This window comes from Python bivittatus, unplaced genomic scaffold (assembly GCF_059951505.1).
Source record: "Python bivittatus isolate LINGU-HERP-01145 unplaced genomic scaffold, Pbiv_v1 ctg000070_np1212, whole genome shotgun sequence".
Taxonomy (NCBI): Eukaryota; Metazoa; Chordata; class Lepidosauria; order Squamata; family Pythonidae; genus Python; species Python bivittatus.
The window spans coordinates 54,806,382-54,867,329 of NW_028277034.1; the positions used below are offsets into that span (position 1 = coordinate 54,806,382).

Genomic DNA, 60,948 nt, shown 5'->3' on the forward strand with positions numbered 1-60,948 from the left:
CTGGATGTGTCAGGTTTACAACTCACGGAGCCAGCTGGCAATGCCCTAAGTTGCGTTTCCTCCTATCTGCAGGGGGCTGGGTTAGGGAACGTGGTGGCGAAGCTCTGGGCCGGTTATCATGGTCAGCAGATTGAACCGCACATGAGTCCTTCCCTCGTGATCCAGTAAAGCCCAGTGTGCAATCTTCCCAGCTGGGGCATTTACAGCAGATGCAGAGTATTGGGAATGAAAGAGGCATGGCTGACAATCAGATGCTCCAGGTCCAGATTGCACCAATGTCTGGCTTCTTCTCAGCCTAAACCACTCTGGCATTTCCTTCCTCCCTCCCCCCCTTCTCCTCCCCTCTTCTCCCTCCCTCCTTCTTTTCTCCTTCCTTCCTTTCATTCTTCTTTTTTCTCTTTCCTTCCTTCCCTCTGAGCCCAAAGCAAAGACCCACGAGGCGGCTTCTATCAGTCTGAGAAAAACAGCAAGAGCTGGAGGATGCTGCTGATCGTGTTTATTGTAAGGGTTGATGAGAATGCTAATGCTGAAAAAAATAGAGGAATCTGGGATTGAAGGAGTTTGGGCAAATGAAGGAACTAGGTTAATAGAATCTGACTAAATGAAATGTTTCTTCATTGTCCACACTGGCTTCAAGGAACCCGTATGGAGACTCTACCTGGAATCCAGTTGATTTCATAAGAGGCAACAGAAGTGAAGACTTGCAATCCGCTCTTCCTCTTTCCTTATGTGCCTTTTTACATTTACAGATCTTCACTTTGCAGAAGCAGGTTTCTTCTGCTATCTTCTGTTTTCCTCACTGGTGGTGGTGTCAATTGTGCTATTAATATCTCCTTTTATAAGAACACGCTCATCATGACCTCTTTTTCCCTATTCTCTTCTCCTGCAATAGTGTCCTAGAAGTTATTACAGTTTGCTTTTCTGAAGCTGACACAGTGCAAGGTGTCAAGAAGGAGACTACTTTATTCAAGCAGAAGGTTGATAGATGTATGTCATGGAAGCCGTAATTTGGATTCCGACCCTGAGCGATGGGGTTGGACTTGATGGTTAATTCAGCTTTTGGATTCACTGCCATGAGATGTGGTGCTGGCTACCAGCTTGGCTGGTGTAATGGGCTGTGAGAACCACCTTGGGAAATAGGAGGAGGAGGAGCCCCTTCTGAGATGCTTTCCCTGCCCCCATTCCTTCTGTGGGCTGAGGTATCTTTTTTCTGACCATTGTCTAGGCTGCGGCTCCTCCTCCTCGTCTCCCAAGGTTATTCTCACAGCCCATCACATCTGGCTTCAAAAAAGGGTTGGACCAATTCATGGAAGTCATGGCAATCAATGGCTCTTAGCCTTGATGGCAGTGGGATGCCTCTGAAGGCCATCTGCTGGGGGAGTGGGGAGCTTCCTCGTGCAGAGGATTGGCCACTGGGAGAGCAGACTGCTGGACTAGATGGGCCAGGGGTCCAATCCAGCAGGACACTGCTTATGTTCTCCTTATGTTCTCATGGACCCCATCCCACTCTGTGGCAGCAAGCACACTGTACAGCTTGCTAAATTTGGTGCCTGGATTAACCTACTTCCTGGGTTTATGCAATCCCCTGAATTATAAAGTAGCCAGACTGGCTACGTTTGTACAACATGCTAAGCCACACACTCACACAAATACCCCTAAGCTACAGCTACCAAGGGGAGAAAGAGGAACCTAAAAATACACAGAGGCCATTTCTTAATTCTCCTCTTGTGGGTCCCAAATAGTTCTCCCACACAGATGGGGTGGGGTAGAAAAGAGAAGGTGCTGGATTCTCTATGGATCTAGCGCTTTTTCCTTCCCTTGCCAGACCCACTTTTAGAAGTGGCCCTCAGAGGTCTGAGCCAGAAATTTTCCCAGCAAGCTTCAGCCACCGACTGCATGGACTCCCTTGGAGCACTCATACGTTCCAGAGGTCAGAAGCTGATGTTGAGATACACCAAAAGGGCTCTGCCTGTTCTGAGCAACCCTCTGAAGCTCTTAAGAAATCCACCCACAAAGCCTGCTGCTTCCCTGGGCTAATGCAGGTGGTGCCAGCTCACCTGTTGGGGCATTGCAACGGAATTTGTGCATTTGGCATTCACGGTTGCTTCATGATGCAACCCTGTGCAAGATTTTTAGCTGCGTCAGAGGGACAAGTTTTGGCAAGGCCCGCTGAAGGCCCAGGTGCTGATTTCTTCACACGCCTTTCAAAGAAGTCTCTCAGACCTCTGCAGGAGCGAGTTTTCCTAATGGGGAATTCACATGAGTTGAAGTTCTAGGGAAGGAATGGGTGTGCATAGAATTGCACCAGGAAACAAAAACTCTCCTCTCTTGAATTCATTGCACCCAACCCAGCTTCTCCAGAGAATCAACCGTTTTGCAGAAGTTGCTCGGAAATGCTAAAGTTTTTTCTGTTGCAAGAAAAATATTTACTGCCACTTCCACTTCAGGAGCACCACACACCACCTTCCCCAAACAGGCCCCTCCAAAGGTATGTTGGAGTACAACTCCCATCACATTCAGGCAAACAAGCTGGAGGAGGATGGAAGTTGTAGTTCTACCTGGTTGGAGAAGGCAAAACTTCAAGTTGCCAATTAAATGCATAGATGTAGATCTATCTACATTTAGGAAATCCTTTAGTGATGTCGGCACCGTCATCGCAAACTCGTGAATCGCGTAATATTCCAAGCAAGGAAAGAAATCAGAAATGTGTTGTATCGACTGCATTTCTGGTTTCCCCTTCGAAATTTTTTCCAGAGGTGCTTAAGGTCAAACACTCACATGATATTCTTCATCAACTGCAGTTCCTTACTTCTGTGGGAAAGAGGGGAGGGTGAATTTAATTTTAATCACTTTCATTAAAGTAATTAATTAGTGCTTTAATTATCCATCTTTAAGCTTTGTTTCTCTGAAGCCTTCTGTGCCATGAATTCACAGGCAAATCTTAAGCTAATTACTCTACGAAGGCTTAGTATCCCCCTCTTGTAAAATTGGATGCTATTTTGCACATCGGAATGATCTGCTTGGACTGTTAGTGCATGTTTGAATTGAGTTGCGCCAATCCCCACCATGGTCCACCATGTGAAGTCTGGCTCGGAAAAATTCATAATTCATTTTCACCATGGTTTGTAGACTAAGCCACAACGGCCTGTTCACCTCCTGCCATTCTTCCAAGAGTTCTGAGCAGCTTACATGGAGACAACTGTTCATTTTATTTCCACAACAGCAACCCCGTGAGGTAGGCTGGGCAAAGAGAAAATGAATCACCCAGTAGTCTTCCGTGGGAACGTAATGGTCTGTGGGAAGGACCTTGGGAGACAGGGGGAAGAGCCACAGACTAGGCACCAGTCAGATAAGCATCAGCTGAGCCCGCAGCAGGAATGGGGATGAGGCAAACATCTCAGAAGGGACCCTCCCTAGTTTCTTGGACTGTAAAGGCGAGGGGGGAGAGATGCACTTTCAGACTTGCAAGATTCTGTCAATGTAACCTCACAATAAAGTTAGAGTTAGTACTCATGGTTGTGCATTTTGTCTGGACTACCTCGCAAGGCTGACAGGCTCAGAACCTGGCCTCCCTAGTCATAGTCCAACACTTTCAAACCCACCACATGGCGCAATAAAATTGTGTTTTACAGACTACCGTGACTAGATTCACATATTAGTGTAAGTCCAAATGCAGAAAACCAGATTGTAGCTGAATGCAGAATCTGGTCCGTCAACAACCGAAGGATCAGTAGTTGCCAAAGAAGCTTTTTTTTTTCATGAGTCATTATACTAGGTTGATCTCTCTCTCTCAACCGATTTGTTTGTTTTCTTCATTTGCAAATCCTGCTGTCAGTGAATAAACAGTACTTAACCTGCTTCACGTGCTGGTCGTTCCCATTTCCACGAAGTGAGGAGGGAAAAAGAAAGTTTGCTTAATAGCCCCGGTTGGCTTCTGTGTGTTAACTATATGCAAAAATGTTTTAGTACTGAACTTCTTTTAATGGTTACCGTGGCTGTTTGAACTGTTCATGCGGTACTGTGGACGTTTTAGTTGTACTGCTTCGTCTTACAAATCACCAGGGTATATGAATGTACCAAATCAATATTCCACAATCCACATAAAAATAATATTTTATTAGGTCAGTAATAATCTTGTTGCTAAGACCCAGCTTATTTAACCATGGTGTCAGGTCTACGATGTTCAAGCCCCAATAAAGACAAATAATGATAATAATGGCTGGTGTGGGTCTTCCGGGCTGTATGGCCGTGGTCTTGAAGTCTTGTTTCCTAACGTTTCGCCAGCACCTGTGACCGGCATCTTCAGAGTGCAGGAGCACAGACAGGAGCAGTTCTCTCCTGTCTGCTCCTGTCTGTGCTCCTGCACTCTGAAGATGCCGGTCACAGGTGCTGGCGAAACGTTAGGAAACAAGACTTCAAGACCACGGCCATACAGCCCGGAAGACCCACACCAGCCATCGTATGCGGGCCGTGAAAGTCTTCGACAATACAATGATAATAATAATGGGACTGAAAAGGATTCAGAGAAACATACTCATAGAGCATTCTGACACTCCTCACCAACTTCTCCTGGAAGGGAAGGTTGAAAACCAGCCAACAAATATGGCTGGATTCCAGGAGAACCTCTAAAGGAGGGGACGCACCATAGCCTCATTCAAGGACGTAGGTCCCTTCCACCATGACCCATTGGCCACCTCCCAGATCTAGCCAACCAGACTCCTCCCCAGTCCCTGAAGGAGCCAGAAGGGGTAAGTGCTTTATATGACTTGAATTTGAGTATGGTGAACGAAGAGAGTGAGGAGAAGAGAGGTCAAACTTGCATAGCAAATTTGGGGGGGGAGGGGGCAATATTTCCTTGTTATCTTGAAACCTCATCCTCCTTCCATTAAAGATGCTCAGGACCATCATTCAGGCTTGGCATCGCCATGAGTGCAGCAGAATAGGGGAACACCCTTCTCTGCCTGAGACTTTGGAGAATTTCAGGGCTAGATAGCCAGATGGCCCAACCCAACCCAAGGATCATAGCAACTGCAGCACAGCAAATATCAGCTGATTTAGCACCACCGTTGAATGGAATGCTGGGAAAGACGTACTGGGGGACCCAAGAAAAAAGAGATAGATACGACTTCCCAACTCTCTAGGGATTCTGGGAGATGAAATCCAAGAAGACCAAATGGAGAAGGCTAGCGTGAAATGTTGGGTGCTTTCACCCATTGCTCTAAATTAACTTGGCTTGTCCAGTTTGGGCTGAAATTGTGCGAACTACTGTGGTTAGCAAATCATGGCTTATGGCAAAGCGTACAACTTTCCCATTTTAACTTACCATTGGGGCCTCACTGCATTCTGACCACCTGTTAAACGGTGGGTCCATCCTTTATAACGCAGGATTTACGCCTGGCTAGAAAGCCCCGACGTGGCCCAACATACTTTCCTAAGATGTAATTTCATTACACTGAGCTTTTGCTCCCTGCGTCACATCCCTGTCAGAGATGGGGAAAAAAAAATCACAGCCCAATGACATTGAAAGACCTACCATGTTAACAGAAGGCTATGAGGAAGAATATCTGCAGCTCCAGAACGGCTAGCTGGATTTAGGGTTCATTGCAGGTGAAGGCTGAAGTCCAAAAGTGCATCTGAAACGAAGATGCAAGAGAAATGTGCATTCAAGGAACGAATCACCAAGCTCTGAATGTGACTGGAGCTGAAAGTCGTCCCCACCGCCCCCTGCTTCTCCAAAACACAAAACTGGGAACGTGCTCTGTTACAGCCAGCACGGCTTGTTCCTGAGAAAACCGACAGGAAGCGAGAGGCAGGTCTCCTCGGGGAACCTGCAGATCACCAGCTTCCTTTTGCCCAGTTCTTCCAGTTCCTCTTGCAAATGCAGTCTGGATTGATCTGAGCTCGAAAAATGGTTGAAGCGGTACAGCGTGCAAATAAGTAACAGCCGGTGGCTGAGCAAAGGGAACTGTCAGTCAATCATTGCACTGATCCCTTCGTCCGCCCGTTCGGTTTTGTGTCTAAACACCTTTCCCAATAGCAGTAGTAATAATACTGCAGTTTAGTGGACCGGGAGGCTCTGACAATGATTAGTGTCTTCATCACTCATGGTTAGACTACTGCTAGGCCCTCACCCTGGGGCTGCCTTTGAAGATGACTTGCAAGCTCCAGCTGGTCCAAAGCGCAGCAACCCCTCTGCTAAGCGGAAGTAGCCGATTTAGCAACGCAGCCCTGCCGTTCAAGCCCGGCATTGGTTACGGATTCGCTTCCATGTCCAGGGCAAAGCCCTGGGTATCATCCAGGGGTGTTGCATGGAAGGTCAACATCTGCAAGATGGCAGACGTGACCTCATGGTCAAGGTTTGCGCTTTGATCAGGAAGACCACCTCGTTTGCACGTGTGCATCCCTAGCCTTTCAGCATTTATGACCTCCTTATCCCCAAGGCTGCACGAGTGCTAATGGTGATAGGCTGTTTGTAATTCTGGCTCCGTGAGTTTTATGGCATTTCTGTGGCTTCACTTTCCTTTGCTGCCGCATTGCAAACTTCCTTGAGTCCTGCGTACACATTTCTGCACAGAGAAGTACATGCATGAAAAGGTTGCCTGACTCTAATATAAATCTATGCAGGCTTCCCCAACCTGGCGCCCTCCAGGTCCGTTGGAGGGCACCAGGTTGAGGAAAGCTGGCTTGCGGCGCATTACTCCCTCAATAAACGTGCTAACTGAATGCATTAAAACCCCGACTTTGGGTCGACGTCGGTGGGTGCGTAAAAAAAAAAAGAGTAGAACTTCTACGAACCTAGCACAGCCGAGGGTTGCCCTCGCACCTGCGCAGTGCAGAGGATGAAGCCGTCGCCTTGCCCGTCTCCGGCCGGAGTCAAGGGCGGGCCAGGGAAAGGCACGACAGGGGGCGGAGCGGTCTACATCCGGGATCCTTCCCGCTGTGTTGCCTGTCGGTCTGAGTTGGCGTCCTCTCGCTGAGTGCTGTAAATCGGCAGGGAACGTTCGCGGCGCCCCAGTGCTCTTCCGCCGGCGCAGGAGCTGGAGCATCTTCTGCAGGTAAGGAGTTCCTCCGGCGCCCCCTCCCCAGCCTTCCTCCGGAGCGCCGGGGGGCAGGGAGAGGCTCTGCGTCCAGCGCCGCTGCTTCGTTGCGGGGGGGACGCTTCTGTGCACGCGTGCACCACTGGAAAGGCAGACTCGATTGCATTGATTCATTGCTCAGACCTTCGACTTGCAGGAAAGCGGGGCGAGGTGTAGTTGGGCGACGGGGGGGCGAGCAATGGAATTGCAGCGGCTGATCAGCCCCCCTCGCTTCTCCCCTCCCGTTACAGCAACGGGCGCCTCCTGCTTAGGGTGGACGGCGATGCCCATCATCCACAGCCGACGTTCTTTCCTCCCCCCCCCTTTTTTCCTTCCTCTGGACTGAACGGCGACTGCATTTCTTGCCATCCCCCTGGAGAAGAGGGTCAAATTGGCCTGCTGGGGGAGATGAGACTTGTAGTCCGGCCCAGGGTTACGGGGGTGTCCAGCCTGCAGATCGTTTTAGGGGAGTGGGAGGAAGGATAAGAGAAGGGAGGGATTTGCTTCTCCTTTGGGGGCAGAGGGTTAGGGAGAGGAGAGCTGGGGCTTTCTGAGCAATTTGGGGGGGTCTCCATAGGGCATCTTGGCAACCGCCGGGAGGGGGTCCGTCCGGCTTCCCCTCCAGCCTGGGAGAGGGTGGCAGATCTGGGAGAAGATGCCGCTGTCACGGGCAGCTCTCTTGGGCCACGAAGACCCCCCCCCCCGCTGTCAAGATGGGGTTGGTGGTGGGATTCGGATTCTTCCCCATGGCCCCTAGAGGGAGGGGCCCTCTTCTGTTGGGCTGTAGGAGAGCAGGAGACCGTGGAATTCGGGGGGGGGGGGAGCAGCAGAGGATCTGTATCCTCGTCTGCCCCCGAAACGGTCTTGGCTTGCTTCTCGGGGAGCTTTCCAAGTACACCTAGCTGAGGAGGTTCCTGGGTCTTCTGTGGGACCGGGGCCCCTGGCTGACCCCACCGCTGCGGGACGTGGGCTCTGTTCAGTTGCGCTCTCTTCTCCAGGGAGGTGACACGGTCTGATCTTTGCATCGCATTGGGACCCGCTCGGTGGAGCCCTGGACCTGCCGCCCCCGGGGTCTTGCTAGGAAAACGGGATGCCTCCTTCCCGAGCAATGGGGCGCACTGTTCCTACGGGGTCTCTGGGGGGGGGTGTCCCTGGAGCTGCCCAGGTGTGGGTGTGCTCATTGAAGATGAGGTGGCTCCCTTGTTTTGCAATGCAATGGCTCTCAACCGCCCTTGCCGTCTGGGGTATTTTGCAGGGATCGGCTCTCCTCTCCCTTCCTTGCCTGTGGGGGAGGGAGGGGGGAGGGAGGGGGAGGGCAGCTCCCCAAGGTCCTGTCCTAATTTCTAATTCAGTCCTTGCTATTTTATTTGGCCGGCGTCTGAGCGTGGTGCCTGTTCTGCTCCAGTGTATATTGATCTTGCCTGCGGAGTGGGAAGGCAGCTAAAAGAGAATCTTTTCCGCTTTCATTCCGAGAGCGCGGCAGATCCAGTTCTCCTTCTCTCCATCTGGGCTAAAAAGTCGACGCTCCCTAACAGGACTGCAGACCACCCAGCGTTGCACCTTTCAAAACCTGCGGGCTGTGGGAAGGAAGCCTTTGCCACGCAATTTCCTGGCTCTGTGCAAAGGGAGTCGGACCCGAACGTCTAGACGCCGAGGCCAGGAGTTTGCATGGCAAAAGCCGTCCGCTTTTCTTGCAGAAAATAAACCGGATGGGGTGAGAGAGGGAACTTTAAAATTGCAGAGGGAGAAAACCTTTGCGGAAGAACGGCTGCTCGGGTCCACGTCTGTTAATGCCTCCAGCTGGTGTGGTTCGCTCACTCCTTGAGTTTACTCCATGCGCTTCCTTGCGCAAATGTCCAGGGTCCTGTCACTCTTTACGGAGGTCTTGTGGTGTGTTGATGTGCGGAAAGAACCTTTGGCAAGACTTTGCAACGGCACATTGCCCCTCCCGGCTTCCCCTTTTCATCTGTAGCTCCTGACCGTGCGCAGAACGTGCTTAGCAACCCACAAGAACTAAACGCAGAGCTTTGGGATCCAGATTCTTTATTCTGGGAGTTCTGGATCTGTATGCTCCCCGAAAAGTCTCCTTTCTGGTCCTGTGCATCCTTGTCTTTTGTTGGCTTTTCTGTTGCTTTCTCATTTGTAAGGCTTTTCTCCAAACAAAAGGTTTCAACACCTCGGCCTGGGTAAATTTACCTTTTCCCATAGGACCCCTTTTTTGCATGCCATTATTTATTTACAGACTTATTTATGTATGCCAGAGCAAATGTATTTATCATGTCCAAGATGACCTGTTTTTGCCTGTCATTTATTTATTTATTGCTGGCAGGATTATGCCAGAATATTCTGTCTCCGAAGGAATCAAAGGATTTCTTTCTTTGTTTTTGTTTTGTGTGTGTGTGTGTGTGTGTGTGTGTGTGTGTGTGTGTGTGAAGGTTGTCATTCCTTTGGGCAGTGTTTGTCAACCTTGGCAACTTTAAGGTGGGTGGATGTGCTGGCTGGGGAATTCTGGGAGCTGAAGTCCACCCATCTTAAAGCTGCCAAGGTTGACAAACACGGCTTTGGGGAGTTTACCCCCCGCCCCTCTATCCTGCCTCATTTACAGGCTGTTTTCTGTACTCATTGAAGTGTTTGGGGGAATTAAACATTAATAAGCAGTAGATGGAGTAGATGTGTAGCTCTTTTAACAGGGACCGGTGAGTTAATTTTCAAACTTCTTCCACCTCTGGACTGCTCCGTGAATGTTTTCTGTTACTTTTCTTCAAAATAAAAGTTCATTTTCATGGGGTGTCAATAAAGTGGACTTCTGCAGAAGGGGGGGGGGTTTCCAGAGAAGAGGAGTTGTATAGGGGTGATAGGAAATCATACATACAGCAATAGGATTTCCTAAGCAATAGGAAGTTCTCACAATGAATCTTGCCTCTGCCATGAATTCACTAAGATGCTTTAAACAAGCTGCTTATTCCCAGCTATGTGTAACTAAAGCAGTGTTTCTCAAGCTTGGCAGCTTGAAGAGGTGTGGACTTCAACTCCCAGAATTCCCCAGCCAGCATGGCTGGCTGGGGAATTCTGGGAGTTGAAGTCCACACCTCTTCAAGCTGCCAAGCTTGAGAAACACTGAACTAGAGAATCATTTTAGCTTATAGCAGGGATGGGCAATATTTTTATGGCGCGAGACGTACTTCATTTTGCAGCAGAGGAGAACTGTATTGATAGCACGACGCTGCCAGAATATTCTGGCTCAGCAGGGATCAATTCTCGGGGATGTTTTTGTTTTTAAAAAAGAAAGAAGCTTATCCTAGTGCTTACACCACAGTTTTATTATGTTTTCCACTTTAAAGCTGGGAAACACCCCTGCTGATTTTTGCCTGCAAAACAGTAGTTCGGGGGCCCTGCGGCGGTTCCTCCCTGCCTTCTAGCATTCTTCACCTGGGAAGGTCCAGATATTTTAGGTTACTAATCTCAGAACTCCCCCTTTGCTCAATCTGGTTGTGCAATATTGGAATTGTAGTACGGCACCTCCGGAGGGCCCGGATTTGGAGAGCCGTGGTCACGGACTGGAGTTTGTGGAAGGAAAAAACCAAAGGGGCCAGTCTCTGTGGGATGGGGACATTTGACTTGGAGGAGATCGTTCTTAAGAAAATCGATTGCCGAGCTCTGTAGCTCGATTCTAGCGTGACTTAATATTTTATCATCTTCTTTCCAGCCTGTGCAACTGAATGTTGGGCGAGCATGTAATTCTTCAGAGGGTGTTCGTGTGCCCACTTCTGTCCTCTGGCAGCAGTAAAGCAAGCTAAACTGGGGAGTTTAGGCAGACAACCTGTTCAGGTACCGAATGAACCCCTGCTCTGGGTTTGCACAATGGGTAAATTAACCCAAAGGGGCAGATTCAACCCATGCCCTCAGCTGGAAAAAGAAGTGTCCCAGGCCACTTGACTGGATCTATTAAGTGGGTTGTCCACCCTCAACTTTGAGCCAGCCACTCTCTCAGCCCAACCTACCTCACAAGATTGTTGCGTGCAGGAAGAAAATGGAGGAGGATGGGGGGAGAGAGAGAGAGGCCATTGAGAGAACTCCTGGAGGAAAGGCAGGATGTAAGTCTAAATCAACATTTGAGGATGCCAAGCTGATGTGTTCAGTGTTGGATGTAGTGATGTTGGCTAGAACCCTCTGCTTGGAGTATTGTAGCAGTTTCACTTGATGCCCTGAATCCAGGCTGGTCAGGAGAAGCTTGGCTGTGTCATTTAGGATTCAGAAGAATATTTCTTTGGGCCTGTTCATATAATTTTGTACTGGTACACAGTGCTGTGTGGTTTGCTAGCTCCCACTATCTGTCTTATTCTAATGATTGCCCTCCATTTCCTGCCAGCATGGCTGATGTTGGCCTCGTTCTCTTCTCCGTTTTTGGCATCCAAGTCTTGGATGATGGAATTTAATCTTTTAGGAATGTTTAGTTGCAGGGAAGAGAATCTGTCTCCGTCTAAAGTGAGCTCCATTCGCTTCTCCGTTGTGTAGGTCTCTTAGATTGTATGCTTTTCCACTTTCTGTGGTCTGTACAGCAGGTCCCATGGGGAAGCTCATTCTGGATTGTACAAATTCTGAGTCCAGATGGAGGTATCTCTACCATTGAATGGTGTCCCATGTTTAAAAAATGTGCAGTCTCTGCACATGGAGAAGGAGATGAAGAAATCTCACAGATGCAGAATTCTAGAAGTTATCTAGATCAGGGGCTTTCAAATGCTCTTCAGGCTGTGAAATCTGTTCATTGAGAAGAAATTTTGGAATCGGGATCAAGAGGCAAAGCTCTAGTGATAGAAAGTTGGCTGCGTTTTTCCTCTTACTCTCTGATGGAACCCTGGGTTCTGTGGAACACAGTTTAAAAAAACCCTGATCTAGATATCTGAGCCCAGATATGGTAGCCCTAAAACTGTTGGAAGAGTTCCCAAGTTGGTTGAAGTCCAGATCTCATTCAAAGCAGATCTTAAATAAGATTCAGGGTAGGATCCAGGATTCTGCTACAGAAATTCGATGAAGAGAAACTTGTGCTTTCTCCATGCCCTGCATATCTGTCCCTGACACTTACTATATTTTCTAGAATTAATTGATTACATCAGTCCCTGGCTTAAAGTCTGCACCAAGTTTTTAATCTCAGGGCTGCAGGACTCCATGGGAGGTTCATTCCCACAGATCCCATTTCTCAACATGCAATCTGTATGTTGCTGAAGATTTCCAGCTGGAGATGGAATTTCACTGTTCTTTCTGGGAATAACGCAAGGAAATGTGGAGTGACAGAGAAGGTAGATGATTTCCGTGCTAAAGGAAGAGATTTCCTTGTGCCGGGCAGTCCCATGATCTACAACTCATAAGGTCAGAGCTGGAATATGTTTGGAACAACATTGAATTATTACTACATAGCAGTGTTTCTCAACCATGGCAATTTGAAGATGTCTGGACTTCAACTCCCAGAATTTCCCAGCCAGCCATGCTGGCTGGGGAATTCTGGGAATTGAAGTCCAGACATCTTCAAGCTGCCAAAATTGAGAAATACTACTATATACCTAGTGTCTAATCAGGACCCAGTTTAGAGTCTAGGTTAATCCAGAACAAACTGAGAAGTTTCAGTCCATAACTGCCTTGGATCCTACAACCTTTTGTAGCTCTGGACCTGGTGAATATAGCACTACCCTACAGCTTATCCTCTTCCAATAGCTCTTGACAATGTTCCTTTTGCAAATAAAGTCTTGCAGTTGACCTAATCCGTCACCCAACTGATGATAAACTCCCATTGCTGGTTTGATGTCATATTAAAGATTAACCGTTAACTCTGGCTCTCTTGACAGAAGTTTAGTTATAAAACACATCCTGTGATTTGAAATAAACCAAAGCTGTTTGTCCAGTTTTGTTTTTATTTGCAAAGAGAACGGGGCTGCTCTGTTGACAGACGCAAGGCACCTTATTTCTATTTTTCCGGATGCAGCATGTACATTGATGTCCCGATCGTAAGCATGCTTGTGGCCTTTCCAATGTTCCCAGTGGCATGCTGGCTTTGGATCATGGGAATCTAGTGTGTCCCTTTTTTGGGGTGTATTTTTTTTTATTGCTTTTGTTTTTGTTATTGTTGCCATCCATCCAAAGCTGTGTGCTGTAAGAGGGGCAGCTGTAGAAATATTTTAAATAAATAAATAGTATCTGAGGATCAGCAGATTGGGGAGAGCTGAGACTGAATGCTCAACCCAGAGGGAAATATAGACTCTTAGGCTCTCATTCTAAGTTCATTCGTACATCATTTTCACTGTTTTCAAATAAAGGTCATCATTCATACAACATGCTAACCCAGTGTTTCTCAGCTTTGGCAGCTTAAAGATGTGTGGACTTCAACTCCCAGAATCCCCAGCAAGGCTGGCTGGGGAATTCTGGGAGTTGAAGTCCACACATCTTCAAGTTGTCATGGTTTGAGAAACACTGCACTAACCCAGTTAGTGAATTACCCCAGCTTCTAGGTCTGAACAATACATCTAACGATCAGCTAACCAAATCTGCTGGGTTTACACAATAGACTAAGCCAGAAAAAACACCAGGTTTAAAACTAGCCAACTACAGCCCGTTGTACAATATTAGCCAACAAACTTTGTTAACTCAACCAGTCTATTGAGGAAGGAGAATCATTAGGTGAGAGAACACATCCTTTGCGTACCAAAGATGCCAAGTAGGTTTGAAAAAAACGCCAAAATGTTGGTTTGAACACTTTAGCTAGACTACATAAAGGACCATTTTTTACTAGATTGTGTTTATCTGCACTGAATATGAAACTTTCTTCTTTAGTTCATGATTCAGACTAGCCCACTATTGCCTACTCATCAGAAGCTATTCCAAGTTTCTTAGCCTGTTTACCTGAGATTCACAAGTGGGATCTGCAGTTAAAAGGAGGTAGCAGTTACAGGTAATCCTAGTTTAATGACCACAATTGGGACTGGAATTTAGGTCATTAAGTGATACAGTTGTTAAGCGAATCGTCACGTGACCAGACCTGATTTTATGATCTTTTTTGTAGTGGTAGTTAAGTGCGGTCATTAAGTGAATCATGTAGTTCCCCATTGATTTTGCTTGCCAGAAGCTGGCTGGAAAGGTTGCAGATGGCAGTCGTGACACTGGGACGCTGCAACTGTTGTAAGTGTGAGCTGGTTGCCAAGCGCCCAGATCACAATCACGTGACCGCGGGGTCACTGCAATGGTCGTAACTTCGGGCATCAGTCGTAAGTCACTTTTAGTGCCATCATAACTTTGAACAGTCACTGAACAAACAGTTGTTAAGTGAAAGCTACATGTGATGAAGAAAACTTCTCTTTCTGATACTTTAGAGAACTACTGTTAGTGATCTATTTGGCCCTAAGGTAGCTTCAAAGAAATTCATTCAGTCCCTCTCTCAGGTTGAATTTTTCTCAACATGGCAAAATGGAAAAATTCAGGACTCACAGGTCACATCTTGGCTTATGTACTTCTGTCAACCTTGCTCTTAACAGAACAAATGGATCCATGTGATCCTTATGTTTGTCCTGGGAGGAGGAGGATTCCTGATTATCTTTTGATTTGGCTTTGAGAAACTCAGCACAGCAGATGGAGCTCTTCCAGTCTTTCCCAGATGTTAGTGAGTTCTGAACCACCGCATCTTCCCCAGCTGTTTAGAGTTCCGAGCCAACTTGTGGCCTGTGAAATCAGTCCAGCTGACTCGAAATGTACTTTGTTGTTTCCTGCTCTTAGCTCATACAGTTATGGGACTTACAAAGAGAGGAGTACGTAGGGTTAACATCTTGATACATCCCTGGGAACTGTGAACGGAAGTTCTCCTTGTGACTAATGTCCACATTTGACGTTGCCTTTGTAGACTTTGGTTCTGTGTTGGGTTATAGCCTGTGTTGGGCAGCATTGATGCCAAGCCATGAATCGTTGTGGTGCATTGAAGTACAATCTGGCCATGTGACCTGCTCCTCCTCTCAAGTACTGAGGTCAGTTGTGTGTCAACAAAGCATGAACCGGGGACAGTCTCCCAGGGTTTCAACATTCTGGTCAGCAGTTGGGACTTTGAACTTCATCCCCACGGCCAGTGTTTATGTCCTTTTGAGAAGTTAACAAAGGTGGCTTTGCTTCACAAGAGAACCAAGAACTGTTATGAATGAAAAGTGAGAATAAAAAACCCATCACACTGAAATTTTCAAGAACTTACTTTTTAAAAAATGCAAGGAGAAAAGAAGCCTGTCAGATAGTAGACTAGCATGAAAATCAGGCTGAGTACTGAATTTAAAAGTATATTGAGGTAATAATTATAATGTATATTCCATTTTTCTGCTTATTATGAACTCAAGGCAGCTAACAGCCATAAGAAATAAATGCCTTCAATAACCTCAACAGACAAATTATTCTTGTTAAGATGTCAAGCACTTAGGACAGAACTGTGGACAACTGGAAGTTCTCCTCCTTCTCCCTCACAGACCAGAAAAGGTAGAAGTTTTCCAACAGGTGGTGGTCCATATATTGCCAATTCCTGCTTTAAATCACAGCTAACACATTACTTTGGCTGTATTTATAGGTTGGAGGCAACTGGTGAATCTACATGAAAAAGCAAAGAGTTTTCAGATGGCCTCAGATAGACAACTTTGTTAGGATGAAAATCTTTGCTGTCCCTTAACATTTTCCAGCACCTGTTGCCACAATTTACAGGGCTAAAAAATGGGCATTTTCAGGTTTATAAATATAGTTTTGGAGTAAGGAAGTAGTTTTGTACCTGAGGTGGAGTTGGGACCTGAGTATGCTGTACTTTAGGGGAAAAGTGTGATTAGCTTGCCTACAACCTGCAGTCTTGAAAATCACAGATCTAGTTAATTTAGAGCAGTGTTTCTCAACCTTGTCAACTTTAAGACATGTGGACTTCAACTTCCAGAATTCCCCAACAACTGTGCTGGCTAGGGAATTCTGGGAGTTGAAGTCCACACATCTTAAAGTTGACAAGGTTGAGAAACACTGATCTAGAGTCTGCATCCAGTCGTCCCTCCTTTTTTGCTGTTCAGGAAGATATTAAACAGAACAGCCTTCACTGTATTAATTCCAGCAAAATAAATGAAGCGTGTAAACCTATTACAGTATTGCAGTAGTTTTGATAAAGCTCATATCCTGTGTGGGGATAGGCACATTAAAGCAAGCAGATCGTAAAATTCCTAGAAATGAACTGGTTGCCTTGTCTTTATTTATTTATGAAAGGTTTCTTGTCTCAGACTGTTGGTTGGATAACAGTGTATAATATGAATCACATAGAAGTTAAATCTCTGTCTTCAGTAGCTTCAAGGAAGAAAAGAATCAGTAAAGAATCTAAGGCTTGGCAGGATCACAAGGTTATAAAAAATGCCAATAAAATAAATGTTACAGAATTCTCCAGGGGCATTCTTTAAAAAAAAAAAACCCTACAGATTTGCTTTAGATTGGCAAATGGTGGTAAGATTGAGTGTCAGAGTGAGTTACGATAGGGCAGCCCTCTCCAGCTATGTTGGGATCGCAATTTGCTGGCTGGGAACTTTGAGAGTTGTGTCTCTAGAACTTCTGGAGAACCTCCAGGATAAGGAAGGCTGCAGGGATAGACAGTCTAGAGACCAGAGTGTTTCCGTGTACCTTTGCACACCCAGGGCAAATTGTCTTAAAGATTCGACTTAGACCTGGGCTGTTTCTGACTTTTACACACTATCCTTTGCCATTGGTTTTTCTCCCTGTGATGTTATGGAATGTTTTCAGACACTTCCACTGAAACAGAAAGAGGTTGGTCCCTGAACCTGACAAGTAGCTCAGTTGCTGTAAGAAAAAAAAGAAGGATCCAGGGTCAAGATGGAAGAGGGTCTTCCGGTTCTATGGGAATGATGTAGTAGTGGTACCAGGTGCCACAAAATTTAGTGTGGGAGGTGAATACATGAGGTGGGGGACCAGATGACAGGTAGCGGACGGAACATTGCATCAGACCGAAGCCCCATCTTCCCCTAGCATAGTGTTCCTATATTGGCCAAACAGATGCCTCTAGGAATCTCACCAGCAAAGCAGAATGTCATAGCATTGGTCTTTGTAGCTATAGAATATCTTTCCCCAACGTGGATGCCCTCTGGATATGTGGACTTCAACCCCCAGAATTCCGCACCAGGCATGGCTGATGCTGAGAATTCTGGGAATTGAGGTCCACATCTCTGGATGGTGCTCAGATGGGAGAAGGCTGTTCTAAAAAGATAAGCCAGAGCTTGAACAGGGCAGGACTGGTAGTGGGCAAGGCAGGGTGGCTGGGGAACAAAGGATGTCAAGAAGCAAGAAGAACTCAACTCTACATATTATTTTTAACAATAAATCAAAAGGACTTGACCAAAACATTGGGTGGAAGTTGCTCCAAAATATTTGCATTAGCCTTGGAGTCATTCTGGGACAAGAAATCTGGAAAGCGGAGCACTGAGCTTGGCCAGATAGCAGCAAGGAAGCTGGAAAGGAAACCCAGCAAAAACCCAGGCCTTCTAAAACAGTCTTCAAAAGCAGAAGGTTGACTTGTGTCAGCATTGCGGGAGCTGCTGAGTACCTTAAAGGAACCATTGTTTTATCGGAAGGGGATCTGTGAGTCAAATCTACCAGGTTTGGCTTTTAGGGAATGGGAGCAAATTGGAACAAAAGTTTTAAGACTAGGTGGATTTCAGGAACACCTTCTCACAGCTCTTCTCTTCCTGTTCCAAAGATTAGGTAGGAAGGTCTTCACTTGTGACAATCACCATGTGTTGAACTATAGCACGTATCATCCTCTGGCTACGCTTTACCAGCAGACCTCCAAGAGCCTCCAGATTGGAGGAGATTGCCTCGGATCAGCTGTTCTAAATTTGTTTCAAATTCATTCCAGATGGGAGGTGAAATTGAGTGCAGAAATCTTTCCAAATAGAGAAGGATCTGAGGTCTTAAGCACTTGTTTGCTCACAGTATGTCAGTTCAGAAGTATCTTGAAAGGGCTGTACCACATTATTCTGGGGCTCATCACACATTAAGATCTGATGCCTTTAGCTTGGCCTTGGCCTATTCTCTGTCTTTGGTCACTGTGGCTTGTAAACCATAATTCATGGCTTAACATGCTGAGTAGATGGCTTGTGTGGGTCTTCCGGGCTGTGTGGCCGTGGTCTTGAAGTTTTGTTTCCTAACGTTTCGCCAGCACCTGTGACCAGCATCTGCAGAGTGGGCACAGAGAGAACTGCTCCTGTCTGTGCTCCTGCACTCTGAAGATGCCGGTCACAGATGCTGGCGAAACGTTAGGAAACAAAACTTCAAGACCACGGCCACACAGCCCGGAAGACCCACACCAGCTATCGTATGCCGGCCATGAAAGCCTTCGACAATACAATGCTGAGTAGAGTCGTCTAATTGTAGTTTGCTCTGTAAAAATTGTTCAGCAAACAACAGTTTGAGGTACTGTATTCCCCAGGTGCAATCCATGAGAATGAGTTTCATTCTGATGTTGCTGAAATGGCCATGCTGGCAGTAACAAACCACAATGACATCAAAAGAGTCATTGGAATGATAATGTCACGATGCATATGTCATGATCCCCTCTCCTCACCAAACACCAGCAACATGGGGGGGGGGGGACTCTTGATGATTATTCCAGTGGTATAAAAAAGGATTTTATTGGAAGGTTGAATTTCTGTAAGAAGCTAGACTCCCAAACTATCCTAAAAGTATACCAGTACAGTATATTGTAATATGTATGGTTTTAAGCAGAACGCAGGGCTGTGAATTTAAACTACCATTAAGTGATTGCATGTGCCACTGTCTTTCAAGCTAACTATTCTCATGTGTTGTGTGGCTAGTGTGGGGCTGGAGAAAGCTGGGTATTTTCTCCAAAGCTCCTTGGGGAGGATAGATCTGTAATAAATCACCGGAACAGATTTGCATCTCTCTCAGGGCATGAAAGCCTCAGTTCTAACTTCCCCATCTTCTCTTCTGCATTGTATGCTGAGTTTGCAGCCAGAAGCGGGCAGGACTAGCCTGTGGCCACAGCTCTGCCCTCGGTGAGCAGAGTCCTCCAGACCATCAGAGGTGACCACGCCCATCATGGTTCCAGCATAGCAAAATGAACTTTGTGAATGGAAGGGGGATCATTTCTCTTGCCAGGGAGAGCTCACAAGTTGGTGGGAAGCCCCAGATAATGTCTCCTAGTGGTGCCAGCCCTGTTCCCATGGTATGCTGAACACAGGTTGTCAACCACATTTGTAGGCTGGTGGATTGTATGATGGCACCTGCAGACAACTGCCATGATGCCCAAATGATGATGCAGCAGTGGTGTTGTACAAACGCCACCATTACATACTTGTATCCTGGTATCTGGTGCAGGAAATAAGTTACAACATTTGCATGATCCCTTCCCATGTATTTCCTCACTTGCCCCTCCTGCAGATGCCATGGGGTTTATGTTAATGATGGGGCTTAGTTTATTAGTTCCTGAGTTGTGCAAACTCAAGAAATTGGGTTGAGTAAACCATGATTCAGTTAATCATGGGTAAGAATGTTGGGCAAACACAGCCTGTGACTAGCAGGAACCTATTACTAATTAAGTAGATGTTACACACATTGCCATGGGGGTGGTGTTATGGAAGCTGAAGTGCAAAACATCTGGCAAGCACCAGCTTAGAGAAGGCTGGATGATGAAACGATGGTCCGATCTTCTGGTATATACATACCAAGTGTGGAGTCCTTGGTGCTCTCTGAGGTTGGTGGTTTGCCTGCAGGCGTTTCATTACCCAGCTAGGTAACATCATCATGATGTTACCTAGTACCTAGCATGATGTACCTAGTATGATGAGGATGATGTTATCTAGTTGGGTAACGAAATGTCTGCAAGCAACCAGCCAACCTCAGGGAGCACCAAGGGCTCCAGAGTTCAACCCTGAGCTACAGAGATTCTCTTCTATTGGATCCATACCAGGTATCAAGATTTAGTATCTTGGCTGATCTTGAAAACAGTTAAGCAGCATCAGACTTCCTTAGTACTTGGGTGGGAGGCCACCAGGTTAGATTGGAAATTAAGAAAAGAGGTAATGCCAAATCGCTTCTATATTGGTGCCAAAAAAATTCCCTGCATGGATAGGTCCCAAGCTTGAGTGAGGGTTGTTTGTTTTTTTTAAACCATAGTACAAGGTAGCATTGATTTCTTCGTATTTTTAAATGTTGCAAGCCTCCCTTGAAAACCAGGTTTCCCCTTCCTCAGTTCTGAACGCTGGAGGGAGAAAGGACCTTTACAGCTGGATATACGGTCGCCATATATTTTGAAATCTAATTTTTTAAAAAAAATTGCAATCATGTTTTCATTTTAATAATAGCTTTTGATCTTTTTATAATGCTTGTTGTTATCAACTTGTTATTTTATTTCATTGTTGCACGCCGCCCAGAGTCGCTTTGTGTGAGATGGGTGGCTATATCAAGGTGACATATAAATAAAATAAAGAAATAAAACCTGAACGCATTTCGCACCCTGGGAGTGGATTGCCATTTTCCTGGAGGATTCAAGGCTCAAGAGAGCCCTGGCCATCCCGTGTCCGCTCAGCGGGTTGCAACTCTGGCCTGGAGCAGATGTTCCCGTCAGTTACCCTCCCTTTGCTGTGTCAGGATTCTCAGGGCTGGTATTAATTTCCACAGCCGAGCCCAGCCGCAGCTACGCTCATGCAGCCGGTGGGGATCGCTTCTCGGGCCACAGTTCTCCGGTGCTTCTTGCAAGGTGGCTGCGCTGTGGTCTGAAACATTCCATCCCAGATGTCCATCTCTATGCAGATGACCAACTTGCTGTAAGTTGTCCTCGGTTCCCTACCTAACTCCCCCAGGAGGGTCGGTGGGACAAAGTGGTGGGGTGGTAAAAATTAAACTGGCTTCTCCTGGTGCCCGGATGAGAAAGTGAACGTGCTGGCCAGCAGATTTCTTAACTGAAAAAAAGGCACATCAAGGCAAAACTCTCTTCGCTCTTTTAGGAGCCCGACTGGAAACAGATTTAACTACGAGGCAAGGGTGGTTCATTCCTTTCACTCGATGCTGATGGATTCAGTGTTGTTCCCTTTGCAGCTGAATGGGGGGGCGCACCTGTGATCTTAACTGTGTTCCAAGTGTAGCATTTTTTCGCCACTTGTATTTTTAATTTGGCTGGCATGGTGTGGTGTCTTTTGGAAACAGGAAGCTAAAGAAGTTTCGGTGGGTCCCAAGATGGTTGTTTTTCTGCAGAAAGACCAACCTGGCTATGGCTTTAAAGAGTGAAAATAGTGCTCTCTTGTCATGCTTACTCTGTCCTGTGACATTCAGTGTGTCAGACGTTCAATTTAAAAAAGGAGATTTTTATAGATATAGATACACACGCTCATACACAAAACACATATGCATGAACCTAACAGGGTTAAAATGAAATACACAGGTTTAATATGCAGATATGTTGATTGCTTGTGTGGCATCAAGTTGGTGTTGACTCTTAGTGACCACATAGATTTCCTCCCTAACCTGGTCTTCTAACAGTGCACCCATCGCTGCTATAATTGAGACCATCCCCCTGGCTGCTGGTCATCTCTTCTCTTTTCTTCCACCTCTCCCAACTTCAGAACCTTTTCCAGAGAGCTGGACCTTCACATAATGTGTCTGAAGTACGATAATCTGGGCCTGTTCATTTGTGGCTCGAGTGAGAACTCTGGGTGGATTCGTTCGATGGTCCATCGGTTTGTTTTCTTGGCTGTCCACGGCATTCTCAGGAGTCTTCTCCAACACCAAAGTTCAAAAGCGTCATTACTCTTCCTCTCCTGCTTCTTCAGAGTCCAACTTTCGCTTCCATAGAGTGTCATGGGGAATACCACGGCTTGCACGATTCTGATTTTTGTAGGTGTGAACACATCACAGCATCTGGGTATCTTTTCCAGGGCCTTTGTGGCTGCTCTACTAAGTGCTAGTCTGTGGTGTATTTCTTGACTGCTTGTTCCTTTACTGTTGCCCACCTGAATAGATATGTTGAGGTGCACACCTATGATTTCTTAACATCTGTCAAACAGATTAAGTTAAAATATGTTCCTACAGCTTTAGAAAAACCACAGGGGATGTATTTGATTCAAAGAATTTATTAATAATAGAGTAAGTCTAGTACTGCATAATTATAAGCTTCCTAATGCTTAGGAGACTAGTAAGTCAGTATAGTGCAAGGAGAAGGTACATGGCTTGAGTCATCCACAGATTTGGTCAGTGCGCAGTTTGGCTCAACTCCCAAACCAGGGGTCCATCTGAAATCCAGCTTTTGAACTAACGTACGATTTAATTTATGTCTGTTGTCTTCCTGCTCTTCAGGTGCTTGACGTTATTAAGGGAGTTTTCTTTATCCCTTTGTTGCTACCTAGCAATCTTCTGGATTTTTGCAGCCCAGAGGTGGTAGCCCTAGAACAAGGTTCTTCAAAGTGGTCAGTATCGACCCCCAAGGGTTGATGGGACTATCCATTATTGTTGTTGTTATTATTATTATTCATAGTACTATTTGCTAAAGTAGCATTTGTTAAATTATTTTCATACAATAAATTTGGGGGTTGCTGAACAATCCGAAACTTCATGAGGGGGTCAGTAAGCTGAAGCGTTTGGGGACCTCTGTTCTAGAAGGACTTCGTGCAATTAGGACTTCGTGCGATTAGGACTATGGCAGTCATAGTGAATTGGGTATGTGGATTTAGCTGCTTGGCTGATTCTGCAAAAGGGTGGTGTCATCCTTTCAACGGACTCGTGACCTGATGGATTTGGGGTGTGGGTGGGCAGCGTGCAATCTATTGTGTTCAAGCAGAGACAGGTAGACGTGTGACTGGTGTTGTGCATTCAGCTTAGTTACTGAATCGTGTAGGATGGACTAGAAACTCAGCTGGCTGTCCTTGTGCTTCCGTGATGCCTTTTACGTGCGTACAGAGAACCGATTTGTTATTTTACAGCTTGTCTTTTTGCCGGGCACGTACAACTTTGCTTTTCGACTTTTGTTCTTGCAAAACCTCAAGGAGCAAAAAAGAAATCCAAATCCAACACCTCAGTACTTCTTTCAAATAACATGACTATTTTGTAGGGTGTTTACTTATTTATAAACGTAACTTTTAATGTTGCTTTTCTCATTGAAACAATTGGAAGCTCTTTTAAGGGCTGCGTATTTTGCGCGGATTTACACTCTCTTTCGTTTTTATTTATTTTTTAAAGTTGGCCATATTTGTGCATAAACTCTCTTCTCCAAAAAGGTAAATATTGTTGTAAGGTGCATGGAGCAAAGGGGTAAGAATGCAACTAATTTTATTGCAGTCTTAGAAGAAGCCCACCTTTTCCCCCATTTTTAAAAATATATTTTTAATGTATAATCTGGACCAAGTTTATGGACTAGACTAAACCATTTCATAAATTATACGTCCCTTTGCTGTAGCTTATTATTTTAATGATTTGCACACAATGACCAAATCTAGATTGGAACCTCATGAGTAGGGAAGCAGATTGTATTTATGTAGGTATTTATGTACCGTAACATTTCTGTATCACCCTGACTTCTTACAACTCAAATCAGTTTAGACAGAATTATAAGCGTCACAGATATATATGCACCAATGTCCACTATCTGTCCCAAAAGCCCATTAGAATAAAATGGTTCTCTGTTCCCCCGTGCCTTTTGCTTAAAAAGAAAACCCACTCACTTTGCATAGGTACACTGTAGTTTTTTGTAAGCCCCCACGGATACTAATTGAGGGTGTTTTAGGCAACAAGATCAGAATTGGGTTTTTTTTGTTTTTGCACTATTTTTTAAGTAGAGGTAGGGGAAGAAATCTGGCCATTGTGTGCTTAAGTAAATAAATTTATAAATTGGAGCAGGAAAATGCACAAATTGTACCCAATCTTACAGGAGTTTTAAGTGCATTGGTAAATTCAGCCATGGAAGCCCTACCTCTGGAACGTTAAACTTCGAGAGGAACATTAAGTGAGACTGAAATGATGTCTAAACATCAGCAGGAGTCTGGTAGCACCTTTCCTGACCAATAATTCTTATTAAAAGGTATAAGCTTTGGTGATCTGCAGCACACAGAATTGATTTGTGCCACTCATTTGCAAATGGACTCAGATGCGATGGTTGGAAGGAGCGAAGGAAGATCGAAGGTCTACCATGTTTGCTTCTGATGGGCTGCGCCTTCATTGCTAATTCTCTGGATGTGTATAAAGCTCCTTATGGGGTTTTCAGGTTTTCAGCAAATATGAGCTGAAACTCTTGGGCGTACTTAAATCCCGCTGCTTACCAAGGAGATATAAATAGGAACCATCCAGAGTCCCCTCCACCCAAGCGTGTGACCAGATCCCAGGTCTTGCTTAACGTCCATGAGTTGGCTGCCTCAAATGCCCTCCGTTTTCCTTCCACAGTGGGATCTTCACAAAAGGCAAAGGGGAAAAACCCTGCCTCGATGTGGGGCGTTCATGCGCTTGGCATCTTTTCTTCTAAAAAACAGCCGCAGTGACGTTGAGAGCTTCTCATGCTACCTCGCAGATGGCAACCATCCATCTTAGACACATTCTTGATGAGCTGTGCTCTGCTCGCATTTTTTAAAAAAAAATAAGAGTAGAAGAATCCAGCCAGCTGGACCGTGATCTCGGGAATTACGTTCTGTGCATGTTTCTGTCGCTGCAGTAACTTTAGGAAGAACAGAGGTCACTTTCTGTCTTCATCTGACCTTATTGCCTGCTTGCGAATCACATCTTATTTCTGCGCTGAACCATTTCCTGGGTGGTCTCGAGGCCTCCCTCTCCCTTTGCTGCATGAGAACACTTTTTTTTTTTTTTTTAAACAATCAGACTCGCTCGTCTTGTTTTATTTTATTTCTGGGTGACACAATCTTAGCTCCACCGCCCAGGATGTGTTCACAGGCATGGGGCGTGTTGCTCTTTTGAAATAATGTACACAAAGCAAGGAGTGACATTTTCAGCATGGAGGCGTTCGCTTATTAGACATGCTCATGCAAAGTCATAATCTAATATCGGGCCTTCCCGAGCGAGGTTATTTTTAACCACCCTGTTCCACCAGTTGAATAACAATTTAGAACACACCAATCCCAGCGATGTGGGGCAGGGCTCTCCTTCTGTGGCACGGCTTCGTTTTCCAGAGAGGACCTGATGATGGTCTTTTCCAGCAGTGGGGAGACAAGATGTTGCTGATCGCTCAGGTCCTCGTTAATCCACCTCGGGGGATGCTGCAGCTAACTTCATCCCCTATGCATTATTAACTGACAAGTTGGGAGAGGCCAAGCTAGGTCAAGTAGACCAGCGTTTCTCAACCGTGGCAGCTTGAAGATGTGTGGACTTCAACTCCCAGAATACCCCAGCCAGCTGGGGAGTTGAAGTCCACACATCTTCAAGCTGCCACGGTTGAGAAATGTTGAAGTAGACCAATGGGTTCTTGCTAAATTTGGGAGAATTGGCCAGCTACTGTCTTTTGATGCAAGACTTCTATCGTGGCTAAGAATTCAGGGAGCTGAAGTCCAGCCCGTTTACAAGGCAGCCGATCGAGAAGGCTGGGGTGTCATCGAGTGACACTCTAGTACAACAACTTGACTCGGTATCCCTATGCTGCCGTGACCTTTTGAGAGTCATCTCTCTGGCCCAGAAACTTGGATGGCTCAGATGCGGGTAATATCATTCCATCTTGCAGCATTTCAAGGTTCTGGTTACATGAAATACAGCGAAGGCATAAAAATAGCCACCGAGTGACTTCGGGTGTCATTTCTAGTAGAAGCTTAATGCGTCTTCTCTTACAATGCTTACAGACTTTTGATTGGCTTGTAGGACTCAGGCTGATGTTGAGTTTGGGAAGGTTGAAAAACTCAGGTCAAATGTTACTCAATCAGTTTAATTTTAACAAGCTGGGCTTGAATTTCTTCCGTGCTTGAGGGAAAGGAGACCAACTTTACCTTCGGGCAACAGACCTCTTTCATTATCAATTCCATACTGATTCTGGGATCGGCAGACGGCACAAGAGATCTGCTTGTTCCACACCCCTAAATCCACCAATCGGAGCACAAACGCACAATACAGTGGAAAATAAACACAAACGCACAATGGCAAAAATATGTGTAAATTCATCAACGTGTTTCTTCTAGCTCCTTCTTCCAAGTAGCGTAACTATGAATTAGTCATCTACTGTTTGCATTAAGCATCAGGTATCATACGCAGGGTATTTCCAGGTGCTGTGAACTATGATTTATTTTAGTGTTTGTTTTTTTAATAACCACTGGCGTATCTTGCTGATCAGCTGAGCAAATATTGCAGAGGACCAAACCAATGGGCGTGGGAATGTGTACAGATGGATAAGCTATACTTTGGATTTATCTCATCATCCAAGTGCATGGAAATATGAACTTGATGAGTACCAGACTTGAGTTTACGTGCTTGCACACACGAACACACACACCAATCTTCTACTCTGTATAGCAGTCCTCCCCACAATTCTCTCTGAATTGCAGCAACACATTTTAGAGTGAAGGCAAATTATTTTGCTGTTACTATTTTTAAAAGTTTGAGAATTATACATTATACTTCTTTGCTGATATATAGTGATTTCTCAGGAAATCAGTGTTTTCCAGTCCTGGGTGCTGTTGCATAATCTGACACAATGCCCCCCCCCCACCTTACCAATGTTGAATCTTGTTTGTCCCTTTCCACTGTATTTTAATTCCAACCCTCTCAGGCATTATCAGCTTACAGATACATTTAAGAGCGGCTTTGGCTCTCCTGAATTCTGGGACATGGAATAAATGTTCTGTCCTCCCCCTGCCATTTCTCTTGATGGCGAAGAACTTATTTGCTTTCAGCCTCAAGGGGAGTAAGAAGCAAACCATGAACATCTCGACCTCAACCTTTTGAGATATTGATCAGGTGCTGCCCAGACAGTTTCAAGCCTGCCCTGGCTTGCAAAGATGCTCTCTGGATGCTGATACCTTGCATTCTGGATGCTCGCTGTCTTTCTACAGAATTTCAGCGTACAAGTCAATGGACAGTCAAGATTTCCTGCAGGATGCATCATTAAGTAGTAGGTGGAGTTTCTGCAGAACAATCAGTAACAGAAATAGCTGGAAGCATGTTTTCATGAGAATTTAGATCCAGGAACTTGTGAAATGTCTCCCTTCTGCTCAGGGGTCATCTGTGGTTCTTGCATTCTAAAATACTTTTCCTTCCAGTTCTGGTCATAATTGGGTTGAAATTGGATCAAAAAGGGAGTTGGCCATGTGTCTTTGGCTGGAAAGGTCTTGAAGCATCTCCTTCCAAGAAGATGCATCTTTGGCATTATCTAACTCTGGATATTGGTTGGTTGGAATTTGCATGGACATCAACAGAACAGACAATTAAATCTCTCTCTCTTTCCTACCCCAAGAACAGTCCCCATATTTCTTAATACCTTTCTTTAGTTCTTTGATTCTTTTTTGGCCTCTGTGTTTTTCTAAGATGAGTATCTTTGTCTTCTAAAGCCTTCCCTAAACCAGTGTTCCCTAAATATTTGATGACCATGCCCAATCTCCCCAGTGCCAGTTGTTGGGTGGGCACAGTAGCCCAGATGGACGACTTTTTTTCTGTGCTTTAAATATACTCATGTATCCCTGTTAATTTTGGAAAGCTGTTTCCTTCCGTCGTTCAGTAAAAATCAGGCTGTCTTTGCACTTTTCCAGAAAGTATCTCATGAAAGGAACGGTCCAGTATGAATGGACTATAAACTAATACTGTATTGTTTCCATTGGTCAAATGAGGCAGGATAGGAAGAAGAACATCCATGTGTAGTTTAATCCAGGTCCTTAAAAGCAGGAATTAAAATATTTGCATTTTGGGCTGGTTGGGTAACAAAAGGGATCAGATTGCCCACTTAAAATCCTTCACCACTATCTACCTTTCCTTGCAGCTTTTGACTGAATCTTTTGATCCTTGCTTAAGGAGGGTTAAATCCCCTTGTTTCTCCCCATATAACTGTTATATAGTCCTCTCTCAGCTTTGTACATTACTGACTCCAATAGAAGCGGAGACCCACCTTTTCCTTTGTGATTGTACAGTGTGTCACTGACACCCCATAAAAATGGTATGAAATATCCTCTTTCAGCCTTTTCCAACCTGACACCTTCTGGATGGGTTGGGCTACAAATCCCATTCTGCTGCACCACTGGTGTGAATGATGGGGGTTGTAGTCTGTCCCCTCTGGAAGCCTCCAGATTGAGGATGTCACCGCTCTCGTTTCATCTGTTTTCTTTTGAATGCTGTAATCTATCACCTCTGATTGCTGTGATTCCAAGCCCTTGGAATCAATCCTTCTGTTCCTTGAAGAGACAGGATTAATTTGCTCCTTGACAAAAGGAAGAGGATGTACAAAGGAAATCACACAGTTTTGTAGCCTGCCAGGCAGAAGAAGGTGTATTTGGGATCCAACAGACTGGGGGGAAATGGGCTACCCAAGCACTTCCGAGTATTAGTATCAATTGTAATTTATTATAAATGACGTGAGCAGCTTAGCTCCTGGCCAGGCCGGTGAGAAGTGAAAGTAAAACACAGCTGGAGAAATTGCGTTTTCCATCACATGCCAGAAAAACAAAGAAATGGAAAGTGGGACAAGGCAAGGGAGGGAGGGGAAGGAAAGAAGGAAGGGACAGGAGGAGGAGGAGGTGGTGGTGGTAATGGTGGTTTGGGAAGAGAGAGAGATCCATCCATGCATCGGGAGGGAGGGAGGGAAGGAAGGAAGGAAGGAAGGAAGGAAGGAAGGAAGGAAGGAAGGAAGGAAGGAAGGAAGGAAGGAAGGAAGGAAGGAAGGAAGGAAGGAAGATAGAAATCTCCTTCAACCTGTATAATGTTTTAGTTGTGGAGAACAACTAAATGATGAAGGTGTTGTGCTTTTTGACCCACATAACCTGTTAGAACAAGATTCTTCTCCTGAAATCATGAATAACCACATATTTTACTCCAAAACCGTGGACAAGGGGAGAGAAGAAGGTAGCGTGGTCCAGCCTGGTCTGCTGCCGCCTCCTTGTTCTGGAGGTGACCTACATGCTCTTGGTTAATCTGTCACTGAGAGACCTCCCTCCCTGCTGGCATTTGTCCCTTGAGCTGAATGGTGTTACAACTTCCAAGGGCCCATTTCCAAGGCAGCCCACCGCTCCCAGCTCTGCTCGATCCCCACTCGGTGACCCAGAGATGCCAGGATGGAACCCCAGGCGGTGGATGCCTTTTCATCAAGGACCCCCCAAGGTTGTTCTAGAAGACCTCTTCCCAAACTTTTGAAAAGGCCGCCCTGGCTGCCTTTCCTGCCATTATCATCCATGGTATCTTCTCGGCGTTCTTGGCTGCATCGCAGAGCTTTCCAGTCTGAGCACAAGCCACAGGCTGGCCTCCCCGACGTTTCTGTCCCCCAAGGAAGAGAACATGACATTGAAACGCAGCATAGACGTTTTTGCAGAAAAAAGTCCAGTCGGCTGTCAGAGATCATATAATCAACCCCAGCAGAACAGGTGGACAATGCGATCTTTGACTGCCCGCTGAACCTTTTCCTACAAAACGGCCTGTTGTGAAAATAAGCACAAGCCAGAGTTTTGGTTTTTTTTAACCCATCTTGGCTATTTCCTGCATGCAAGCTGGCTTCCGTCTTTGGAAATGACTCACGCGCTGCAGAATGTTTACAAATGCTCGGATTACAATGGTGCGCAGTGTGTGCGTGCCTGTGTGTGTGTGTCGGTGTGTATTCAGGACTAGTTTCGTGGGCCACAAGTGTCAACCCTTGTTTGCTTTTGGCTGGCTGATTGGATTTGCGCTCACGGTTGTGCTCAGGGTTCTCCAAGGCAATCCATAAATACACACACATACACACCACTCCAGTGTTTTCACAATGAAGCTATGAAGCAGGCTAGGCTGAAAGGCTTCTAGGTCCAAGACTATAGTTGGGGGTGAGAGATTTCCTCCTACCCTATGTGTAATGTATGTGAAGGAGAAAGGAGAAGGAATCTGGTATCAAGTGGTTCTCCAACCAAGACATTTTATTTTTTTAATAAATTTTAATAAAATGGGTTGGTTGGAGAAGGGGCTACCAGACCCCTCCTGACGTTTAGCTGCTGTAGACCAACATGGTCTCTTTCTACCATGTGTAGAGTACGCAACCGTATGGCTGAGCAAAGCGTCCATCCACAAAGCCATGCGGCTCCTCCGTTGCATGACTTACACCTTCTGTTGCATTTTGTGGGCTAGAGATCCCCAGTTGCTTCAGCAGCATTCAGAAAAACCTATCAGGGGCCATGTGGTCTTGCTTTCGCTAGAGGCAGAACCGAGTTTGGAGTTTGCTGACGGTGGAGAATCTTAGCCGATCCTGGATTGGATGTTGCCAACCCTGGTTCTGGCCGCGGTTTGTATGCGCGAGCCCCGTGCCAATGAAGCTTTGCTTGTTGCCTTAACAGGCCTGGTTATAAGCTTAAGAGACACGGAGCCCGTGAACTGAGTCAATGTTTCACCCGCTGCTTCGCCTCTGCCCTTCCAACCCAACAACAGCTCTTCCGTCGCCAAGTTAAAAAATAGCGACCTGGAAATTGCAACCAGCTGGGGCCGCGCAGCTGAACTTTCCCCTTCTTTAAATAACACGCACCAGCATTCCCGGCCCTTTTGGTCACACGTTGTGGAAACAAGAAACCGTACACCCTCTCTCCCACTTTTGCTTTGCGCCATTTCTCTTCTCTTCTCTTCTCTTCTCTTCTCTTCTCTTCTCTTCTCTTCTCTTCTCTTCTCTTCTCTTCTCTTCTCTTCTCTTCTCTCTCCCCTCCCCTTCACTCCCCTTCCGGCTTTTTCCAAACCCCCAAATTGTGTCTGTCTGAGCTTCAGACATTTTCTCTTTGCATTCTCTCTTTTTCATGGCAAATCCAAGGATGACCCAGCAACATTTTACTAGAAGGGGCTTTTACTGACCAGGAATAAATGTGACTTTTGAAAAAAAAAATTGCCTGATCTTTAAAAGCTGAATTCCTGGCTTTCTCCAAGTGCTCTTCAGATATTTGGGAAATTTCCTCTCTTCTAAAGAAAGGAGTGATAGCATTACTTCCCTTCCACATTTGGGGTTTGTTTATGACTGTAAAATGAGCCAAAGGCCAGTAACAATTGGAAAAAAAAAACAGGCTAGCTGACTTACTGGCAGTTGCTTTCACAAATAAGGATGAATGTCCTCACTTGGATTAATGCAGACTTTCCTAAACTAGTACATTGCATGTATGTTGGACTACAGTACCTATCACTCCCAGCCCATTTGATCAGATAGCGGGAATTAGAGAATGCATTGGAGTCAGAACCTGTTTGGGAAAAGCTGAGTGTGAAATTGAGGTCATTGGAGGAGGAAAATCAGGAGGAATCTGATACCGCCTTTTCGGACAAGCATGTTTTATTCAAAGTTATCAGTTTTTATGAGCAGCTCACAACGGCTTTTGCCTTTAAATAATTTTTTTGGTTGGGAAGAGTGCTACCAATCCAAGATCAGTCAGTGTTACAGCTGCTGGGGGCCATTCTGCAACCCCCCCCAAATTAAAACTTCTAAAAGTGCCCCAAATCTCGGGAGATTTTGAGAGTTATGGCCCTGGTATTTGCCTTGCTAGACCTCTCTAGAAATCTCATGAGAACTCACAGGGGTAAATCCCAACGTGGTGAGATTGATGATCTCATAACTTTTTGGCCTCCAATATCATTACTCTTGTTTTCAGATTAATTTAATTGGGGGAGTCTGCTGAAGCCTGCAGAAGCCCTGGGGTTTCCTCTGCGGGACCAAGGATGGGAGAATTTCAGACCTGAAAGACACTGAAATTATTCACAAGACCTTTCTTCCTGCATGCATGCCCCTTATACACTTGGCCCTGTTTTCCCCATGCCCTCTTTCTGGTGTCATCCAAGGGTGCCTTGAGCAATGGGAGACATTTGCTAGCACCCTCTTGGAACTTTTTCCAAAGAAACAGCCTCTGGTAAAAACCTGCTGGAAATTTCCATTTGGTTTCTACCATGGGATTTCCTCTACATGTCACTTTTCCTCTTTTGCTACCGTATACTAGGTGTCGTATTTCTTTAAAAGGTGGCTTAACTTTACAAAAGTGGTTTCCTAATCCGGTGTTTCTCAACCCTGGCAACTTTAAGATGGATGGACTTCAGCTCCCAGAATTCTACAGCCAGCATGCTGGCTGGGGAATTCTGGGAGCTGAAGTCCACCCATCTTAAAGTTGCCAGGGTTGAGAAACACTGGATTAATCCATCCTGCTTGACCTTATAGAAGTTTTGATGATGATCCATCCTGCTTGACCTTATAGAAGTTTTGACGATGAAACTTTCTGCTCAGGGGGGAGATGGACAAAAACTGGTGGAGGAAAAGGACAGATTTGCTAAAAGCCAAAAGGAGGAGGAATTACCTTAGAAATAGCCCTTTCTGCTCCCTGGACGCTGAACGTGGGTTTTTAATAGACCTGGATCTGCTTCGCAGAGCAATTCTTCCTGTTTGAAGTAGCATCCTTAGAAATGGAAAAAGACTTTAGGGGCCAAAGGATCCCGAATTCAACTTTCAAATTTCCAGCATAAGGCCAGGAAAAAGAAGGCTCTTTATTGTGTCAAACTCTTAATTGACGTAATTGTGTTTTGCATTCTTGAGCTTCAGTAGAAAGCAGCCCCCGTACGAAATTCTCTGGGCCCGGCAGTTAAATAGAGCCAGACATGGAAGGTTCTTGGGTAGAAAGCCGCCAGGAATTTTCAGAATTGTAGGAAGTTGGAAAAACATTTTGGAAAAAGCAATGAAATCCAGTCCAAAAGCAATGAAATCATTTTTGCATTGCTCCCCAGAGAACTGCCTGGACATATCCATGATCACCAGAAGTTGAATTTGACTTAAGAGAGGATCTTCTCTTCTCTTCTCTTCTCTTCTCTTCTCTTCTCTTCTCTTCTCTTCTCTTCTCTTCTCTTCTCTTCTCTTCTCTTCTCTTCTCTTCTCTTCTCTTTCTTTTCTTTATTTTGAAGGTACCCTGAAGGTTGAAAACCATCAGGGAACAATGTGCACTCTGCACATGCTTGCCAAAGGTCCACAAACCTACATTTTGTTAGCAGATTTTGTATGTACAACTGGCACAACTTCAAGCTCATTAGCAACAGCTGTCTGAGAAGTACAGTGGTGCAGGGCACACACACAGGCCATGTTAGCCCACCTCTTGTCACAGTCACTGGTTGGTCTCCAAAGTCCTAGTCCCCCTCTTCATTCCCAAAATAGGGTCCACATACTGTAACTTGGCCATCCATTTGCAGAACCACGGCTTTCCAGAGCTCTGTGCTTTGGATTCAGTCCAAAACATTAACAACAGAGATATATTTGGTTCCTCGTTAATCTGGATTAAAAAAATATTCATGAACTCCCCACTCAGCACAGATATCCAGTTGCAGCTCTAGGAGTGGCTTAGAAAACTTGGAAGAATAGTCTTAGAAATGCTCAGGGTTTGTCTTCAGCATGGAACAAAACCGTGCGGTTTCTTGTCAGCTGAAAACAAACTCTCAAAACTTTAGGGGTAGCTGTGTTTTGAGCGTGGCATGGCTGCTCTGAGCTGATCACAGAATCAGAGATTGGAAGGGAGCTCAGAGGTCATCCAGTCCAACCTTGCTCAGTGCAAGATCCACTGAAGCTCACTGAGCAATAGTCCTCTGTTTTTAGAGCTGCAGTAAGGGGACCATACGACTTCATGAAGCAGCCTATTCCCCCCATGGACCACTCTTACTATTATTCCCAGCTCCTCTTAATATCTGGGACTTGAAGTCCACACATCTTACAGTTGCCGAAGTTGAGAAACATTGTTCTAGATCACAAGCGGATCATGAAGCTGTGGATCTACCTCCCTGCAAATTCAACCCATTGGTTCTGGTTCAGCCCACCTTCCATGTGATAGCCTTGCACATGAAGCCTGCTACCATATTTCCTCTCCAGCATCTCTTCTGTAGGCCAAACATACCCAAATCCTTTCATCGTTCCTCATAGGCAGTGTTGTCCAAACTTGGCCACTTTAAGATGAGTGGACTTCAACTCCCAGAATTCTCCAGCCAGCATGGGAGTTGAAGTCCACTCATCTTAAAGTGGCCAAGTTTGGACAACACTGCTCATAGGGCTTGGTTTCCAGATCCCTCACAGGACCTTTTCCCCATCTTTCAATGCCTTTCTTAGACTGTGGTGTTCAGAATCTGGGTTGCACGAGATTTTTCTTCATTGGGATTTGAACATCGCAAACCTGACATGGGCACAGGATTGCAAGTGGGAGCTGACCAGGGCAGAATAGATGTGGGCAGTTGCTTGTCATGATCTGGCCTCTGCATTCCTGTTAATGCATCCCAAAATAGCATTTGCCTTTTTAGCAACAGCATCGTATTGTGGCCTCATGTTCAGCTTGTGATCTAGAACACTGTTTTTCAACTTTGGCCATTTTAAGATGTGTGGACTTCAATTCCCAGAATTCCCCAGCCAGCATTCTGGCTGAGGAATTCTGGGAGATGAAGTCCACACATCTTAAAGTTGCTAAGGTTGAGAAACACTGATTTAGAACCCTCAGATCCTTTTTCATGTGTACTATTAAAGCCGTCTTCCCCATCCTGTGCCTTTGCCTTTCTTTTTTTAAGCCCCAAAGCAGGACTTCACATTTTTCCCTGTTAAATATGACCCTGTTCATTTGAGCCCACTATTTCAACCTTTCTAGGTCTTTTCTTAATCTTCTCTTTTTCTTTTAAAGTGTTAGCTCTTCCTTCTCATTTTGGGTTGTCTGCCTTGAATGTTTCACATTTGGAACATTTTGCAAGATTGCAACTGAAATGTATCAATTCATTTGGATGGGAATCCCGTCTTTCCAGTATTTTGATTCGGTTTTTCAATCCACTCATTCAAGACTCGGCTAACAAACATCCCTGCAGTTTATAAAGTAGTTGTGTGGAGTTAGCTCTATAAATCAGTGTTTCTCAATCTTGGCAACTTTAAGATCTGTGGACTTCAACTCCCAGAATTCCCCATTCTTGGAGTTGAAGTCCATACATGCTGGCTAGGGGATTCTGGGAGTTGAAGTCCACACATCTTAAAGTTGCCAAGATTGAGAAACACTGCCATAAATTAACTTTGATTTGCAGCTAATGCACCGTTTGAGACTTCATTAATAACTCTTCAGTATTTATGTAATCTCACATACTTCATATTTAATATTTTAGTCACTCTTACAGCCCTCCTGTAAAGTAATTCAATGTAACTTGACCCTTTTTTCCAGACGAAAGGGTCGCTGAGCCTCTAAAATAATGTATTATTGTAAATTTATTTGCCTCTTACTTCCCTGGAACAGAACTCAAGGATAATCAAAATTAATGTTATTTCTTTCAAATAGTCCACCACTAAACCAACAACAGAAATAAAAAGGCAATAATAATAGGTTTATAAAACCAGCACTTACCCATAAAAGCCAAAATAGCTGTTAAATTTAATTGTGAGCATCCCGGAAGTCTTTGGAATTATATGTTACGAGAAAACCTTATATTGTAAATGCAAAAGTTACAAGCGACTTGGTAGGTAAAATAGATTAGGAGACATGTTGGAATATGTATTTACCAAGTCTTTTATGAGCACTTTTATGAACCAGTCTGTGAAAACAGATATAGCAATTACTTCTTGATATTGATATCCAAACTCAGTGGAGTCATTCTCTGGAAAAAAAAGAAGAAACGAGAATCACAATCTGCACGTTAGAGGGGGGTGTATAGAAAAATTCACCTGCTAGGGAGCAGAATAAATAAAGGACAATAATAAATTTCCTTATTTGTTGCTGTCCCAAAATGCCAGGCATTTGATTTTTTTTTTCAAAAAAGGATAGATTAGTCAAACGCATATGAAACTGTGTGCTTTCTTTAAAAAAAGATTGTAGGTGTGGATGGAGATGAACTAAACTAGTGAAAGGCTTGAATGTTCATTTAGGGCAGTGTTTTTCACACTTGGCAACTTAAAGAGGTGTGGACTTCAACTCCCAGGATTCCATGGCTGGCTGGGGAATCCTGGGAGTTGAAGTCCACACCTCTTAAAGTTGACAGGTTTGAAAAACACTGATTTAGGGGGAAGGTATGCTGTGATGTTTTGCAGAACTTACTTGCCTCATCTTCAAACCCATCTTTTGCACAAAGCCTTGCTCAATTCCTTCATGAAATGCATGACATAAGTTAAGTGAGCACACACGCGCGTACACAAATGCACATGCCCACTTCCATCTCGTCCCCCTTCCTTCCAAATCCATAGTAGATTAGGACCGTACGTCCTTCACAAAGGATTCAGAAGCAGCGTTGGACTTTGCGTGAGCGCCACACTTCTCTCTTCTTCAGTAGCCCCTCTTTTTCCAGCTTAAAAAGCAGCTGTTCCTTTAAGAGTCTGGGTAACAAGTCCCCTCTTTCAAAAAGCAGCTGTGCTCCCCCCACAAGATCATTGCAACAGCTGCTCAAAATACCTGTAATCCTGGATTTAGCTTTATACTGAGATTAGCATTTTGAATCTCTCATGCTCCTTTGTTTGCATCTCAAGATTGCTTTTTCTTGGTTTCCTAGGGAGAAACTTCACTTGACCCATAGAATATGCCTGTTCTTCACACAACCAGGTCAGTTAAAGATCTGTGGGTTGCATTTATGGAACCTGCTAACCTTTTAATCCTGGTTAGTTACATTTCTTACGTGATCTCAGCCCGCTTGGTTTACGGTTCCATGTCTTCTGGGAGCTCAAGTAGCTACATTTAGGGATGTGAATCCAGGTGCATTGGGCTTAACTCTCATCCAGCCTTGTGGGATAGATTACAACCCCCCTCATTCCCAGCTAGCACAGCCCCTGGTTGTGATGGGAGGTGTAGTCCCACATACCCAGAGGGAACTTTGTAGTGGAGGAGGGTTCCTTGAAATTATCTCGGTGACCTGGATCCAGTTAGGTCCACATGTCCTTGTGTCCTCTCATCCTGGATCAGTGGAGGTGGCCCCTGTAAGTGAACTCATTGGAGAACAAGGGAATCCAAATGAAGTAGAGAATTTAGGATGAAGTTGCAAGGTGGTCTTCGCCCACCTGGTCTCTGTCCATCACCCGTGGCAGAGCCTCCAGGATCACTGCTAGCTTCAGAAACTCTCTTCCATTCCTTATTCCTGATCAATATGGTTGCCATTTCAGTGTCCCACAGTGTCCTGGAACTGTAGGTTCTCCTCAGTGGGAACCAGGTCTTCCACAGCTTATTGAAATACCAATTTTGCTGAATAGGCAGAGATTCCCCCAAATGGCCACTTTATTCAAGGAAGCCGTGGAGATGATGATGATGGCTGAAAGGATCAGCACAATGCTCAGTGGAAGATTTTAAAAATTGGCCTCTTGGCTCCCTCCAGGGAGATACCTGCATGTGGGCTGGCAGAGTGGTCTTGTGTATTATTTATTAACCAGGCTGTATTTATAAGGCTTATTTCATTTCTCCTCTTCCTAGCCTTAAACCTCTTGGCTTTAGAAACCAACACTTGTTCACAACTGTAAAACTAGCCCAGCTTGGAACTTGGGTTGGCCCCCAATTCAAACATAATATCTCCTTCCAGGTGTTCCTAAATGTGAAGCTGTGTGCAAACTGCTAATAAGCAATGGAAAATACTGTTTTTCTACTGTCTTGAAAGATGGTTGAATGAATGAAATCATTAAAGACTTGAAAGACATACACACACCCTGAGTTCCTGTTCCTGGATGAATCTTCTTTTGTGTTAGAGAGGGGAAAGTATTTACTTTCATTTAAAGTCATTGAATTTCAGGAACTAGGGGGAAAAAACAGCTGATCTCTATCAAATGTTTGGGCAACATATTTCTGTTTGCCACAGTTGTGGTCAGAGTGGCCTGGCATTCTGCTTGGAGTGTGACCCCATGGAAGCCTGTAAATTCTCAATTGTGAATGTAACAGAAAGGAAATAGGATTAAAGACACGACTAGAGAGAAATTGTGTTAGCTGTGCCATTTTAATTGCATCTAAATGGGAATCGCATCAAATTGAAGTAGGGTTTTTTTCCCCCTAGCTGTTATTTTTGGGAGGGACCCCTTGAACTGGGGCCATTAGCCCCCAAAGCAATTTTTTTTTTATGCATATATGTCATGGGTAAAAGTTATAAAATTTATCAAAACTGCAGGGAGGCAGAGCCATCCCCGCAAACCTTGCATTTGCTGAAGAGGAAAGTCTGCAAAGAATATTCAGTCATCTTGTTTCCATTAAATCTCCCTTTCTTGTTTTCTCTGCATGTAGAAAATTAGCAGTCTGGGTGATTTTCTTCCTGTTGTGCTAGTTTTCTATGTGCAAGGTTTTTTTTTTTTTAATGTGAGGCATAGCCTTGTTAATTCCCATCTCCTGCCTGAGATCAATCAACCACTTCAGCTAGAGCAGTGTGTGCAATTCTTCTCTTTTGCAAAAAAAAAAAAAAAAAAAGAGAGCTTTTTAATGGGTTTGAAAATGCAAAGCTGATTGAAACTGCAAATGATATAGTTAAATGGCACAGATGTCCGTGAGGGTCCCATGGCTTCAGGGTGAATCCTTTGCGACTGATTAAAGGAATAAAGGCCTGTGGGGTGTGTGTGTGTGTGTATTTGTATATGTGCCCATATATCCACCACCCTCCATTTAGTTATATGTTTATTTGTTCCACTTAATTAATCTTCTGTATCATTTCCTCACTCCATTGCTGATAAGATGTGAAATATTACAGGAGAGAGTTGGACTCAAATCTGTCACTGTAATTTATTGAACTCAATTGCCGTTGGAGCAGCTGATAATAATAAAAAATACAGCATAATTGAAAGCAGGATTAGAACAGAATGAAGACCTGCAATAAGTAACGTAGAATAAAAAAACGAATCGGAAGTGCCAATTAAAAAGATGCGCTTGCTCGCGTGTTGTGAAGTGGAGATCAGATCACGTGCAGTTCCAAAGGAGATTTTTTCCCACAGTTTGGGAATAACAGGGAAGATCTTCCTTAGGCATTAAACTAGCAGAGCTTGGCAAGAGGAGGCACCTCCAAAGGACCCCTTCTGCAATTTCAAAAAAAAAAAAAATGGTCAGAGCAAGAAAGCGGCCATTCGGCTAGAAATCTATTTATTTATTTGTGCCATTTATTTTCTGTCTCCGTCTGTGTGGACGTTGGGTGAAACGCAGACTCCAAAATTGAAAACAAGGACACATGATCACACTCGTAACAATACACTTATTTGAGAGGCACGTTCACACGAATGGTTCCACGTGGATCAGTCTCCGAAGGCCCTCCCGAACAGCTTCCAGAAAACCGTGAGATATGGAGCCAGGTTTCCTTTGGGGTGGGCTGGGGGGAAGCTGTTCCACAGGAGGGAGCGTATTTAGAGTAAATCCATTAAAATAAATAGGACTCAAGTCAGCCAGGATGACTTTGAGTTCTGTTGAGGTCGATAGATTTCTTTGACGCTTGGATCCAACTCAGTATATCCTACGGGCGTAGCAGTGGTCTAGTTTGGAAGATGCAAAATGTAGACAACGTTAACCTGGCTACGATGAACTAACCCTCTTTGACCCTGTAGTCCCCCTTCTTATTTTATCAGTGGCGTTTCTTGCACACTAGGAGTGTAATACCTTTCCCAGTGGGGAGGAGGAGAAATGATTGGCTATGCCCCTACTTGTCACAAAACCACCCAACCAGGAAGAGATGCCATTAGCAGCATCACAGCCGTGCGCCAGTAGGTCCTTAGGATGCTCCACCGTAGCCCTACAAGCAGACTTTGAAATGTTTTTGTTTGCTAAACCACCAGGGTGGTTTATTGGGTTTGGGATGAAGGTGATGTGCAAACCCACCAGTTTGCAAAGCCACATTTGTGGCAAAGTGAATCTTGCCCCTATGGTTTATTTAATAAAGCCCAGTTAAGCAAGAGATGCCTTTGCAAGAATTGGAACAGGGCAGACGTGGCTGTTTCTGCAAGGGGCCACGGATCTAATGATCTCTACCACGAATTATACAGCTTCAGTCCTTGCGAAGGGTGAGCGCAATGTATGCAAATGTATGCAGTGCTTTCATAGACAGGAAGTCTACGTAGATACTAAGGATGGTTTGTGTGTGTGTGTGTGATTTCCACATTTCCTGGAATTTGAGATTAGGTCATGCTGACAGCTTTTTCCTTTGTTTTTCCTACTGCTTCTTCTGTTTTCTTCTTTCTTTGCACAAAAATGTGTTGCGTAAGGAAGATGACCACATACCTGCAGAGCAGCATTATAACCTTGCTTCTGAAAACACTGAGGACAAGTGCTTCCTCCACATTACACACAGACACACGCATTTTGGATGAGGACAAGCATTTTCCTTCCTTTCCTATGTGACGAGCCACTTTTTTGTATAGTGTGTTAGTTCACTGGTCTTGCGAGTGATGAATCAGTACCGTGCAATCTCTTTCTGACTTCCAACCTGATTTACTTTTCTTTGGGTGGGAAAAATTTTTAGTCATGTGCTTTCTCCTTTAACAATGTGGGAAACTCCATAGGTCTGCTCCTAAGCAGATAGGAAGTGAAGGTAGACTGAGCTGAAGCTGGTTGAGATCTGGGTCCTCTTTCTCCATGAAATGTGTGTCCCTCAAAACAACTGTATTATAAAGCAGATAGAAATAAAATTTGGTAAGTTGACTGCTCCTAAGTTCTCACTGAAATGGGGATTCATCCTTAGGGTGAAATCCTTTGTCACAGTAGTTTAGAAAAGCCCAGCAAGAATGATTGGGGATCTAAAGAGAGAGGTGGGGATGAAGTATGTTTAGAAAACAGAGGAAATCGAGGAGGACTAACAGTAGGTGTCAGCTCCACCAGGTAGACCAGACCAAGAATCAGCTCCATAGAAAGGCTGAAACTATTTTTGTTGAGATTGGCCTTAATAACAGTGTCTTATAAGCCTGCGCTGGATCTCCTCCCCCTTCTTGCACTCCAGTGAATTAGGGAGGCGTCTGCCTGAGCGGCTTTCTCCTTCCTTCTGCTTGTTTTGGACTTAAGACCGGTTTTTCTCCTTGTCACCTTGGTAACAGGTCTGGCCTATCTCTGTCAAGGTCATTTTCCTTACTCCTACATCAGGAGAGATTCAACAGTGGTACCTATAGCCCAGGAAGGCAGTGGGGTCCCTTCATTGGAGGTGCTTGACTAGAGGCTAGACATCCATCACTTGGGGTTCTTCAGTTAGGCTTCTTACATTGAGCAGAAGGTTGAACTTATTCCAACATAATTACTTTATAGAATCATCCAAATGGAAGTATCCAGACATCTAGCTAACCTCCACTTGAAAACGAAGAAGAGCCTATCTCCACTCTGGGACATTGATTCCACTGCCAAATTCCTCTTATTATTTCCAGATTTTCTTCTAAAACTCTGCTGGAACTTTCCTTCCTGAATCTTAATCCATTATGCTGTGTCCTGCCCTCTGAAACTAGAGAAGACAGGTCTTGATGTTCTTCTGTGTGACATCCTTTCAGATTTATGAAGAATGCTATCTTATCTCCCCTCACTTGGCATTTCTCATTTTAGTTATTCTAGTCCCCTGATCATACTGGTTGCCCTTCTCTGAACGGGTTCCATTTCTCTGAATCATTCTGAAAATGTGGTGCCCAAAACTGGGCGCAGTACTTGAAGTGAGGTCTGACTATTGCTCACTATTGCTCTCCTCATATCCCCTCATCCCTTATGGTGCATTCGATATTTGTTTCCTAAGTCAAGAATCTTGCAGTTGTCTCTTCAGTTACTTTCAGCCCACTTCTCCATTCTACCAAGACTGTTCTTGATCAAAACAATCCCACCCAATTATTCCCTGTGCTTCTGGTTAACCACGGTGATTAGCACCCAGAATTGCTTCTGCAAACTAGGGCCCCATGCTGCAGTTGAGAGAAGAGCCCTTCCCATCATGATTTATAGCCTCGAGAAGCCTGTCTATGGTTGGAGGATGCTGTAAGATGCCAGATATCACTAGGGTGGAAATAATCATGGAAGCTGCATCTCCATGGGGGGTCATTGAGACCTCTTGGAACTTACTTTGCAGGGGTGTGAGTTGTGGGTTTCCAGCTGTGCAAGTCATGTTATGCTTTCAAGGGTGTGCCAATCCACACCTTCTGCTTCCACCAAGGAGGCCAATGACATTGGAGTGAAGGTGGGGAACAGTCAAAGGGGAGCATTCTGGACTGATACCCAATTCATCCTGTGGTTGGACTGAGCAATGCTTGGAATGAGGAATTCAGCATAAAACCTGCCAAGCAGCTGTGTTGGGAACGAGCCTGTGAAAAAAGCTGCAGAAGTCTATTTTTATGGTGCTTTGGAATTTTCCTCTGGCAGCCCCACGTGCCCCATGGAAATCTCCCTTCCTTCCTCCTCCTCTTCTTGCAAACAGATCATAATAAGGGCCCGAATGGGAGACCACGCCTAGAAGACAAGGAACGTTCTGCCTCTCAGAAGCTCAGCCAAGGCAGGGATCCATTCGGAGGACGGTCGGTCGGAGTGGGCCTTGGAGAACAGCCAAGCTGAGCTGAGCTGAGCTGCCGAGAGCGTTCGCAGGAGGGAGTTTCTACCGGATGCAAGGCTATTCCTTGCCACACTGACGAACGGTGCTCGGTGCTCGTTTGCAGGGAAAACAACTTTCGCAGTTCCCCAATCTGTTGAAAAGCAGTGGGAGGGTTAGCTGCCCAATGCCACACAGCATGTGAGTCTCCTGGTGGTTTTCTGAGTCTGGCGTGGGTGTCGAGGAGGTGCCTTTTCAACTGAAGTGAGGTCAGAGAAAGGACTGGTTGCCAAATGCTGCTACTTTGCGTTGGGCTGTTGGGGTTCAAGTGATGCTGGGTTCTTCCAGATTCCCGTGCTGGGCTGAAGTCAGACAGGCCCATCTTTCCTTTCGTTGTTCCTTCACCTTGTGGGTCCTATGAGGAGGGGGGCTCTTGGAGAGGAGGCCTGGGGAAGCAGGAAAGGTGTGAGAAAGGCATCTTGGAAGGTGCTTCATACCCAGATCCTTTCCATTTCCCTGGCAGCAGGCTCTGATGTCCTCTCTTTCAGGATTGCATGGGACACGTCGGGTATGCTGAACGTGGGTTCTACAGTCCCCTGCTTGATTTGAAATAGGGGTTTCTGGATTTTGCCGTCGATCCATGTATTGCTTATTGGCCCTCAAGAGTGAGGGGTTGGGGGGCTAAGTTAGCAATCTATTTTCCCCACCCACCTGGGTGGTTCCACCTTGGAAGCATGTTTTCCTTCTTGCATGCCATAATCAGACCCAATCTCTATTTCCATTCCATATCTTGGTGCACCTATCCCAGCCCTGTACTAAAAATGATGTTAGGTTTTTGAGAAACAGAAATGGTGCTCTAACACTAGAAAAGAACCATCACCTTTCCTCGCGGCTGCAGTGTAGTTGTGTTCCATCTCTGCTGCGCAGACAGCCTCTATCGGGTCGTTTCCATGTTTTTCTTGCCATGCATTTGCTCTTCTGTGTCCACTCTCATTTCCAGCCTTGTATTCTTTCTTTCTTTCTTTCTTTCTTTCTTTCTTTCTTTCTTTCTTTCTTTCTTTCTTTCTTTCTTTCTTTCAATAATTGCACTGCTGTATTGAATGATGGGGTGTAAAAGAGAAGGAGAAGGAGTTCTGATTTCTCACCATGTTGTTTTTCCTGTTCTTTTGGCTTCTTAGCAGACCATCCATGAGCTCAGATTTCCAGCATTACAGTTTCAGGATGCCAAACATTGGATTCCAGAACCTGCCTCTCAACATATACATTGTGGTCTTTGGCACGGCTATATTTGTCTTCATCCTTAGTTTACTCTTCTGCTGCTACTTGATAAGGTAAGAAACAAACAGCATCTTTTAGAGCCAGAACGTGCTCAAGTCATCCTGGCCCAACCAGATTGCGCAAATTCACTGCAGTTGCTCTGTCACCTTTGTACTCAGCGTGCGCTTGATTATCTGTGTGTGTTTGAAGGAGGAAAATTCCCCATGACTCAATGGACGAGTGGAGACCACGCGATCTGGTTGGGCCAAGTTTATTTGAACGGCGCTGGGGACAGACCACGAGGTTCTGCCCACTGAAGGAGCGTGCAAACAACTTTTCTGAAGTCATGTAATAAATGGTGACCAGTCATGACATCAGATGCCAAACATAACATGGGTTAGATTTTCCGCTTATAGTGAGATAAGAAAAATAATAAAGTGGAGGTTGGAACGAGTCAGTATTTGTAGCGAGTTACTTCCTAGTTCCCGTTTAAAAACACAAGTGCTGATTTCAGGTAACTCGTGAGCCGGCATCTGCAAATGTCTGAGCAAGCTACTAAGGAGGCTTACTTGAGTTCAGGAGTCTTGGTAGTTTGGAGGTTTGAGCTCAGGTATTTGTTTTACGCCTTCATGTTCTTGAGGATGAATGAGGCACTTGTTCAAATTCTTGAGTCGCGAGGTTCCTGTGGTTTGCCTCCGAGCTGCTCAGGGCAGCTGGATCGCTTTGGGAAAAATTGCAGTTAGTCTTGGGTCTAATCCAGCCTGGTTTGTCTTATGAGGACGTGCAGATGGTGGTAAGGGGGTAGGAGTGTAGCAAGGGCGTCTCTGAAGCTGAGTCCTCTGGAATAGGGACTTGCCATGATCAGGTCACCCATACCTTTGTCTCCCATTTGCAAGGCCCCACGTTCTGGTGTTTTGAAGCAGGAGGGATTAAGCAAGTGCGTGTAGGCATTTGGCCCTCTTCTTGTTTCAGAGTCAGTTCAGTAAGCTTTGCTTGTTAAGTGGAGGATTGCACAACAGGGGACCAGCATAAACCAAAGGGATCCCCCCCACCACCACCTCTGCATAGTGGAACAGATAAGGAAGTATAGAGGGAAGCCGTATTCACTGAAAAATGCATGTCCCACTGCATCCTAACCCGGTGGCATTCAGGTGCTGGTGGCTTGGGACTTGGGTAACTGTGAGATTGTAGAACCTGCCCGTCCTGGGAGACCCAAGACAGAGAACCTCCATAGAGTCCCTCCCCAAGCAGATCCCAGCGCCAGGAGTCCCAGGAACGAGCCTTCTCAGGGATGGCCCCTCTCCTCTGGGGCAGCTTGGAGATAAGGATGGGCTCTCCCCATTAGAACTTTGGAGAGCACCAACGGCCATCTCCTTAGGAGGAAGTGAAAGACTGACTGTTCTCCTGAAGGTTGCGAGATGTATAGGTGGGATGATGGTTGTTGATTTTTTGGGTTGCTTTGGGTTTATTGCGTGTTTTTAGTCTTCATATTGAGTTTTGGGAACTTCTTGGAGCTGATGGGAGCAGCATTGAAGCAGAAAGGGGGAGGAGGAGATGGTGATGGAGAAGGAGAAGGAGGAGAAGGAGAAGGAGAAGGACAGTTGGTTTTGCTCATGGGGCTTATATCTGGAAGTTTGAAGGGCCCAATCAAAAAGCTTCAGATTCAACTCATGGTGTTGCAGCTTACAGGATCTATGAGTAGCTGGTCAGAGGGAATCTTTAAAAGCAAATTCCGAATTAATCTGCAGCCTCAGACTCTCACATCCAACCGAGACCATCAGCTCGGTTTGTTCTGTTGCAAATTGCCTTGCACACCTATAACCAAAACCTACCCCTCTTTCAATGAGTCCCATGCCTGCCAAACTGTTTACAAGAGCTGGGTGCTGCGGTCTTCCATCACAAGGTCTATGCCCAAAGCAGCAAGTTCTGTTTAAAAATACATATTTTAATTCTGGGTGTGAAACAAGAGAAGCCCAAAACTCACCAACCTGAGAGGCTTTTGTTTTTTAATTTAAAGGAAAAGATTGGTCTTATCCTACCATCCCAACCCTCTTAGCCTAACCCTGTGGTACTCCAAAGCCCATTATATTTGATATTCGCTCAGCTCTATTTGCATCCTTCCCTGATGCATTGATCTCTGGCTTTCAATCACATTGACGCTTGGTCTTTATCCTTCCTCTTTTTCGAAGCAGAGTGACTCATACAGTTACTTATTAGAATCTTTATTGTTCTCCAAGATAATGTCTAGCTAGCACAGGTGCAGAAAATGTTTGATGTTCCAGGCTGGGCACTTTGTTCTGCAGAGTAATGTTTTCAGCCGGGTGCAGGTGGGTTTTTATTCATGTAAGGGGAAAACCAGATCTCTAAACTCCATTTACACTTAGCGCTGAGTTTCACACGTGGGAGGATGCTAAAAACGGTGTCCTATCTTTTGAAGGCACCCCTCTGTCCCTAGAGCACCACCATCACCACTGTTATATTTTCTCAGGAAGAAATTGTACGTTTTGAACTTAATAAACGTTTAGTATCTCACCTGGCCACCCTGTAGCCTGACATAAGAAAGTTAGCCACTCAACAGCACAATTTTGAAATGTATGAAACCAGCTTGACTTGTTAAGATGACCATAGTGGGAAGAAAAGAACCCTTTCGACAAAATCACTGCTACTTTAGAAGTTGGGGTTCTGATGCTGAAAGTTTGGAGTGGAATCTTTGGGGACGTTGCATCAGCCTTGAATCCCATGGTTTCTAGCTAGGAGCAAAAATTCAGGTTCTGTTTGGTGGTCAGGCAAGAAGAATAGCTACGATGGGGGATTCAAGAAACACCTTGCAGAATGTTTAACTTCCAATTAGAGTTTTCCAAACCTAAAAAATGTAAGTTTGGACTTGGTTAGTATTGGGATGAAAGAGAACCAGGAAATCCCAGAGCTGTAGGCTAGACTGGGAAGTGGAACATAATGTCATGGAGGACACTTCTTCACTGCTGCCAAGAAAGCTATCTGGACCATCCAGATAGTCACCAGGACACAGAGGAATGTGTGCAACATACCATAAATCTCACTCACGCACAGTGATGTGGGAACCCAACCATTTTGATTTATGTAAGGTTTATCACTCGGCACAAGGGCCAGCAGTCTTTTTGGCTGCCAGGGCCTGGCAGAAGAAAATTGGCCTCTTTAAAATCTCACGTATAATCTGGGCAGCAGAAAAAGAGAAAGAAATAAAGCAGCCTGCAAGCGTGGAATCTTCTTGACATTTGCAAAGTTGCAGCGATACACAGATCTCTGGCAAGGGTTGGCAGTTTTGCGAGATTTGGGGGCCAGTTTTGAAAAGGATACCCCTACTAAGGGTTTTAGCTGTACAAGGGATCTTAATTCACTAATCTGTGTTGCTTTCACTGGCTGATTTCTCAAAGCAACATATGCATAAAATTAGTCCCAAAAGGGCATATTTTATTTTTATATATGGCACTTTTTCCCCCCAGGAAAATGGGGGAAGGTCTCCTTCTTGGAGCTTATCTTCTGTAGCTTTTGTAAGCATCGGTTCTATTAATAATGATTCAAATCTGCTCAGCAGTTTAATTGTGGCACTTTTGGTGATTAAACAGTGTTTTACACAGAGTGATGTAGCCAACTCATTGATGTTAGTGTCACAACTTGGTTTTACCCATGTTCTCTGCCAGAAGAACACAGCTGCAACGTGCTGGATCACCAGCTGTGTCTTTGGACAGAGTCCAGCGTTTGCGGGGCATCCCCTAGTATCTTGGTTCTTTCAGTTTTCCCTTTGGCCTGCAAATTAGCACTTTCTCCTTATTGCAATTCATGCTGGCAAATAAATCTAACCAAGGGTTAGCCCCAGCCTATCCATCCAACTGTCTTAGCAATTGTATTTAGTAATGAAAAATGAAAGGAGAAAGGGAAGGACTTGGTCCTTCCAAGGTACAAATCCTTCATTTCATGGTATTCACCTGGAAGCAAATTCTGCTCACCGTAGATGACAAAAGAAACAACTGTTTGCTGTTCGTTTTAGCTAACTAATCAGGGTTAGTTAGTTAGCCTCGTTTAGTTTGTGCTTGCTGACCCTTCCGTCTTATTATAGCTATCCTCTGCTCCAATTCTGCAATTTGTTGTTTGCAGACGATGACTTTTGCAGATGGGCATTTAGGACCTGACACTGTTTGGAGAGTTGATTATTTTCATCCTGAGTTGTGAACCTGATCGTAATCCATCCATGGAAGCTCATGGGTGACTTTGGGCCAGTCAACTTAAACTGTCTCTCTCTCTCTCTCTCTCTGTTGGCCCAGGAGAGTCATTGTGAGAAGGGAGATTGCTCCCTTGTAAGCCAGTTTGAACTCCTGGAGAAGGCTGGAAGAACTTCTTGTATGTGGTAGATGGACGCACCTCTAGCACAGTGTTTCTCAACCTTGGCAACTTGAAGATGTGTGGACTTCAACTCCCAGAATTCTGGGAGTTGAAGTCCACACATCTTCAAGTCACCAAGGTTGGGAAACACTGCTCCAGCAGTTGGGATCAGGAGGGTCCCCCCTGTACATCTGAGTATTCCAAGCAGATCCATAAGGAGAGAGGTGGTCAGTTAGATCCTTCCTGTGCTTTGGGGCCAATGTTTCTGCCAACGGCTTAGAAAGGGTTGATTTCTACGGTCCGGTTCCCCTGAAGGTTGTTAGGTTCACATAGGAAATCACACCATTCTCCATTCTATTAAGGCAACAGCAGAAGCAAGAATCAAGTTGGCCTAAAATAAAAGCGGAACTCCCGATTTGGCCTTCTAACTACGTAGATATTTTGCATTTTTAAATTAAAACAAGAGGGGGGAAAAAAGAAGAAGAAAATCTCCATAGAGTAGTTATAGCTGGGAGGCAGCCCTTAAATGGCATTTGTGGTCATTTGAAGAGTTCTGTTTATTTAAAAGCCAGTGGAAAAAGTAAAGTAAAAAGTAAAGACAGATGAGGTTGTTGGCTTTTCAAAGCTGGGTGTCTGGGGATATCTCAGCCTTCCCCAATCTGGCAGCCTTGGGACTACAGCTCCCAGAATTCCTGGGCAGCATGGGCAATTCTGGCAGTTACAGCCCCAAAGCATCTGAGGGCGCCACGTTGGGGAAGGTGGATATATGAATTAACTCCTCAGGAATAATCTCATTGGAGACACTGCATCTTTAAAGATCTTCCTATTGCATGTTGTCAGGTTTTGATGGTTTCTTTTCTCTTCTAGACTATGTTGTCTGTTTTACAGATTTTTCTCTTTGAACTTGGAGAGATTAAGGGTAATATTAATGGGGGTAAATGTTTTTTTTTTAAAAAAAAAACACAGTATGTTTTTTTTCCCTTCCCTTCCCCTTCTGCATTTCTCTTCGCATCTGTCACTTGCCGTTATTTCCACTTCTTGCTACCCGTTGGAACGCAAAAGTAAAAGGGAAATTTCTAAGGGAGACTGCTCATCGATAGTTTAATTTTTGCTTTTGGGCTTGAGCGGAGGTTTTGGGGTGTGGTGGAGGAGGGAAAGGGTTTAGGGAAAAAAGGCAGCGAGTATTTTGCCCTCTGAAGCAAAACAACCTAAAATTTTCCATGAGTTGCTCGCTATTTTCTTAGGCTGCTGTCAGCTTCCGGGACACACCTGCCATTCCCAAAAAGAAACCAAGATTTGCATGATATAATCTTTAGATCAGGGTTCCTCAACCTCAGCAGCTTTAATGTATTCCTGCTTCTCCTTTTGAATCATCTAAAGCAGGGTTCCTCAACCTCAGCAGCTTTAAGATGGGTGGACTTCAACTCCCAGGATTCCCCAGCCAGCATGGGGAATCCTGGGAGTTGAAGTCCACCCATCTTAAAGCTGCTGAGGTTGAGGAACCCTGCTTTAGATGATTCAAAAGGAGAAGCAGGAATACATTTGCCAGCCAGGAGCTCCCAAAGGTTACTTTAAAAAAGGCTTCGTTAGTGGGCAAAACCAAGGAGGCATCTAAGTAGCCAACCTAGGGTAAGATGGACAGCCTAGATTTAATAAATGAAATAGATTTTGCAAAGTGACATGGCTGCACAGCATTGAAGGGTCTTTGTCTCTTCCAACCTCCAAATCGTTCTCTCATTTTGTATGGAACAAAGCCCCCTTGCCCCACCACTGAGGGGTCTTTCTGTCCTTTCCAACTGGGGGCTGAATTTCAGAAGCAGCTTCACCCCGTCATAGGTTCCAAAGCGAAAAACTAGACATTGGGGAGCATTCCAGCTAGACCAGAAAAATGCTCCCTTATATGGTCGCTTTTTGTAATAAATAAATAAATAAAGCATCCAGTGTTAAGATGCTCAGAAAGAGTACGGTAATTCTGAGAGGAGTACCGAAGGGTGAAATTAACAAGTTATGCTAAACCAATCTTTCTCAACCTTCGGGAACTTTGAAAGGTGTGGACTTCAACTCCCAGAATCCCCTAGTCAGAGAGGTGGGGCCAAGGTGTGCTGTTAGTCTTTCTCCTTGTTTCCAGTGTGCTGGGGGGGGTGGTCCTTGATGTGTGTGTATGTGTCTGTGTGTGTAGTTCTTTTTTCATATATATGTATATTTATTTTTGCTTTTCAGGCTAAGACATCAAGCCCACAAAGAGCTTTACGCCTACAAACAGGTGAGCACGAACTCTCTTTTCAGTTGTCAAAGCAATTTACAGTAAATTCTCGTTATTCGCATAGTTATGTTCTTATAACAGTGTTTTTCAAGCTTAAGATGGGTGGACTTCAACTCCCAGAATTCCCCAGCCAGCATAGCTGGCTGGGGAATCCTGGGAGTTGAAGTCCACCCACCTTTAAGCTGCCAAGGTTGAGAAACATTGAACCAGATGAGTAAGTGGAACAACACAGAGGTTAATGTTCTAGAATCAGAATTCAAGAATGATCTAGATGTGTTAGAAAAGTGTATTGAACGTATTAGAAGGAAATTTAGTAGACGCAAAAGCAAAGTTCATCCTGTAGAAAAAGAAATCAAATTGGATGGGGCATATCACATGAGAGAGGTTCTAGGTTCCTCTTTGTTGGGTGGGTTTGCGCAGAGGCTAGATAGGCATCTGTCTGGGAGGGGTGAATTGGGAGTCTTGCGCAGAGCAAGAGGTGCTGTTATTAGGCAGATCTAAGTCACCAAAATAGCCTGGAAGGTTTTGGATTCTTCCAAACTCTTTCACCAACCCAGTTGGGGATGAGTGCAAAAGGGCAAGGGGGCTGAGGCTAACATTTTGCATTGAGTGGAATTAAAGAGGAAGCTGAGGGTGTCTTATGGAAGGTTACATCAGGTGGCACCACGGATCTCCACTAAGGTTGCTGATTGAAGAAATAAGCAGAGTAAAAGGCATTTAAGATCTTATTGACATCATACTCTGTGTAGGACTAGATAGCTTTCCAAGAACCCATCATTCAAGAGTCAATCAGAGTCCATTGGAGTTGGGCAGCTATTACAAATTTGAATCAATCAATCAATCAATCAATCATGTTTGCCCAGTTAATTATCCCAGTATGGTCTGTTTCTTGGCACTGCTCTTTTGTCCTGAAGGAATACTGGAGAAAACTGAGTGCCTGAGCATAATCAGAATGTATCTACTCCTCCAGGAAGTACTTGCACCTGGAATTAGGGAAGGAGAAGGAGGAGGGTGACAAACTATGGAACTCAAGAGAGTCCCTGCTTTTTGTGCAGAAGCACTTAGGTGAATTTCCTGCCTGGCATCTCCCCTGAAGGGAAGCAGAGAATGATCAGGTAGTTAGTCAAAAGGTTTTGTGAGATGGATTTCGCTTTCCATCATCTCTAGATCCAGGGGCTCCCATGCAAGGTGTCTTCCTCAATAGGTACAATCCATTGACACAGGATGGTGCTGTAAGAATCCCAGCTAGTCTCTTGCTTCTGCTGATTCCCCAATGTATTTATTTACCAACTTTAGACACTGCCCAACTCCATTTTGGCTCTAGGCGCTCTATAGTGTAGATTTAAAACAATAAAATGCATACTGTCTCAACAGTGGACGTCTTAAAAAGCAACACAGAAGTTGTTTCCTCGTTTTTAAATGTTTTGACCCATTTGTAAACCACCCAGTGTCACGGTCGCTGGGAGGCAGATAAATTTAATAAGTAATCATTATCATCATCATCATAGCTTGTTTGAACGCAGTGAGGGTGGGAGCTGTGCAAATCTCAAGGGGGATATCAGTCCAGAGGGCAGGCACTATGGGGCAGAAGCCCTGCTTCCTAGCTCCCATCAGATGGTATTGTTTAATCGATGGGACCCTCAGCATGCCAACTCTGCCAGATCATATAGGATGGGCAGAAACAGGTAGCCAGGCCCTATGCCATAAAGAGCTTTATAGGTGGTAGCTAGCACCTTAAACCATACCTAGAAGCCCGCTCATAATCAGAACAGCTCACACAACAGAGGTTTTATGTAATCGTACTGTGGCATACCCATAACTGCAACTGTTCAGGACCAGCTGCAGCTTCTGAGTGGTCTTTAAGGGCAGTCCCATGTAGAGTGTATTGCAGTAGTCCAAACCCAAGGTGAACAAAGTATGAATGACTATCTTAAAGGCCTCCAAGTCCAGGAATGGGAACAATTGGTTCACTACACTCAAGCAGGAGCTGTGAGTCCAAGACTCTCCAGTTGTGTACCAGTCACAAAGGAGGAATTGTGATGCTGTTCAGGAGTAAATATGGAACATCTATAGATCCAGTTGGTCCAAGCAACCAGTCTCTCCATCTTGTCAGAGTTGAGCTTGAGCTTGTTCCTCTCCATCCAAACTCCCTCCAGATACTAGGACAAGACCGTGACAGCATCATCTGGTCAGCCTGGTGTTAAGATGTAAAATACCATAGTTGATGGTATCAAAAGCTGCCAAGAGATTGAGGAGAACCAGGATGGTTGCACCACCCCATCCTACCTCTGCCAAAGATCATTGACAAGCATGGCCAATACCATCTCAGTGCTATGTTCTAGAATGAAACCTGACTGAAGAGGGTCTGAATAACCCATGTCCTCCATGATCTTCTGAAGCTGTAGCCTGACCACCTTCACAAACTTCTCCAAAAAGGGAAGGTTGGAGACTGCATGAAAATTGTCCAGGACTGAGGGTTGTCTCCTTCAGGGCAGGCAATACCACCCCGATTCTTTCAACAAAGCAAATATTATTGCATGAACCCACATCACACACAGACACTGAGTGGCCCTCACCAGCCAGGAGGAGCATGGATCTAATTGATAGGTGGCTGGGTTAACTAACCTGAGCATCCTGTCTACTTCCTCAGGAGTTACCTTGTCCCAGGTAACCATACAAGACCTTGCTTCCATCACCTTGACCAGACCTGCCCAGTCAGAGTCCAAGTGAATCTGAAGGAATTTATCTGCCAGATGCCAAGAATATTCCTCATAGTGGCCTTCCAGATGATGCTGTGCTCATCTTTCCCCAGCAAGGAATGAATCACTTTAAAAAGGATGACTGTCCACATTTGTCCTGTAAACAGAACAACCAAGGAGCTCTCAATGAGGGAGCAACATCCATTTGCTGCCAGATTCTAGACCTTAAAACATCCTTCATTCTGGATTTCAACTCCCAGAATTCCCCAGCCCAACATGGCCATTGCTGAGAATTCTGGGAGTTGGTCCACACATCTGGAAGCGCACTTCCTGGTTGGGGAAAGCTTATTTAAAAAATTCAGAATATTCTGTGTTTGCATTCCTTGTTTTTCTTTGTTTTGCAATGATAAAATTCCTCTATCAACATGCTATCTTTATTTTCAGGTTATCCTAAAGGAAAAGGTCAAAGAACTCAATTTACACGAGGTAAGCTGGTCTCTCAGTTGCTTAAACTACCAATACCATTGGTTAGTATGGTGTTTCTCAACCTTGGGACATTTAAGAGGTGTGGACCAACTCCCAGAATTCCCTAGCCAGCATAGCCAAGGGAATTCTGGGAGCTGAAGTCCACACCTCTTAAAGTTCCCAAGGTTGAGGAACCCTAGGTTAGTATCTCAGCATTTTGTTATGAGTCAAACTCTACTTCCACTGCCACAGACAAATCTTCATTATCATTTAGCCTTGATAACAAACTGCATTTGGAGTTCAGTTCCCACGGCCTTTGGGAATTTGCTCTCTGGGAATCCAGATGTGGAGGGTTCCAGGTGGGAAAGAATATGTGAGTAGGTGGCAGCAATGTGAGTCATCTTGAAAAAGCTAAGCTGGGCTAGACTTGGTTTGTACTTACATGGGAGACCCCTAGAAAACTCCAGGGCTGGGCCCATAGCAAACCACTACAGAATTGCTCCCCATAAAACCTCATGGACACATCCATGAACTCACCTGGAATGGGGCTCCATCAAAGGAGACTTTACTTTTAGCTCATCAGGAGGTGTCATCACCTAATTGGCCTTGGCTCAGCTTGAAAAAGCTAACCAGGGTTGGATCTGAGGAGTACTCAGATAGGAAACCCATTAGTAAAGTCCAGAGCTGGAAACAAGACTGGGAAGCTGAAAAGCTTCTCAGAGTCTTTAAAAAAAAAATCAGTGATGCAGCTTTTCATAACTGCAAGGGAATACATCAAATTCAGATGGGTCCCAAAGATAGAAGCAAAGTGGGATAATTCAGATCTTTGCTCTGGATTTGGACCATTGCAAAACTGCAGGGTGGGGGGAGGGATTGCTAACATCTCAGAGGACAGGCAAAGGGATCTTTGTGGACTTGAATATTGGGCCCCATCCAACGAAATAGTGTTCATGGCGAACAATGTAGGGTTCTGCACTTAGGCAGGGAAAAACAGATGCACAGGTACAAGATAAGGTGATACCTGGCTCAGCAGTAGAACGTGGGAGAAGATCTGGGTGTCCTGGTAGAGCACTGATTAGGCACAAGCCAGTTCCGTGCTGCAGCAGCGAAAAGAACTAATACGATCTTGGGCTGCATCAACAGAGGTATAATGTTGCACCTGAGACACTATGTCCAGTTTTACTTGCCACAGTATAAAAAGGACACTGAGCAACTGCAAAGAGTACAGAGAAAGCCACAAAGATAGTGAAGGACTTGGAGGCCAAAGGAAGGTTAAAAGAGCTGGGTCCGTTTAGCCTAAAGAGGAAAAGGCTAGGGAGAGGCATGACAGCAGTCTTCCCATTCTTGAAAAGCTGTCGCAAGGATTTATTCACCCTAGTGCCCAAGGGTAGGACAAGAACCCATGGGTGGCAGTTTTACAGAGAGAGATCCAAACTCAAAATAAGGAGGAATTTTGGGGCCATAAGAGCTACGAAGCAGAGGAACAGCCTGACTCTCGATCGGGCTCCATCGCTGGAGGTTTTCAAGCAAAGGTTGAACAGCCCTTTGTCTGGGATGGTCTGAGGATGCCTGTGCTGGTCAGGGGGTGGACTGGAAGATCTCCAAGGTCCCTTTCAGCTCCAGGATTCTATGAAAATGGTACTCATGAGTTGCTCTCTGGAATGTGCAATGCAGGAGCAACGCTGTTGAGAAAGTGGCTTTCTCAGAAACCCAGGTGGACCGAGGGATGAGAATATGGGATTTTCTTTCAATTCAGGGGAACCTAGCCATCAGGACTAGCCTAGGGCTAGCACTGCAGCCTTGGCACATGGTATATTTTATGGGGGGTCTCTGCTCCTTCTTGGTGAGCCCATTCTTCCTCCTTTGGAGCAGCTCTTGCAGTTTCGCTAGGAGTTCACCCAATTAATCACGGCCTTCACTTTGCAAACGAAGGAATCCATTTGCTTCAACTTTCGTCAGATTCTGTCCCCAGACAGCCAAGAGAGAATCTATAACCCCCCGCTTCCAAATTTTAAAGGAACATAGTTTAATCTGACATTGACAAAGGGTAACATTTGGCAGGCTTGGTTCCATCATAAAGTCTAGTTTCTGTGCCAAAGTCATCTCTCTCAAGTCAGATTTGACTATGGAGAAATGTCTCTGTGGCTTTCTTGGAACAAAAATAGGGAAACAGTTTGCCATTATCTTCTTCCAGATGTTTTCATGGCTTCCCAACCTAGCCTACAACCCTGAGATTTCCCCTCCAATTAAAAACCAGGTCTGACCCTGCTTAGCTTCCAAACTCAAGACAAAATCAGGCAAGTCCTCCTTCTAGCTGGGTTGGCCACCTTACCTTGTCTTCTCAGATGTCCAGGTAGATCTGCCGCAAATGCCAGATATTCTGTACCAGTGTGCCCAGCTGATCATTCACTGACTTTTTTCTTAAAACTTTTCTCCTCTGCTTCTTTTTCAGATCTGTGCCGTTTGTTTAGAAGAATTCAGGCCCAAAGATGAGCTGGGAATATGTCCGTGCAAACATGCGTTCCATAGAAAGTAAGCCCGGGTCAGCTGGGAGAATGAGAGGGAAATGCCAACGCGGGGGTCTCCTCGGACGGCTGTGGGTTGCCCATTCGCACAATACATAGAGCCACCTAGGCAGAGGGTGGGGACACTTTGTTTTCTCACTTGCCCATCCTGTCGCAGCCAAGTACCGTGATTGTCATGGCCATGAGGAAGGAAAAAATGCTTGGCATACATTAGCTAGTCATGGACATGGCTTGCTAGATTTCACTTAAGGGTAGGTCTTCCCCAAATGAATGCAGCTCAGCAGGGGAATGGGCGTTGTGAGGTAGCAACTCCCATATCCAGCGGGTCTAGGAGAAACCCCCCATCTGAAACCAGTGGTTGGTCTAAGGCAGGGTTTCTCAGCCTTGGCAACTTACAGATGTGTGGACTTCAGCTCCCAGATTTTCCCAGCCAGCCCCAAAGCTCTGGAAGCTTTGAACTTCTGGCCAGTGTGGCTATTAAAATTAGGAGTGGGGGGTGGGGCTTGCTCTCTGGATGCAGAGAATGGCCAGCGCTTCCTGGGTCCTGAAGTTCAGAACAATTCCCAGCTATTTATCCACAGCTGTTCCTGAGCAAGGTGTGGGAGAGGCGATGGTCCACCAGCCACAACCCTGTTTGGAAAAAGCCCATATATTCATATATCTCCTATTTACATGGGCAACAAGGAGGACAGGAAGGAGAGACAAAATGTGAACGTTTCTCTCTCTCTCTCTCTCTCTCTCTCTGTTAATTCCTTCTTGGCCTCGACTCCTGCAACCCACCGTGCTAAAATAACGCTTCCAAAATTCTCTGGTGTGCCCTTTTACCAATTCGTCCCTCGGTTCGTTAGAAAGGCCTTCCTGACATTGCCCGATCAGGGCAAAAAGATCTTTCCAATGTCTGTCTCTAGCCAACCATGGAGTTGCTTTAGTTGTGATAGCCGTGGCAGCTTTCCAATTCAAGGGGATTCTCTCTCGTCCCACAGATGCCTCATTAAATGGCTGGAGGTGCGGAAAGTGTGCCCCCTCTGCAACATGGCCGTCCTGCAGCTGGCCCAGCTCCACAGCAAGCCGGATCCCCACGGCCCCCCGCAGGAACCCCTGCCCGGGACAGCAAACATCGTATAGCTTCCCGCCAGCTGCGCCCTCCTCCTCCCCAACAGACTCCACCAACGCCTGCAGAGACTCGCCAATCTCTGGGCCTGCTGCTTACCGCCTCGGAGGATCTTCCAGGACCCCCTTTATCTCATGAAAAACACCCGGGATGCCCCCAAGGAAGAAGGGCAGACGTTCAAGCTAGGGAAACGCCAAGAGCCCGGAGCAGCAAGGACGCAGGGAAGCGAGCAAGGCTCCGGTTTTGTCTTTCTCTTAATTTTTTTTTTCTTTTTGTAAATGCACTTTACCAAGAGACGTGTGTCGAGGAGGTGAGCTGGCTGTCTTGGATTTGGATCAGGCAGTCAGCGAAGGAGACCGAGAAAGGGACTCCAAAGCCAAGATGGGAGATGCAGTGGGGAGCAAGCTGGGAGCCGTGCCAGAGCGAGCGGGCCTCTCCGGATGGAGAGGCTGCACGTGGAAAAAGCGCCCTTTGGTTCCAGCGCTTGGGGGTCACCTTTGGCCAAATTGCTTGTGGGTCCCAGAACTGGACAGGAGCAAGAGAATTCTGATTCCCCTTGGAAGACGAGCCGGGATGGGAAAACCTTTCGTGCAGCGGTATTGCAGTTCACACAGCCTCTGGAGCGGTAAAGGAATACCTCTAGATCCCACGCCTTCCGGGTGAGGCGCAGAGGAGCAAGGCTTGTTGAAAATGAGGGTGGGGTCTGCCAAATTGTGACTCTGGGGGCCTTGCAAAGCCACTTGAGCCCCAGAAAGTGATTCCTTAATGCAGTGTTGTCCAAACTTGGCCACTTTAAGATGAGTGGACTTCAACTCCCAGAATTCCCCAGCCAGCATGGAATTCTGGGAGTTGAAGTCCACTCATCTTAAAGTGGCCAAGTTTGGACAACACTGCCTTAATGCCTGCTGAAAAGGGAAGGAGGGAGAAATAGGTTCTCGCCAATGTCGGCAACTTGATGAGAAATCGGTCGTTCTGTTCCCCCCAAAAATTCCCTGGACTCTGCCGTGATACACAACAGCATCTCTCGTTCCCCAAATGTGAATCCCTTTCGAATCGTTTGCCAGCACAAAAGCGCGTCCCCAGAACTAGAGTGGATTTGATTTTCTTTTTTCAAATGTAAAGTGAGACCCCTTTGGGCCCTGAATTGAGTGTCTAACGGGTTTTGCAAGAAGTATGGGCAGATTTTGGTGGCGGGGTTCGTCTGGGAAGAGAGCAAAGGTTGTAAAAGGTCTTTCCAGCCCAGCTTTAGGTTGTGTACACTGGCCAACCAAGATGAAAAATAAATAAATTAGTGAAAGGTGGTGCAGTTGTGAAAGCACCAATATCTTGCCTGAAATCTCATGTGATATTGCCAAGAATCATGCTCCCCTTTGGTGCAAAAATGGCCCAGATCTTGTGAGATTTTAGCAATCATTTTATTTGAAGAGGGGGAGGGAGCTGTGATGGGCCCCCATCCCAGCCTCTCCCATTGCATTACTTCCCCAACCGGGTGACTACCTGATGTGTGGGATTGCAACTCCCAGAATTCCCAGCCAGCCTGGCCTGAGAATTCTGGGAACTGAGAATTCTGGGAACAGCAGCCACCAAACATCCAGAGGGCAGCTGAAGAAGCTAAGCTAGCAGAATGGAATGCTTCCTTTTCCAATTCATAGTTCTTTTTGCTCACCAAGATCTGGACTTGGTGAAAATAGTTTACCAAGCCAAGTAGCTCATGTTCAAATGTAGAAGTTCCATCAGATTTATGCACTTTTTCCCTTCATTTCTCTCCATTAGAAGGTCAGTCGGGACAGACTGATGGAGGATTGACCTTCGGTAGTGAATCCGCCTTCCCGGAAATACCTGCTTGCATTAGAAAGAGCAAGTTTCTAGCCCTCATTGTTTCCAAGAAAGCTTGGATGCTGATTCCATGGTCAGTATGGTGCATTTCATACAACCGAGGCAGGAAGCTACCCCAAACTTTGATCCCCCTTTTTGTGGGGAGGTGTTATTATCTGTCAATAGTTTCAAATTGTTCAAAGGATGCAAGGAAGGGATTCCTTATCCAGTATTACAAGCATCAGTGTAAGTTTTTCTAACGTTGGCATAGACTGTTCCTTCAACCCCTCCAATAATAGGATAACTTTCTGATCTTTGGCACAAATTTCACGGAGGTGGCGATAACAGCCTAGGCGTATGATTTTCCTTAAACATTTTAGAACATCCAAGTCCATTCTTACCCAATTCTGTTTTCTCCCTCCAGCATCATTTTGTAAATTGTGTGACTCTTGAGAGTTTATGAACCATAGGGATCCTCCTGGATTCATAGACGCATTTGTACACTAAAAATATAAAATTCTGCAGCAGAATTTTTTTTTTAAAGAAAAAAGGACAAAGAAAACAGTTGCTGGGGTTTTATTTTGTAAGCTATATTTTTGTATATTTAATTGCTATTTTAAAATTCTAATGCATCTTTTTTGCTAATCACACTATTCTTAAAAATGGGGTGGGGTGGGAGTTCGCATGTGATTTGACTTGAAATGTAAATAAAAGCAAATTTTGGACATCACGAGGCTTGAGAATCTGTATACCAAAGTAGCTTTGGATAATCTGCTAGAGATAATCTTCCTACGGTTGTACAAAGAGATGAGAAGTCAGGATGCTTGCACATAGATTCCCAGGAAAAACAAGAGTTTCCCAGTTTTCTTCCATAGTCATACGAGAAAAAGAGAGGAAGGGGATCCTGCTTGCAAACAGAATTTGCAATCTTGATCGTTTTTATTTACTGCCATATTTGTAGGCCACCTTAATTGTGAAGCAAGGCAAGGAAGCAATAAAGCCCAACAAGCAAACGAACGACAAAGCAGATTAAGACACGCAGACGCTCCCAGCACCCAGCTGAGTTAGGGCCAAGCACACTGTACGCCCCGAAGGGTTTTGCTTCATTACACAAGACAAGGAAGGAGAAACTGTAATGCAGAGCACGGGAGCCACCCCCAAGAAGGCTTGTTGGCCCCACTTACTTTCCAGGAAAGGGAAACTTTAGTAGGCCCTCCACAGATCTTCTGTCAGGCCCAGTCCAAGAACAACGGTGAAACGGTCCAGTCGAATAAAGTTCCTTTATTTGCTTACACCCTATAGACAGAATCTTGCCCAATTCAAACTATACTGCAGCAACTAGTGGAGATACCCTGGGAGATTCTAGGGAGTGGCTACCCTGAACCTCTTGCACTTCCTACGCTCCTGCTCCGGACTGTGTTGTCTCTTGTCTCCTTTCCCCTCCTGGAATGCACCCCTTCCCTCTTGATAGCCTTGATCTCCCACATCACTCTCCTCGTAGAGACATCCCCTCACATCTTCAGACTAGATGAGCAGAATCAACCTTAGGAAGACAGTATCTGATGCACACTACTGCAATGCCGTGTAGGGCTTTTGTAGGTGGTGACCAGCACTCTGCATTGGCTCCAGAATGGTCACCAGTGCAACAATCCCAAAATTGGAGCTATTCTGCAATGGCAGGATTGTCCCACCAGCTGTCTCGCTGCTGCATTCAAATCATCTCAGAAGCTGGGACTGCAGTTTCTGCTTGGTGCTTCAGCCAGAGTCCAGGAGGTGCCATAAGTCAGGAACTTTGGAGGGAGCA

General features: G+C 45.3%; 1 protein-coding gene across 6 annotated transcripts; it reads left to right on the forward strand.

Annotated features, from left to right (window-relative positions):
* The first annotated feature begins 6,938 nt into the window (after positions 1 to 6,938).
* Positions 6,939 to 59,892, forward strand: RNF24 (ring finger protein 24). Of its 6 annotated transcripts, none has more exons than XM_088133188.1 (7): positions 6,948 to 7,055; positions 20,766 to 20,911; positions 43,832 to 43,981; positions 50,487 to 50,529; positions 53,673 to 53,714; positions 56,146 to 56,225; positions 57,202 to 59,892. In XM_088133188.1, the coding sequence occupies exons 2-7, from the start codon at positions 20,880 to 20,882 to the stop codon at positions 57,341 to 57,343; spliced, it is 489 nt and encodes a 162-aa protein (XP_087989314.1). In that variant the 5' UTR covers positions 6,948 to 7,055; positions 20,766 to 20,879; the 3' UTR covers positions 57,344 to 59,892. The 6 variants fall into 6 exon arrangements, with proteins under 6 accessions (XP_087989317.1, XP_087989316.1, XP_087989314.1 ...); XM_088133189.1 differs by lacking the exon at positions 20,766 to 20,911 and adding an exon at positions 36,717 to 36,766 and having other exon boundaries at positions 6,951 to 7,055; positions 43,829 to 43,981; XM_088133191.1 differs by lacking the exon at positions 20,766 to 20,911 and having other exon boundaries at positions 6,939 to 7,055.
* Positions 59,893 to 60,948: the final 1,056 nt, after the last annotated feature.

Bases quoted from the DNA above. Each gene is read 5' to 3' on its own strand.
- RNF24 (XM_088133188.1), top strand. From the start codon at position 20,880: ATGTCCATCTCTATGCAGATGACCAACTTGCT. The intron at 20,912-43,831 runs GTAAGTTGTCCT...GCTTCTTAGCAG, and splicing joins ATGCAGATGACCAACTTGCT to ACCATCCATGAGCTCAGATT. The intron at 56,226-57,201 runs GTAAGCCCGGGT...CTCGTCCCACAG, and splicing joins AAACATGCGTTCCATAGAAA to ATGCCTCATTAAATGGCTGG.